General features: G+C 39.3%; 1 protein-coding gene across 1 annotated transcript; it reads right to left on the bottom strand.

The window, feature by feature from the left end:
* Window positions 1–57,300: 57,300 nt before the first annotated feature.
* LOC149156506 (uncharacterized) lies at window positions 57,301–60,849 on the bottom strand. Its single transcript, XM_089444768.1, has one exon. The coding sequence runs from the start codon at window positions 60,847–60,849 to the stop codon at window positions 57,301–57,303; it is 3,549 nt and encodes a 1,182-aa protein (XP_089300894.1).
* Between the last annotated feature and the right edge of the window lie 11,240 nt (window positions 60,850–72,089).

Here is a 72,089-nt window from a genome sequence, read left to right as displayed (position 1 = left end):
GCTTACCCCGAAACAACTGAGTTGAATGTGCCAACGACTCTTAGATGCGATGTGGGATGTCAGAGCTGCAAGATCAATGCAAGGAATGAGCTCTGCAGCATCTGGTTCATAAGTTTTGATAAAATCGAGGTTATGACACGCATGCCACAAATTTAGGAAAAACGACACTTGTTGGGAGGTTTTTGAAATGATCCTTGCAGGTAACCTCCAGCTGCTGAAAATAGATCCCTAAATCTAGGGATTCATTTGCTTGCTACCTTGGGAAAAGCAGTCCATGCATGCAAATCAATTTTGCTCGATCCTAGAGAGAATCCGTCAACCTAAAGGCACATGCATCGGTTTGTGAGCCTGGGATGAAAATCTGTGTTGTTCTTGGGCTAAGTAGAGCTAGTTGTCCTAGAGAGATTACACAATTCTAGGAGGAACAGGTGACTGTCTCCCAAGATTGCGCAATTTCTAGGCTGAGCAGCTGTCCTGGGTCAGATGGCGCAATTTTCTCAAGGAAGCATGTCTTACTGCATTGCGCAATTTCTAAGTCCAGTAGGTTGCCTGACTAATTTGCGCAATTTCAGCTAGCTGCTATACTAGGTGTCCCAAAGGGATTGTGAAATTTCTAGGAGCAGAAGGTGATTTTTGCCTAGAATTGCGCAATTTCTGGGTTGAGCAATTGTCCTGGGATGAATTTCTCAATTTTTGAGAGGAATAATGTTAGGAAGAATTGCACACTTCTAGAGCCCAGCTTCTCCTCCAGAAGGTTGGTTCCCCTCCAGAATTGCGCAATTCCTAGAGGGATTTTCTCAACCAACAACTGACACTAAGTCCGGAACGCAGCCTGTGAAGGAGGTGGAACAAACTTGCATGCACAAGCTAACAAGACTCTATGAAATAGATGAAGCCTATGTGCTTGATGATGCAAGACATGTTGCTGAGGATGGTTGGTAGGCAGGCTCCAAAACAAATCTAAAGCAAAATTTTGGAGGGTGCTTGTAGCCTCTACAACACTTGGCCACACACTAGTAGAACTCCAACTCTCTGAATGGACCTTGTTCGTGAAAATCAAGTCTAACACCTCCAGAAGTATTGTTCAGTTCTCTGTTCGTCTTGGTTTCCACACTTGCTTGATTGTAAGATGTAGCATATGCCAAGCTCTTGGTTAGTTGACACACATTCCAAGCCAAGCCAACACTGGTGTTTCAATTGGGGATGAGGGGTATATTGGTGCACAAGTGTATTGGTCGTCAGATTTTAAGTTTCATCTCTTGTGTCGCTCTGTTTCCAGCATGCCTAGACAGTACCTCAGCGGAGTCACGCAGGAACACAAGCATCGCTATGTTGCCAGCGAGCCTGGTTAGTATCCCAGCAAAGTTACTTGTATCACCTATCTGTGTAGGAAGCCTTTCTCTTCTTTCACCTTATTCATTTTTCATTTTTTTTACTTTTTTCACATTTTCATTTTTTTTCATTTTTTCATAACTGTGCATAGCACTTATTCATTTCAAAGGCAGAAGAGGGATCCCAAATCATTGAGAGCAGAAGAGATTGTTCCTTTATATAATTAGTTTATATGTAACTCTGACGTGCTTGTTAAGGTTTTCCCCCTCACCTTACTCTACTTGACTGAGCTGACAAGTATTAACCCAAAAAAAACCAACTAGAGTTGGTAATACTAGTTCACACGCAAGCGTTCTGTTTTCAACAAGGTTCACTTCGAACAGTACGTTTTTTTCATTGATGTATCATGGACTGAAAGTAAAAAGTTCTTCATGAGAGAGTGGACAATAGATAACCAAATGTTAATAGTTTCACAAGTCCTCTTGTACTTTACCCAGGCTTGTTTCAAAAGTCGCACACGGTCCATGCGAAACTAACCTACGAATGAAAAAAAGCAAACAAAACAAAATGCAAAGCAAGAAGCAGAATCAATGCATATGCAAAGCAAGTAAAAAAACAAGCAAGCAAGAAAACACACAAGGTGAGAAAGCAAGCATGCATGCAAACAAACAAGGTAAAGCAAACACTACTCCAAATCCGAATCTAACGGTGCATGGTTCTGCTCACGTGAAGTGATACTTCTATTGTAGCCACCAGCGCATTGGTCAACCCATGTTGGTGAAGGCATGTTTTGTGAACATCACAGTTGTGTAAACCAACAATCATGAAAGATATAATGATGAAGATGTACACACTTCGATCTTACAAGCATCCACGAAACAAAAATGAGTGAAAGCACATGACATGCACTCTGTGGACTTGCCATGTTGTTATGCTACACTGCATGCAGATGTTGAGTGTATGAATTCTCTTAACTGTGACAAGCAAGCAAACGTGAGAAAGGTAGACCACTCTGTTGGGTATACGACCAAAGTCCCACATTAACTAGAAGTGGGGAGGATCATGGGTATATAAGGATGGACAAATATCTCCATTGGTATGAGGCCTTTTGGGGGTAAGTCCAAAAGCAAATCCATGAGGGCTTAGGCCCAAAGTGGACAATATCATACCATTGTGGAGATATGTGGTGTCCAGAGTCCTTACAAGTGGTATCAGAGCCATGCCCCGAAGTTAGCCAAGTGGATGAATCCTCAGAATACCGAACGAAGGTGGTGGGCCCCGGTAATATCACGATGGGATTCGTGGATGAGCTCGGTTAGACAGGCGGTGTGCTTCGGATTCTTCATGGACGTGTCCTTGCCCCAACACGGTGAAGAGGAGTTGACCTGGTATAGAGCAAGCTCTCGAGGCAGGTGGTGCTTCCATGTAAGGCGTGTGCTTCCAACGCATTGGAGCGGAGAATCCTGGTTGGTAGAGAGTGGACGGATGGATAAACATTTGAGGGGAGGCTCGATGGTCCTTTGTTCGAGGGGAGGATTGTTGGGTATACGACCAAAGTCCCACATTGACTAGAAGTGGGGAGGATCATGGGTATATAAGGATGGACAAATATCTCCATTGGTATGAGGCCTTTTGGGGGTAAGTCCAAAAGCAAATCCATGAGAGCTTAGGCCCAAAGTGGACAATATCATACCATTGTGGAGATATGTGGTGTCCAGAGTCCTTACAAGTGATACTTCTATTGTAGCCACCAGCGCATTGGTCAACCCATGTTGGTGAAGGCATGTTTTGTGAACATCACAGTTGTGCAAACCAACAATCATGAAAGATATAATGATGAAGATGTACACACTTCGAGCTTACAAGCATCCACGAAACAAAAATGAGTGAAAGCACATGACATGCACTCTATGGACTTGCCATGTTGTTATGCTACACTGCATGCAGATGTTGAGTGTATGAATTCTCTTAACTGTGACAAGCAAGCAAACGTGAGAAAGGTAGACCACTCTTGATGTGCAAGTGTGCTCGTTATGTAAGATTCCTCCAATGCATGAGCGATGGGATCATGTAGTTCGAGTGGAGGAAGTGAAATATGAGTGTTAGGTTGATCTTGACTGCAAAGCAAAGAGTGATGAGGAGCCTTGCATGTTTCAAAAATTTCCTGATCAGAAGTGAAACCAACCTTAGGATAGTGAGGGCATGACATAACCATCAACTTGGGCTAAAGTGCCTCGACAGTCTACGAGGTTTCGACTTCATCAACAGATAGATCATCGAAGACCAGTGGCTTAGACGGATTAACAACGAGTGAATGAACACTGTGACCAGATGAAGAAGTAGAGAGATCATGACAACCAAGATCAAAAAATCCAGGATGTTCGTTGGCATCCTCATGATTCGATTAATCATGTAAAGGGGTAGATGAGAAGCAAGGATGTTCACCCTCTATGTTTTCAGAAATGACAGATGACATAGTGGACAGATTTTCAGAGGAAGATGTGTCCTCTCCGCAATGTAATGATAGACTGACATCTGACGTGTCCTATGAACGATCAGAAGTAGAAACATCCGGAAATGAGTTTTCACAAGGGAAATCAGCAGTGGCAGAATCACAAGGGATGTCAGGATAAAGCGGATGAGGCGCGACTGGAAGGGAGTCATCCTTCACCATGAGTTCTTCTTTAGATTCCTACACATACTCATCATGAATGACGGCGTAGGTTGGTTACACAACACTAACTCCATCAACAACTTGGTCCTCATTCAAAACATGTGAGGAGTCTAGAATGGAAGAACACAAGACAGTACAATCTGGAGGATCAACAGAACGTGGGGACGGAGGTTGAGGGAATGAATCCACATGACAACCAACATGCTTGCAAGCCAAATCTACACAGATATCAAGAGTAGGTGGGGTGTGAGGATGTGACAGTTCAATAGATGTGTATGCATAATCTCCAACATCACTCTGCGGTGATGGAGATGTCTGACGAGGTGAAGGCAGAAAGTCACTTGTGACAGCAACTATGTCGTGCCTGTGATTGCACAGCTCCATCACTTGAAGTGTGATGAGCAGGGTTCATATGATTTCAAGAATTATGGATTTTTGGATCTGTAAAGAAGATACTCAAATCTTCCATCGAGAAATTCCCAATCAATTTCATCTTCGGGGAATTGGTATGCAAGATTACAAAAGCCTGTGTAAAATTTTTCAACGGATTCATCGAGTGTTTTTTGTAATTCCACAATTTCTTTGTTGAGTGGTTTACGGTCGAAGTGATTGAAAGCATAGTCTATTTCTGCAACTAGATGAGAAAGATAATGAATAGATTTTTTTGGCAGCATGGCACACCAGTGCATTGGGTGCCCTCAAAGCATCTAGACAAACAATGTGCAGCTCATGTAATCTTCAAATATTCCATGTCTTTCGCATGAGCCTACAATGTTGATTACGTGCCTAACCAAGGCTACGTAGCCTCCACCATCGTATGTTTTATGTGGCAAGTTATCCAAGAGCTTTTCTGAGATAATGAAGTCATTTCCATAAGACATACACTTCAGAAGAGAAACTTTGTAGTTAGTCATGATAGATATGCAAAGATTCAAAACATATGTGAGGAATCATCTTGTCATCTGTCCCTCCTTCTAGCGCCAAAATGTTGACGGTGCTAGACCCGCCAACATGTTAGGGGATCTCCTTGGTAAGAAGTCCAAACTAGACCTCAAACCGTTTGGTGTAGGAGTCCCAACAATGGGTCGTACAATATTGCCTTAACTGTGGTTGCGCACAGATGCAAGTAAGATTTCCCTATTGGTAGCAATGGTGTGACATATGCGGTAATTCAAGGAAGGTGCATGAACGGTTCTAACACATGGGAGGTGATGTGAGTGCGCCCCTTGGAAACTTGTGAAAGCACGGAGTTAAGAAGGGAACATACGAGCAAGGATGTATCACAAACTGGAATGCAAGTAAGACGACAATCCAAAGTGATGGTTAAACCAATAGAAGATTTCAGTAAGATTCATACATACATATACAAAGAATCCATACGTGGATGTGTAAGCAAACAGATACATAAATAATTTAAAGTAAAAAAGGTAGCTGAAATACGATATGACATATGCATGAAACGTGTTGACTCTGTTATATTAAGAAGTGAAAGTTCCAATCATACAATACAACCATGACCAACCACTAGTTTTGACAGCGGAACATTACAGTCACTGCCACCTGCTCCTCCAAAGAGATATACTAGCTCTGCACAGTGGAGAAGCTAAGGCTCGTTACAATACTCTCCAAGCTTTCTCTAAGATACTCCTATTAGAAGCTTGGATACCAAAATCACTCACAATGAGTTATGAGGTTCTATTTATAGCAAAGGGTGGGGTGACCCTTGACATTCCCTTTTGTGACTCTTCCTCTACCCTCATGACTCTTCACCTACTACATGATTGTTACGTCCAACTATCAACTCTTGGACTTTCACTGTACATGATGTTACATTACAATGCACATGTACCCATGTGGGATGGAATAGGCTTGAGCAAGCCATGCAAGACATCAGTAAGAATCAAATATATGTGGGATGACCAACTCTTCAACATCCTCATGGTGGTCGACCGTGGCGGACTGATGCCAAGCTTGGTGGTCTGTGGTGGTTTACAAGCACTCAATCGTGACATCCTACTGAAAACGAACTCTTGCCTCTGTTGCATATGGGTACACTGGTATGGCTCCTCTATCCAACTCGTTTGATAGCATGCACATGGTCGTCATGGGTGTGACCGGACCGACAACATATTGATGCATAGTGTTTGCGTTGATATCCAAGTATGTGCTGGTGGCCATGGGCATCAACTTGTTGGAATACATGTTCAGCTCTAGTCAGGATTTTTGTCTTCACCTCAGTGAGTGTGCCAAAAGGGTGGGATCGCATACGTGCACACAATGACATGCATACTGTTGAATTCCCTTGCATGCGATCAACATCACTTCTCCCCTTGTCTGCTCCTTGCCAGCTGCTGGGATGGATCTATAACTTGTACGGGCTTAGTTTCATCCGTCTATGTATGTTATGCCCCCTGATGTACTTGTTCCTGTTGTAACTCATTCTCTCATCTGTGTAGCTCTTGTTCTTCCTTGAGTTGTTGCTTCAGCACATGCATCTCCTTCTTTGTTTCTCTCTCTTCCTTCACCCAATATTCATGTCGCATCGTCACCTCATAGCCTCAATATCCAAAGCTGCTTCGTCATGAGTGGATCTGCTTTCATCTTGCACCTTTTCTCTGCCTCTATGTTGTCAACAACTTTCCTCTTACATTCGTCATGTGTAGGTGTGCTACCTTCTGCTGCTGCTAATGGTGCTTCTTGTTGTGATGTTGTTGCCATTCATCTTGATATCCTTGTCCATGAAAAACTTGATGTCTTCGTGAATAAGCAAGTTCATAGACACCTGATCGGCTGCATCCCTAGTTACGCAATTAATGGTGTCTTTAACTCTACTCTCCTGGAAGCCATTGTACCTATGCTGCTGGGAGGTGGATGACAACTGTGATACCTGGAGACATAGAAACACTCATGGCAAGCAATCTGCCAGTTGAAACCAAAACAAACTGGAGGACTAACAGTCAACATACATGTGTGACTGTCTGTGAAGGTTGTGCAATTTTCACCAGGAGGCTAGGAGACTGACTTCCAAGACTGCAGACGACACAGTTCGGGCTACTAGGAGGCTAACTGGCAGCTGGAACTGCACAACGGACAATCCAACCTGGCCTACTGAGGACTGAAACTACGCAATGCGTAATTTGAGTCAGCATTGACATGTAACTAGCAAACTGCACTACGCAGTTTATGGGGCCAGCAGGACACTGCCTCTAAGAATTGCGTAATGAAATCCTAAAGGTTAGTGTTGGGCCAGACTTATGCAATTTCTAGGAGGAAGGCAGAGGCTTCGCTTCTGGAAATGTGCAGTGCTTAGCCGGGCAAGGCACAATGCGAGCCAAGGCAGCCCAAATTAGCCGACCGGGGACTGAAAACATTAGAAGTCTGAATACATGATGATATGGGTGCAAACAAGAGTGACTAATTATGCATACAAACAGTAAGTGTAGGATTTAGAAAATGGGACGCATGCATGTGTGTGAAGCAGGTCACCGCGACAACGACCGTTGGTGAAAAAACAGTGTCATGCATGTGACAACAATGAGATGAGAAGGAAAAATGAAACGATGCTTGAACAAGCTAACATGCATGCAAAAGACAACAAGAATTCACTGAAATCAAGCAGACAACATTCACACAAGCCGAAACATAAAAAGCAATGGAAACACAGTGCAAGACATGCGAAGCGGGATTACCCCAAAACAACTGAGTTGAATGTGCCGATGACTCCTAGATGCGATGTGGGATGTTAGAGCTGCAATATTGATGCGAGGAATGAACTTTGCAGCGTCCAATTTATAATTTTTGATAAATTCGAGGTTATGACGCACATGCCACAAATCTAGTAAAAGCAACACTTGGCGGGAGGTTTCTGAAATGATCCTTGCATGTAACCTCCAACTGCTAAAAACAGATCCTTAAATCTAGGGATGCCTTTGCATGTTGCCTTGGGAACAGCAGTCCATGCATGCAAATCAGTTTTCCTCAGTCCTAGAGGGAACCGGTCAACTTGAAGGCACATGCATTAGTCTGTGAGCCTGGGATGAAAATATATGTTGTTCCTGGGCTGAGCAGAGCTAGATGTCCTAGAGGGATTGCACAATTTCTGGGAGGAAAAGGTGATTGTTTCCCAGGATTGCACAATTTCTAGGCTCAGTAGTTGCCCTGGGTCAGATTGCACAATTTTCTCAAGGAATCTTGTCTAACTACATTGCTCAATTTCTGAGCCCAATAGATTCCCCGACTGATTTGCGCAAATTTTTCTAGTTACTGGGCTGGTTGTCCCAAAGGGATTGCACAATTTCTGGGAGCAGTAAGTGACTGTTGCCTAGAATTGCGCAATTTCTAGGCTGAGCAGCTGTCCTGGGATGAATTGCGTAATTTTTTAGAGGAAGACTGTTAGGAAGAATTGCGCAATTCTGGAGCCCAGCTGGATTTGTGCAATTTCTAGAGGGAAGGTTGGTTCCCCTCCAGAATTGCGCAATTCCTAGAGGGAGTTGCTCAACCAGCAACTGACACTAAGTTTGGAAAGCAACCTGTGAAGGAGGTGGAACAAAATTGCATGCACAGGCTAACAAGACTCTATGAAACAACTGAAGCCTATGTGTTTGACGATGCAAGACATGTTGCTGAGGATGGTTGGTAGAGAGGCTCCAAAATGAAGCTAAGGAAAAATTTTGGAGGGTGCTTTTAACTGCTACAACACATCCATTAATTGGATCCACCGAATTTCTTTGTCTTGTTTAGCATTGCTGAACATATTTGCGAGCCATCATGAACATGGATTGCTATGGATAAAAAATGCTCATATCTATGGAACAAGTACAAACATTGAAATTGATTTTTTTTTGCTAGCACTTGTGTTGTGATTCAAGTAAATTTCACGCAAATCTGAAAAATATTGAACAACACCATCATACAAAAACTTGTAGGAAGGAAAACAAATGCATTGTAGGTTGACTTTTCTAATTCCACTAATGTGAAATGCACAAATACTTGAGCCTATGGAATTGAACAAAGCAAAAATAAAAGATAATGCAAGAACGATATTTGATGCACTAGAAAATATGGAACATGATGATACATATAAATTTGATGATTTTCCTGAAAATTTAGGTATAAGCAAGTATGATTACATCCATGCAATTCAATGTACTCTAAAACGAAGAACAATTATATTGAAAAGAGAGCCAACAGACATATGGACTAATAACTTTGCTTGACTGTTAGGTCCCTATAATACTAATGTAGTCTCCAAAATGTCATCCACTTTCACCTTAATTTCCATCATTTTACCCTCATTATGTAACTCTATAGCCCCATAACTTTACATTAAGTAGCCATTTTCATCATTACATGGGTTTATTATTATTATTTTCCAAGTCATTGATTTTAAGTATTTTAAGTGAATTTGTGATTAAATGTTAGGAAATTAAATATTTTCATATATATCTAAAAGTGTTATGAGTTTTGTTAAATTGTAGGCCTACTCCGAGATTCTAGAGAAGTCCTACTTGGCCATCCAGCCACAAATTCGAATTTCAAATTCCAACTCATGAAGATTTGTGGAATAATTGTAGAATATGTGGATCATTAACTATGCACATACAAAGTAGAAGAATCGTGGATGAGAGGATTTTCAAAGGATTTGTATCTTACATTTTTAGGATATTGGTTGTAACCACAAGAAATAAATGTGGATTTAGGAGAGATCTAAGGATCTATATTTATTGTATAGTTATCCTTAATTTTTCTATAAACAAGACTGCACCCTCATACAAAAGGTTGTCAATTGTAAGTAACTAGTTAGTGTTGTTGTTAGTGTTAGTGTTAGTTGCTAGTTGGAGGTTCCAAGTTCCATCCATGTGGTTTGTAAAGTGAGGAGAGAGAATTGTTGTAATATCTTGAAACTCATTTTATGAAATACATACTACCACTTTGATCTCCAAGATGTGATATTGTTCAGTGTGCTTGCTGATGAATAGAGAGCCCCCATCAGCCCCAGTATGCATACAACAATGTAAACTTTGAAACGGGAACTCATATTGTTACCCGTTTTGTAGAGATAGCAAAAAAGTGACTCGACTTTGAAAATGGGTGATGCAGAACACACGTGTTTTTTAGAGCATAGTTTTTGGCACTATAAATTTTTTTATATACGTTGCGTTTTAGAATGGTAGTATTTTTTATGTTGATTTAAAAACATGGTAATTCTACACCAGACCCTTTTTTTTCGTAATGTATGAAATGTAAATAATTATTTTGTAAATTTTATAATTTTTGAAGTGGTCTTTTTCTTCATATTTTCTTGTTTTTATTTAAATTTTAATTTTTTTGTGGTGAGGTTTTTATTGTTTTGCATATTTAAAGAAGAAAGTCTATATTTTGAATTTTCGATATTCTACATATTTATACATCGTTAATTAATTTTTCAATCCACAAGAAATAATTGTTTCTAAAAAATAATATTTTTTAACAATGGACATAAAAATAGCCATTTTTAACATAAATATAACTAAAAAACTACACGTTTTGATAATTTTTTGCTACAATTGACATGCGAAAATCACAATTTTTATACGAAAATTTTAACTAAAAATGGTTAAATAATAGTTTTTTTTTTATGAATTTCATGTCAAAAAAATAATAATAATCACTTTTTTGTTTTCAAAAAATAATGATTAACTTAAAAATTAATGCGAAAATCACGTATTACAAATATTGAACGTGTAACAACCTTAATTGAGTGTATATTCTTCTCATAAAATGTCAAAGTCAAAACATTACAAGTATAACTACTTAATAGTTACAAAAAATGAGCTTGATTTCCAAGAACAACTTAATCAACAATGTCACCTAATCCAAACTCTTCGTCCTCTAGAGTTTCATCATTGTCTTCTTCCACAATATTTTCTACTTCCTTTTGCTCATTTTCGTCTTCTAATGGATCGTTGATGTCTGCGAATCTCCCAATGTATGTCTTTCCAAACATCTAATGTAATGGTGGTTGGGGTTCCTTTGCCTTTTTTGCCACACGTGATTCACTAAAGTCCCCTTTCTTCAACCCAATTTCTTGCATTGCATCTGGAAGAAATTGAAGAGCATTAATTCTTTGCTGAATGAAATTGCACTGTAATGGATCTTTTTCAATTGCAATGCAATTTCTTCCTCTTTGAAGGCAGCATGCTAGTGTTGTACCTAATTATCAAGCACAAAAGAAATAATGAACTAAATTAGTACAATGACATATTAATTAAAAAATAACATATTGAAATTCAATTCCATATAATAAAACTTACCTGAGTGAGAAAATAAATACAGAACCCAATCTCCTTCATTTGAACATATGTCTATAAGATAGTTAATCAATAATTGTGGTATTTGATAAATGTTAACTATCTCTCATTTTGCTTCTTTGTCTTCACATGTTAATTTTCTCACAACAGCATCATAAGTCAGTATTTGGCTATGACCCTTTCCCTCTACCCGATTAAAAATCATAAACATATAGCTATCATCTTTTGCCCAACTATCAAAATGAATGAACTCACAATCATTTATAAATAATTGATCTTCACAGTTCAGAAGATTTGGCTTTTTCCTGTAACATGAAATAGTAAAAGTTCAATCAACTTGTACATAAATGAATTTTTCAACATTAATCAAATATACATTTTAAACATCTTACCATGTAAGCTACATCCTTGAATTTGTTTTCCCCTTGAAGCTTGACAATATCATTTCCAATTGTGTGTCTGAATGAAATGTCACAAATCTCCATAATGGTGATGACGTGACTTCTACAAATCCTGCAACCACTTTACTAAGAGCTTGATAAGTATAAGGGTCACTATCATAGTCAATGTTTGGAATATTGAAACCATGGGGAATATCTGCAATAACTAGGGCATAATCCCTTTTAGGTATGAATTTAGCAATGTCTTCACAGTCGCCTTGTATTACTTGATATTGAATAGTGTCTAGCCCATTCCAAACGAAATGAGTAAGAGTTGGATCAAGTTCAACATTCTTAATACGTTTCTTCCTCAGTCTTTCATTCTTTATTTTTTCAATAAAGGTTCTGAAGCTATCTGGTGCTCCATTATCATCCTTCTTCATCTTTCATAAAATAGACAAATATATGTGTAAGTTACAAATTAAAAATAGTATACAGGTGAATAAAAATGAATGTGTAAATCAAGATACCTTTTTAAATGCAAGATAAAAATCTTTTAATGTTGATGTAGAACTTGAATCTGGATAGTTGTGTACAACATCATCCCAACTATCTTCATTCAACAATTTAACCATTTGTTTTTGAATTTTCATGTAAACTTTGTGACTGCATAGATAAAGTAACAAAAAGTTAATATAATGATATGTATAACAAATACTACCAAGAACAACATGTTTTATTTAAAAGAAAATTATAATCTAGAAATAAATAAAAATAATTCAACAAACTTACTTTTGAAATTCCTCAGACATTTCCTCCAATTATAATTCCCCTGATCTCACACGAGATAATATTGTTTTGACAATTTTTAATCTTTCACTCCTTGCATTGCTCTCTAAGGTGTGATAGTCATATCTTCTGGAAGTTGTTTCATTTCAGGAGCTGATTTACTGTTGCTACATATCAACGGCTTAGATTTTTTGACCTTTTGGTTTTTAATGCCAATGTTTTCCCATATGCTAAAAATATTATCAATCAACTTCCAAACATCTCCAGTTCTAAATGCCAATTGGAAATTGTTATCAAGACCTCTGAATAAATCATTAACAGTTTTGCTTTTTCCACCTTTTGAATTGTTTTTCTCTTCAATTTGATAGCCTATTTCCATACAACATTCCATTCGGAAATTTGCAATAACATTTATCCTATCCCCACCACATTTTTCTTGAAATTCACTGTGAATAAATCTAACCCTTTTGATGAAAGTCATAGACATTCTATATTCATTATCTAAATTATGATCCCATGCCACTAACTTTGATTTTGTATCTAATAAACCAGCATAAATGATACATTTCATTGCTTCAAAACGTGGGTTATTGGGATATTCCTCCATCAATCGTCTTTGAGCTTCTACAGAATGGTTCCCCCCAAGCATATAATAATTGTATTCAAAACATTTTGAATTATCAAATGCTTCTTTGTTGGGAACTTGAACTAGATCAACAAGAAGCACATAATTAACCACATGAGCATATGGATTGTACCTCATCAATGTCTTCAAGTTGTGAACATGCAGATGGTGTGGCTTTCTGACTTGATATTGACATTGTCCTTCACTTGCCTTATAGGTTTGTTTGAGATCAAGCTGAAATGTACGACCACTATCAATTAAGTTTCTCTTTGTCAAATTCTATTGAATGACATTTTGTTTTTTTTTATAATGCCATCCTCTAAATCAGCTCCTAGTGTAACAATTTATCTGTTTTCTTTTGAAGTTTCACTAAGTTCTTGACCGCTGGTAATGACTGCTTCAAAATCTTCAACTTTACTTTTCTTCGTCATAACATTCTCAACAGATTTATTCTTAGGCATTGTTACTTTTGGTCTTTTACGACTCTTCTCAGTTCCAATGTCATCTTCAATAACGACAACATATGCTTCACTGTCAGTTTCAACTTCATCATCCTCAAAAGTAACTTGTCTACCCTTGCTAGATTTATCCACTAGAGGCCTTTTTTCCTGATCCTTTGGATGTAGTTTTGTAGCATCATCAATTACTACATTTTGCTTGTTTCACTGAGTAAAAACTACTGACAAATTTCATGATATCATGCTCTATGAAATGAATGCCTCCCAACCTAATTGAACAACTTTCAACAAAATTCTGCCAAACAAAATATCATATGTCAATAAAAACAAAGATAAAAAATATAGCGAGACACTTTCGAAAACGAAAAATACAAATATAAATAACAATACTTACGATGTTTTGTTTCATCTCATTTACGATTTGTTTACACAACTTTGTAGATACCGCTCTCGTGTCATACAATGAATATGTTAGTCGATATTTAATCCTTTCATGTGACTTGGGAGCTTTTGTAAGTATGTAAACAACTTTAGTGTCCGGTACTGAACGCATAACTATGACTCTTCCCATCACCTCATAAATTCCATTATCATTCGGTATATCAATATATAGATATATATTCACATTTTGTCTTTCTCTTTCTTTCACATACCAGATTCTTGATGGAAATTTCACCTCTTTTGAATTCTTCCAGTATGAAATTATCTTCTTATCATTTGAGGCACTTGAAATATTTGTAGCCATGAGCTTAGGTGGAGTTCGTTCACCAATGTTTTTTGAAGATGCACCTTTAAGAGTCTTTGGTCCAGAAAGATTCACAGAAATCTTATTTGATGCCATTTTCCTGAAAAATAGAAACACATAAATCAGTAAATAACGAAAACATATTAACTTAAATCCACAACAAAAATATATCATAAATTTTTAATTTGTATAATCAGATAATTGAAATTAAAAAAATATTAACACTAAGAAATGGTAGAAGCCAACCGACACCACCCCATCCATCCGCAGAGTGGCGAGTGATTCCGAGAATCGGGCAACCTCCGCGAGCAGACGTGCGGGCCACCATGGTGGCGCTGGATGGGGTTGCGGCAGCTCCTCACCGCACCACCCAGGCGGCCCCTCCGCCGCTTCCGCCCCCAACCCCCATCCCCCACGTGCCCTCCTCCCACCCCGCACCCCGCCAACCCCCTCACACCCCTCGCGCTCGCTCCCCTACCCGCACCCCACCCGCCTCACAATCGGCTAGCAATCCACCCCCTCCGCACACCCTACTGGCCCCTTCCCCACACTCCCTACACTACCTCCCCCCCCCCTGCCACTCACCCCACCACCCCCTCTCCCACCGCTACCTCCTTACCCCCTCCACCCGCCCACCCCGCAATCAGCCGGCCACCTTGCCCCGCTCGCCCCCCTTCCACCCCACAATCGACCGACCACTCCACGCACTCCTCCTTCCCTCGCCCTTCCGTACCCCCCCCTTCCCCTGTCCTCCCTTAACCCTCCCCCACCTTGCCACCCCACCCGTCCACCCCCATCCCCTGCCCAACCCCCTCGCCTGCTCTCCTCGAACCCTCACCCACCCCGAAATCGGCCGGCCACCCCACTTACCCCCTCCTTCCCCCGCTCTCCCTTACCCTCTCCCCCATCCTCCCCCATCCCTCACGCCCCCTCTCCCTCCACCCCATCTCACTCCCAGCCACTACCCGCCCCTTCCCCCGCTGTCCCCTACCCTCTACCCCATCCCCTCCCCTACCACTCCACCCGCCCCCCCCTTTCCTCCGCCTTCCCCTACCCCCTGCCTGCACCCCCCTCTCCACCCCACCAGCACCCGCCTTCCTCACCCCCTCCCCTACCCTCTACCCCCCTCGCCTTTCCTCCCCACATGCACCCCCTATCCACCCCCACCATCTGCCCCCCTTCCCCCCATCCCACCCACCCCCCCTTCCCGCGCCCTCCCCTACCCCCCCCTCTCCCCCTCCACCCGCCCCGCCCTTCCCCCGTCCCCACCCCGCGCCACCCCGACCGCCCGCCCGCCCAAGGTGGCTGGCCGATTCTCAAAATCGGCTAGCCACCCCGGGCGGGTGGGCAGCCCGCCGAGGTGGCGCAGGGAGGGGCGTCGTGGAGGGGCTAGGTAGGGTGGAGGGTGGGAGGGGCGGGTAGGGTGGCGGGAGGGGGGTGAGGGGGAGGGGGAGGGTACGGTCGGGGTTGGGAGGGGCGAGTAGGGTGGAGTGTGGGAGGGGTGAGGGGATGGAGGGGGATGAGGGCGAGGGGGGGGTAGGGTGAGGATTGATAGGGGCAGGAAGGGTAGCGTGTTGGGGGAGGGCCGTGAGGGGGAGGGGTGAGGTGATGGGCGGGGGGGGGGGGGCGAAGAGCCGGAAGGGCGGCTGGGGAGGCATGGGTAGGGGGGACGAGTGGGGCGGATAGGGGAAGGGTTGGGTGGTAGGCGGGGGAAGGGGAGCATGGGTGGAAGGGGCGTGAGGGGTGGCGGGGGCTAAGGTGGGGGGTTGGGGTCAGTGGGGCGTGGTGGGCGAGGTAGGGGGGATGGGGGTGGAGTGGGGTGGGTGGAGGTAGGAGTGGGAGGCAGGAAGAGCGGGTGGGGTCGGCTGGTTGGCCGATTGCGGGGTAGGACGGGGGGAAGGAGGTAAGGGGTAGCGGTCGGGTAGGGGAGTGGGGGGAGGAGGCTGGTAGGGCGTGCATGAGGAGCGGGTGGCCGACCAATTGATCCAGGTCTGAGTGTGAAGAAGGACCTTCCCAAGACCTTTTACTTTCGTGATGTGATAAAATTGTTTCTAAAAGAACATTAACAAATGCAGCTTTAGACTATAATGAAGAGGAATATAACAATCATCAGCACATGAAAACAAAAGCCATTGATAACGGAGTTCCTCAAGGAGAGACTACGTCTCCGGGCCCTGGTGTCAAGAGGGTGTAGGGCGCTGCATTATGTGTTGTCAAGAAAGATGATGTACACATAGATGATGTTTTGATCATACGAGGAAGAATGCCCTCACGCAGGAGTGGCTCTAACAGATGTTCCACACTATAACTCTCAATCAAAAGACTCCTATCAGTATGACACAAAACAAGCATGGTGCGCATCCCGCCAACATGGGATAAAGGGGATGTTAAAGCAAAACACATGCATGATGACAACAAGAGTATCCCAACAACATACAACAAGGGATCTCAAAGCATAACATAAAAATTTATGATAGAAAGTACATCACATAGAAATATTTCGCATAACATGAAGCAAGGAATCGTGACAACATGAAATAAACAAGATCCTACATCAATCATCAATCATGGATCTGTACAACATAATGCAGAAATAAGAAGTACATGAACACATCATATACCTCATCACCAAGGGCCATCTGAAGCAAAGGCTGTCAAAGTGCTGAAGCATTGATCTCACAACATCGATCGCAAGAAGTAGACTGTTTGCACATGAAGATGGGCATCTGCACTAGCACTCAGAAAAGTGACTGAAAGAATAAATAAGAGAAAGATAAATCTGAATACACCATCAGATTTGTAGCATCGAGTAGTGTTGAAACGACTGTCCAAAATTTGAATTCTAAGAATTTGAAAATTCGGAGCACAAAGAATCTTTTAGATTCCCTCGGGATTCCTCAAAGATTCTGTTTTAGGGATGAGCTGAAAATGCGCTGCACAGATGTCAAATCTGATTTCACCATTAGGATCCTTGCAAAAAGCCATGAAAAACAAGTATAAACTCGACCATATTCTGATAAAGTGAAATTTTGCCTCATTGAGAAAATTTCATGGCGCATGGTTTCGCTCCCTGTTTTCGTTGAAATCATGGGTCCACGTGCATTCTGGAAATCACTGACAGATGCAAAACTCAGATTGAAAATCGGATGGCACCATTGTGTTCATAGCGACGAAAAATGTAAAATCCATATAAAATTTCTCAATTTCTGAGAAGTTGAAAATTTTGCCCTCTTACAAAATTCATGGAACCTGCATTAAAAAATTAATTCACTGTCTCGAAAAGCGTGCCTGCAGCATTCTACCTCAAACCCTGTGCCCATTGATCCCCTCTTCCAAATGGTAAAAAAATGAGTTTTAAATAACACTGAGCGGATTAAACCATAAAGTGGTTATGGTTTATATTTTCCAAGAACCCATTTTTACAATAACCATTTACCAAACCGTATGCCATATAATACATAATATATTTTTTTTTATTCAAATTTGGTTGGGGAGTGGGCCCGTACCCCACGGGACCACACTCACCCATCCCCAATCTGCGGACGTTGCATTGATAATGGGCGCTGTACAGGATAGATGTGGGTGGCGGGAACGTGGCTGCCCCCACTTTTTGGCTTACGTTGGTTCTTTACCACATATTTCCATACGTTGGGTAACATAACATACCCATAATTTTATATATAGGGTTTGTTTGTTTTATTAACTTTTTTTCACCCACCATATGTGTTGACTTCAATAACCAATTTTTTATTTTTTTAATATTAACTCTTTTTATTTTCTTGTTAATATATAAATGACTTTGGTTATTTTAGTTTTGTTTTTATATGAATTTGTTAAATTATTTTTATATATAGTTATTTTAATAACTATATTAAAGATGATTTTTGTGGTATGATTTTTAATAATGATGTTATTTTATTCTCTTGTGCAGGTCTTTAAGGCCATCGGAGGAATGTCAAGTGTTAAGTTGTCATGTGGGTTCGATGTGCTTATTGGGATGCCATGTGGCGCACTGTGGGTCCTATTTTTCCTCTACCATACCAATCTTTGAGGGGCTCTATTTTTTGCATACGAGCTCGGATTGACAAACCATTCGTGCCACCGCGATCAGAAAGACGAGCTCTATGATCTGGTCCTAGGTCGAAGTCATTCTGATGACTTTGATTTTTGAGCATCCCTGAGTCCTTGTCTTGTGTGTGTTCCTGATGATCCACCTGGATCAATCCTACCCACTGAGGAGCTTTTGGTCCTCCAAAAGCATGTAGAATAATCTGCAACTTTCCCTGTACCATGTCTACAATGCAAGTGCCCTGAAAATGTTTTCATCTCCTTCTCCTTTGTTCTTCGAAGCTTTGAACAATGAGCTGACACCTGTCCTCTGCAACCTGTAGTACTTTGTTTGCAAATGACATGCTTTGAATGACATGACCAAACTAAAGACCCAAACATCCCCTACTTGCCACGAGGTTATAACACATCCTCGATGGTCAAGTTTACAACAAGATGGACATAATACTCCATATATGACAACAAGGCCAACATGTGATTGTTGCTTCAAAAAGTGATGGAAAACACCTCATCACTGCAACACATGATTTACATACATACGGCCAGACACGATTGTTTTGACAAGTGATGAAAACATAACATCACTGTTAGAGTTTTAACATGCAACTCAGAATAAGACTCAAAACATGACCAGACATCATTGTCGCTGACCAAGTGATGGAAGACACATTATCACTTTTACACTTTAAAATGCAACAAATGATTTACAAAAGAATGACCATGAAATGACAACATGTCTAAAAACCATTTCTCACTGATAAATGTGAATGGGTCACCTCCTTGTGGTAGTTTTGCTTGTCGAACAACTGCTCTTCCTGGTTCATGCACCAATGCTTTGTCTTTAAGGCACTGCTCTGGATGGAGCTTCCAACAAGTGGCTCTTTGATGGCCATTTCTATCACAATGACTGCAGTAGGTTTTCTTCCTCCATACCTGCTTAACCTGTTTCTTTTCATGCTATTGAGAGGGCCTTTCACACCTCATGAGTGCTGCCATTCTTTTCCAACACTTGGAAAAGGTATGGTTAGGTAAACCACAAAAAGTACATGTTTTTCAATGCCTTTGTCTTCGTTCATTTTTAACAACATGATCATAATCAAAAGGAACATTTGAAGATCAAAAGTGATTATACCTTCCTTTGTTGTTTTTGATGTCAGTATGGTGATGAGAGCTCGCCTCAGCTCTGTCCATGCAATGGGAACTGCCTTGGGATGATAGGGATGTTTTCCCATCATTCTCTTTCCTCGACGATGTCTCGAATGTCTCTGACACCTTTGAGCACTCTCCTTTAATGTATCTCGATCCTGCAAATCGATGCTCATGCACAGTGTCCAAAGGTTGAGTGATGCCTTGGTTATTAACACCAAGTTCTTTCTTCTTGTGCCTATTCTTTGTAAGGAACCTCATATTTGTCCCTGTAACTAGGATCTCCACATCTCCAACAGACATTATAGTATGAGAAGATGAAATTGAAAGGAAATCAACATCTTTTACCTTCTCTTTCGATTTGGAAAGAACTGATGAGCTCTGCTCATCATCCGCCATTGGTGGTTCACTAATTGTCTCAGCGCATTCCCCAACTTCTTTCCTGATATACCCAAGTCTTTCTTGACGGGGTAATTCCTCTACTTTGGTGGGGTTGACAATGCCTTGTCCATTAACGCCCAAGCCTTTTCCTTCATACCCCATTCTCCTCAACAATTTGGAGCTAATTCCTGTGGTGTGATTTTCAAACATAGCGAAATCATCATCAGGAAACATATATGAAGATGGAGAACTACTTTTTACCTCACATGAGTTACGCTGCAGCTTTTCCAAGGCCTCATCCTTTTCTTGCAGCTGTCGTAGCAAACTTTGTTTTTCCTCTTTCTCTTCATGTAAATGCATCTTCAATTCATCGTTCCTTGTTTGAAGATAATGTTTGTTTTGCTCCAGTGCTTTCATGGCATCTTCTATGGCTTGTAACTAAAGCTGCAATCGCTCATTTTCCTCTGTCTCTTTCTGTAGAGCCTCATACATGACTTCCACTCTCTTGGAAATGTTGACCATGGTCTCATACATTGCTCTTTCATTCTTTGTCGTTATAGGTTCCATTGTTCACACTGCAATTCACATACACGTAAAGACCGCTTTGATACCACTTGATTTAGGTCCAGGTGTGAAGAAGGACCTTCCCAAGACCTTTTATTTTCGTGATGTGATAAAATTGCTTTTAAAAGAACATTAACAAATGCAGCTGCAGACTATAATGAAGAGGAATATAACAATCATCAGCACATGAAAACAAAACCTGTTGATAACGGAGTTCGTTCAGGAGGGACTACGTCTCCGGACCCTGATGTCAAGATGGTGTAGGCCGCTGCATTATGTGTTGTCAAGAAAGATGATGTACACAGAGATGATGTCTCGATCATACAAGGAAGAATGCCCTCACGCAGGAGTGGCTTTAAGAGATGTTCCACACTAGCACTCTTAATCAAAAAACTCCTATCAGTATGACATAAAACAAGCATGGTGTGCATCCCACCAACAAGGCATAAAGGGGATGTCAAAGCAAAACACATGCATGACGACAATAAGAGTATCCCAACAACATACAACAAGGGATCTCAAAGCATAACATAAAGAGTTATGATAGAAAGTACATCACATAGAAAGATTTCGCATAACATGAAGCAAGGAATCATGACAACATGAAATAAACCAGATCTTGCATCAATCATCAATCATGGATGTGTACAACATAATGCATAAATAAGAAGTATATGAACACATCATATACCTCATCACCAAGGGCCATCTGAAGCAAAGGCTATCAAGGTACTGAAGCATTGATCTCATAACATCAATCGCAAGAAGAACACTGTTCACACATGAAGATGGGCATCTGCACTGGCACCCAGAAAGTGACTGAAAGAAGAAATGAGAGAAAGACAAATCTGAATACACCATCAGATTTGTGGCGTCGAGTAATGCTGAAAGACTGTCCAAAATATGAATTCTGAGAATTTGAAAATTCGGAGCACAAAGAATCTTTTAGATTTCCTCGGGTTTCCTGAAAGATTCTGTTTTAGGGATGAGCTAAAAATCCGCTGCTTAGATGTCAAATCTGATTTCACCATTAGGATCCTTGAAAAAAGCCATGAAAAACAAGTATAAACTCGACCATATTCTGACAAAGTGAAATTTTACCTTCTTGGGAAAATTTCATGGCCCATGGGTTCGCTCCCTGTTTTCACTAAAATCATGGTTCCACTTGCATTCTGGAAAATCACTGACAGATGCAAAACTCAGATTGAAAAACTGATGGCACCATCGTGTTCATGGTGACGAGGGGTGTAAAATCCATATAAAATTTGTCAATTTTTGAAAAGTTGAAAATTTTACCTTTGTGCAAAATTCATAGTACCTGCGTTAAAAAATTAGTTTACTGTCTCGAAAAACGTGCCGCAGCCTTATGCCTCGAAACCTGTGCCCATTGATCTCCTCTTACAAATGATAAAAAAATTGAGTTTTAGATAACACTGGTGGATTAAACCCTAAAGTGGTTATGGTTTATATTCCGCGAAAACCCATTTTTACAACAACGATTTACCAAACCTATGCCATATAATACATAATATATATTTTTTTATTTAAATTTGGTTGGGGAGTGGGCCTGTACCCCACGGGACCACACTCACCTATCCCCAATCTACGGACGTCGCATTGATAATGGGCGCTGTACAGGATAGATGTGGGTGGCGGGGCCACCACGTGGCTGCCCCCACTTTTTGGCATACGTTGGTTCTTTACCACATATTTCCATACGTTGGGTAGCATAACATATCCATAATTTTATACATAGGGTTTGTTTGTTTTATTAACCCTTTTTACCCACCATATACGTTGACTTCAATAACCATATTTTTTTTAATATATATTAACTCTTTTTATTTTTTGTTAATATATAAATGACTTTGGTTATTTTAGTTTTGTTTTTATGTGAATTTGTTAAATTATTTTTATATATAGTTATTTTAATAATTATATTAAAAATAATTTTTGTTGTATGATTTTTAATAATGAATTTTTTTTGTTCTCTTGTGCAGGTCTATAAGGCTACTGGAGGAATGCCAAGTGTCAAGCTGCCATGTGGCTTGCAACTGAAGTTGCAATTGCTCAGTTTTCTCTGTCTCTTTCTGTAGAGCCTCATACATGATTTCGACTCTCTTGGAAATGTTGACCATGGTCTCATACATTGCTCTTTCATTCTCTGTCGCTGCAGGTTCTATTGTTCACACTGCAATTCACATATACGTAAAGACCGCTTTGATACCACTTGATCCAGGTCCGGGTGTGAAGAAGGACCTTCCCAAGACCTTTTACTTTCGTGATGTGATAAAATTGCTTTTAAAAAAACATTAATAAATGCAGTTGCAAACTATAATGAAGAGGAATATAACAATCATTAGCACATGAAAACAAAAGCTGTTGATAACGAAGTTCGTCCAGGAGGGACTACGTCTCCGGGCCCTAGTGTCAAGATGGTGTAGGCTACTGCATTATGTGTTGTCAAGAAAAATGATGTACACAGAGATGATGTCTTGATCATACAAGGAAGAATTCCCTCACGCAGGAGTGGCTTTAAGAGATGTTCCACACTAGAACTCTCAATCAAAAGACTCCTATCTGTGTGACACAAAACAAGCATGGTGCGCATCCCCCCAACATAGCATAAAGGGGATGTCAAAGCAAAACACATGCATGACAACAACAAGAGTATCCAACAACATACAACAAGGGATCTCAAAGCATAACATAAAGAGTTATGATATAAATTATATCACATAGAAAGATTCCATATAACATGAAGCAATGAATCATGACAACATGAAATAAACAAGATCTTGCATCAATCATCAATCATGTATCTGTACAACATAATGCAGAAATAAGAAATACATGAACACATCATATACCTCATCACCAAGGGCCATCTGAAGCAAAGGCTATCAAAGTGCTGAAGCATTGATCTCACAACATCAATCGTAAGAAGAAGATTGTCCGCACATGAAGATGAGCATCTGCACTAGCACTCATAAAAGCGACTGAAAGAAGAAATGAGATAAAGACAAATCTGAATACACCATCAGATTTTTGGCGTCGAGTAGTGCTGAAACGACTATCCAAAATCTGAATTCTGAGAATTTGAGAATTCGGAGCACAAAGAATCTTTTAGATTCCCTCCCGATTCCTCAAAGATTCTGTTTTAGGAATGAGCTGAAAATCCGTTGCTCAGATGTCAAATCTGATTTCACCATTAGGATCCCTGCAAAAAACCATGAAAAAAAAGTATAAACTCGACCATATTTTGACAAAGTAAAATTTTACCTCATTGGGAAAATTTCATGGTTCATGGTTTCGCTCCCTGTTTTCTCTGAAATCATGGTTCCACGTGCATTATGGAAATCACTGACAGATGTAAAACTCAGATTGAAAAACGGATGGCACCATCGTATTCATGGCGACAAGAGGTGTACTAGCAATTGCCCTAAAAAGTGCAAAAAGAGGCCGATAGATTTTTTAAATTAGAAAAATAGTATGGAAATTGGAAAAATGATAAAAAAATGCATTTATAGATATGTATTCAGCTCATAAAAATAAAGGACCCCCGTAACAAAAATGAAGGCCATGATGAGTTTGGCTAGTAATTGAAGGGTGAAATAATCACACATATTCAAACTAAGAATATTAAATAATCACAAATTCTCAATTGCATAAATAGTATGAAAATTGGAAAAATGATAAAAAATGTATTCAGCTCATAAAAATGAAGGACCCCCAAGGGTGAAATAATCACAAATATTCAAACTAAGAATATTAAATAATTACAAATTCTCAATCACAAATATTCAAACTAAGAATATTAAATAATCACAAATTCTCAATTGCATAAATAGTATGAAAATTGGAAAAATGATAAAAAAATGCATTTATAGATATGTATTCAGCTCATAAAAATAAAGGACCCCCATAACAAAAATGAAGGGGAGGATGAGTTTGGCTAGTAATTGAAGGGTGAAATAATCACAAATATTCAAACTAAAAATATTAAATAATTACAAATTCTCAATTGCATTACCCTCAGATCAATGAAACACCAATTTCATTAAGACAATAGATTTTTTAAATTAAAGGAATAGTATGAAAATTGAAAAAATGGTACAAAAAATGCATTATAGATATGTATATCATATGTATTCAGCCCATAAAAATGAAGGACCCCATAACAGAAATGAAGGCCAAGACGAGTTCCGCCAGTAACTGAAGGGTGAAATAATCACAAATATTCAAACTAAGAATATTAAATAATTGCATTACCGTGAGATCAATGAAACACCAATTTCATTAAGACAACGATATCTCCTCGTATGAGGATCTTTATTATCTTCACGAGTAAGACACTTTATTGACAAGCCACGGGAACACGGGTGGACAACTTTTTCCAAATTCGGATTGAGAATATTCATCGACAACGATATCTTCACGAGTAAGACACTTTATTGACAAGCCACGGGAACACGGGTGGACAACTTTTTCCAAATTCGGATTGAGAATATTCATCGACAACGATGATTTTGCACGAGCAAAGATGATTCTCTGTACATATATATACGTTCATGTAGTTCTGCAGTGCGCTGAGCTCCTAGGGAAATTGAAAGTCTATGAAGTGGGCGAAGGCCACTCGGCTTGGCTTAGGTGCCAATGTGCAAAAGCTGAATCCGTAAGCCTCTCCCCAGCTATATATGGTCCCTGCATATAATTTCGTTCAACATTCATGAACACTAATCCAATGCAAAGCGAGTCAAATATGTCCAAAATCCGTGAGGTTTGAGCTACAAATTCCCCGTTATTTAAGATACCCAAAACAAGAACTGTCCAACTCGTCTATATGATCAAAATTTCATGTACAATGAAATCACAAACTGGTGTTTGTGGTCAACTTCGCTTTCCGAGTAAAATGAGGTCAGAGAAAACCTTAGGAACCATATTTTTGTTGTAAATGTAGAAATTTTGATAAATTTTTGTAATCCCAAAAATATTCACTATAAAGATTTGGCAAAAATATTGCAATAACAAACGACAAATTAATTTTTTCAAAAAATATTATATTTCTAAACTTTTATAAAAATGTAGAATATAAAAATCTATACGGTTTCACACTTTTAATAGTGTTATTATGACTTTAAGTTTATATAATTTTCAAATGTGAATAATTTTCAAAGCCTTTTAAATTTATAATTTCTAAATATTTTTTATTTTCCGAAAATTTATTAATATTGCTTTGATTTTTAAATTTATAATTTCCAAAATCTTATAATTTTCAAAAACTCCATGATATTATTTGAAGTTTGAAAGTATAGTTTCCGAAAGTCTATAATGTTCCAAAATTTCCTTGATATTACCATAATTTTTAAATTTATAATTTCATAAATCTATAATGTTCCAAAAATGCTTTGATATCGCCCTGACTTAAAATTATAATTTCCAAAAGTCTATAACTTTTCCAAAAGTTCTTAATCTCGCCGTGACTTTTAGGTTTACAGCTTTTCTTCCCAAAATTCCTCGCTATCCCTAGAAGATAAAGCATTCTTCACACTTCGATTATTGTAAGAAAAAACACAGTCAACCTTCACCTCGGCTTGGATGTTAAAGTCTATAATTTCCGAACAAATCGTTGATATTTCGATTTGAATCCTTGATGTCTACATTGTTTGTATAGCACGACCAAAGAAACATAAAACGTTCTTGACAATTACATTTTTTATCATTGAATTCCAATGAAGCTTGACCTTGACTTGAATTTTAAAGTATAATTAAAAAAAATCTGTTTCAGTAAAGAATGTGGTGTCACCCTTTCGCAAAATTCTTAGATGATAGTGAAATGGTAAAAGCTTATTCGTCACACTTTAATGATAATTGAACCTTGACTTGACTCAGATTTTAAAGCAAGGTTTCTTAAGAAATACGTCTCTATATTTATTTGGAAGCAGAGCACTCCAAAACCGCCCATCGCGCACTCTATACAATTGACAAACAATGAACCTTGACCTTGACCTGCATTTTAAAACCCTAATTTTCAATCCGCGGAATGCTCGGCGATGCAGGAAGAATATCTGGATCTTTCATGCTACAGTCACCGATGATTTCGCTGTAACAGGAGTCGCCCGGAGTCAATATTCCCTGCTACCTGATAGGCCTGTAAAAAGCAAATGGCCAAAATAGTGGTCGTCGAATTGTCAGGCGACCACTGCAGGCACAGGTAAAAATTAATGTATTAATATTCAACATCCATTTATTATTTCCCAGGGAGCATTATATCTCAAGCGAAGTAATTGATTCAAGATGTTTCCATGGCTCAGCCTTCTCCTTCTCACAGCATTCATCTACCTTGTCATACCACCTTTTCCCGCACAGGCCGAGCAGGACTCTCGACATACCGCTTTCGTCTTCGACAGATTCGATGGTAGTAATTTCAAATTGGAAGCGGAGGCTTCAGTTATCCGCTCAAAATCCGTGCTTGCCCTCACAAATCAGTCGCGTTTCATGATAGGGCGCGCGCTGTATTTCAATCCCATGCAGATGAAAAGAAACGAGACGCCTTCCTCGTTTAGCACTACCTTCGTTTTCTCCATAATACCTGCTCCCTCTAAGGCAGGCGGAAGCGGATTAGCCTTCTTCATGACACCCTACAAGTCTCCCATGGGCGTTATGTCATCCCAATATGGGCTTGCTTAACCTCACCGGAAACGGGCAGCCATCCAATCACTTGTTCGCAGTTGAGTTCGATATGTGCAAGAATGTGGAATTCGATGACCCTGATGACAACCATGTGGGCGTGGATATCAACAGCCTCATCTCAGTCAACGCCATGACCGCTGGCTTTTGGAATGGCGGGCAATTCCATAATTTGAGCCTCAGGAACGGACAGATCGATTACAGGCCTGGATCGATTACGAACCTTCTAAAAGCCGCCTCAACATTAGCGTCATGCCAGCTGGCTTGCCAAGACCGCAGAGGCCGCTGATATCTCTGAAAATCGACTTGCGCTACGTTTTGGAGGAGAAGATGTTCGTTGGCTTTTCAGCGGCAACGGGGACGTTGACTGAAGACCATTACGTTCTGGCGTGGAGTTTCACCACCGAAGGCACTGCGCCGGACCTTGAGGTGTCGCTTCTCCCGCTCGTCCACAGAGATATCAAGTCGAGCAATGTGCTGCTGGATTTGGAATTCAACGGGCGACTGGGTGAGTTCGGCCTGGCTCCGCTGTATGATCACAGCGAGAATCCGCAGAAGGCTCATGTGGTGGGAACGCCGGGGTACATTGCGCCGGAGCTGATACACATGGGCCAGGGCACTCCCAGCTCGGACGTGTTCAGCTTCGGGGTTTTGCTGTTGGAGGTGGCCTGCGGGAGAAGGAACGTGGATCCGTTAACGGAGGCGGAGAAGATGATTTTGAGGGAGTGGGCGTGGGAGTTGTACACGGAAGGGAGGCTGATGCCTCGGCTGGTGGAGGCATCGGATCCAAAGCTGGGGAAGCGATATGATGCGGTGGAGATGGATAAGGTCCTGGAATTGTGGTTGTTGTGGTGTAATCCAAAGCCAGAAAGCAGACTGGAAATGCGGCATGTTTGTTAAATACTGGAAGGCGAAGCTCCTGTTCCAGACATCTGCACGACTTCGTTAGACGTGAGTATTGTGGGTCGTTAACCGATAACCGCATGATATACAGCATAAGTTTTCACCGTGAAGTAAGGGCTTTGTAGGCCTGAAATTTTGGAAGGCGCGAGTGCTTTGACGTGTCAACGTGAGATTGAAAGGAACGACGAAAGTCCCTTTCAATAGGGAAGGCCTATCGGCGTAAAAATCCATATAAAATTTATCAATTACTGAAAAATTGAAAATTTTACCTTCCTACAAAATTCATAGTACCTACTTTAGAAAATCAATTTACTGTCTCGAAAAATGTGCCCACACCCAGTGCCCGTGGATCCCCTTTTCCAAATAGTGAAAAAAAGTGAGTTTTAAATAACACTGGGCAGATTAAACCATAAAATGGGTATGGTTTATATTTCCCAAAAACCCATTTTTACAATAACCATTTACCAAACCGTATGCCATATAATACATAATATATATTTTTTTATTTAAATTTGGTTGGGGAGTGGGCCCGTATCCCACGGGACCACACTCACCCATCCCCAATCTACGGACGTTGCATTGATAATGGGGGCTGTACAGGATAGATGTGGGTGGCGGGACCACCACGTGGCTGCCCCCACTTTTTGGCATACGTTGGTTCTTTACCACATATTTCCATACGTTGGGTAACATAACATAACCATAATTTTATATATAGGGTTTGTTTGTTTTTTATAACCCTTTTTACCGACGTTGACTTCAATAACCAATTTTTTATTTTTTTAATATTAACTTTTTTATTTTTTTTAATATATAAATGACTTTGGTTATTTTAGTTTTGTTTTTATATGAATTTGTTAAATTACTTTTATATATAGTTATTTTAATAACTATATTAAAAATAATTTTTGTTGTATGATTTTTAATAATGAATATTTTTTTGTTTTCTTGTGCAGGTTTAAAAGGTTATTGGAGGAATGCCAAATGTCAAGCTGCCATGTGAGTCCCATGTGCTCATTGGGATGCCATGTGGCACACTGTGATCCCCATTTTCCTCAACCATACCAATCTTTGAGGGGCTTTTTTTTTGCATATGAGCTTAGATTGACAAACTGTTTTGCCACTGCAATCAGGAATACGAGCCTACGATCAAGTCTTAGGTCGAAGTCATTCCGATGACTTTGATTTTTGAGCATACCTGAGTCCTCCTTGTCTTGTGTGTGTTCCTGATGATCCACTTGGATCACCAATTGCGGGGTGGGGGTGCTCAGTTTTGCCGGGCCCACCATGCTCACGACGAAAGTATTGGTTAATTTGGCTGACAAAAAGTATTAATCTTAAAAAAAAAATCTACTTCATTAAACTAATTTAATATGAAATTTTCAAGGAAGAAAATTTAACTGACCTTTCAATTGCGAGAATTGTTTGTTGAATATGTTGTTGATACCAATGTAGTTGCTCCACAAATTCGCTCCAAGTCTTTCAAAGAAGCTCAGAAAACCTTGATGTAATGTGAGTAATAGTGATAATGGAATTTAGTATATAGGGGAAATTACGGAGATGTTTTATCGTACGGTGAATGCGGTATTAATTAGTTTTAAAAAATTTTAACATATTAATTTTTCTATGGCGATGAAGGAAAATATAATAAAGCGAATATTATGGAAATGTTCTACAGTGAGGTGAAAGTGGTATTAATTTGTTTCAGAATGTAAAAAAAAAAAGAAAAAAAAAATCAATTGTTTAGTAAATATGATATACTTTGACTATTAAAACAATTTAGGTAGAAGTTGTAGTTTACAATTTTAACTTTAATGATTTATTTCATAAAAAAATTTAGTTTACATTTTTCAATAAATTGTAGAATAAAATAATGAAGGGAAATAAATCTAACAAACTTTTGGAAGGGAAATATTTTCGCGAAACTTTTTGGAGGGAAAATTTCATTCTCTAAGCTATATAATATCTTTAGGAGACTCTCCATTTGTATCATTCAACATCTTCTATTTGAAAGGGATGGATTGTCCTGATAGTGAAGTTTCAATTTATACAACATCAACATCTTCATCGCGTAACAACTCTATTCATATGGATGAATATAGCGGGAATTCTTCCACTATGAATAGAAAGCCAATTCTTTCACTTAGTGATCCAGATTTAAACAGGAGCGCAACAAATTACAGAGATAACCATATACACAAAGATGCAGCGGAAATAATATTTCATTTCATTAATGGAAAATACTGAAATATGCTTACAAACAGAAATGGAAATAAACCAGCTAGGGCGATGGTAGCTTATCTCTGAGAAGAGATGTGATGGCTACATGCCTCTGAACTGTGTTACAATGAGACTCGAAGGCCTATTTATTGTTGAGAAACAATGGAAAACCCTTAACATTCCAAAACCTAACCCTAGGAGATGAAACGCCAAACTGTGGGCCCCGTTTGGGGTAAATTGGTACATCAACTTCCCGGGGTCGTAACTTTGGCATATGATCTCTGTTTGACGCGTACAATAGCTCATTAGAAAGATCTATCCGAGCACTATCATTGTTGGAACGGGCAACATGGGTCCATGGAATGGACCCATGTTGCCCCCGGATTCCCAAAAAAACGTCGTTTAGGGCCTCAAAACGGCTCCGGAAGTTCAGGACCCGAAAAACTGCTAAAAATAGTAAGTTGTGCTACAATTAAGGAAACTGAAAATGCTGAGAAAGACAATGGTGGGGGTCCAGGTGGACTTGGCAGGTGGCCACCAATATACACCTGGATCATTCTGTTGAAAAGTGTGCAACAAGAAATTCTTGTTGAGGTTGCAACAAGATGATGGAGCTTAGTGAAAAGAGTCGCCTTCACTAAGTGGGCCCGCAGGCTATTTTTGGCGCAAGTCTATTTTTAGACTATGTCTATTTTTAGACATATGGATCATGTCTATGTTTATGGATGATTGATCAAGTTGGGAAAAATAGATGGACTTCTATTTTTGATGAAAGTGTGAGTGATCACAGTGTGAGTGATCAAAGTCTATTTTTAGACTGGCTGTCAAAAATTGAAAAGTCAAATATTATTATCTCACAATAATATTTGGACTATAAACTTGATCTTATTCTCTTGGAGCACTTCAGTTTGAGCTACAGAGGTGGCACATGCAGCTGTCAGAAGGAAATACGCTTTTCTTATGAGTCAGTTGAGTTGTTGCATGCATGACTTCAGTTAGAACTCAAGTGAGTTGAGTTTAGTGGACTGGAGGTACAGTTGATGGAGTTGTGTTCAGTTTGACTTAGTTAAACTAGTTGTAGTTAGTCTAACTGCAGATAGACTAATGATGAGTTGTTAAACTAATTATTAACTCATAATACAACTAAAGAATACATCAGTTAACTCAGTTGCATGTCAGTGCATGTTTAGTTCAACAGGGACAAGTGGTAGAGAATCAGATTGCTATCAGTTGTGACTATAGTTGTGCATCAGATCTTGCACAATCAAGGGATTGAGTATGCCAATGAGTTTGCTCACGTATTTGGCCCACATTTTAGCCTTTGCTCACGTCCACAAAGAGTGAGTGACTATTTTGCAAGTGAAATATGAGTTTGGGAAGCCATTCTCATCAGTTCTTGAGCAGGTATTGAGCAGTGGAGGCAGGCAAGCAGTGGAAGAGATTTGGAGATCAAATCTGAGTTGTATTGTGTGTAACAGGTGGAGATACTTGTGAGAAGTATTATGCTTTGTATTGTTACATGATTCAATTAATATAATATACAGATAGTGTGGGGTTTTTAGCGAGATGCTTTCCCCGGGATACATACTGTGTTTATGAGTTTGATTGATGCTTCTATGTGCGCCTGTGAATGTTTCTGCTTCTGTAAATTGATGATCAACGTAGAGGAGATTATGTATTATACATGTTCCGCTTATAATTGTATGATCAGGATAATCTCTGTGAATATGTGTTAAATTATTCAAAATTTCTACATGGTATCAGAGCAGCTTGATTTGTAGAAGAGATTTTTACAGGACATCAAGCGAGGATTGATCATCGGGTCTATTATTCAGGAAGTGTTTACATTTTATTTCTTCAGGCAGAGCTTGTAATCGGGCCAGGTAGCCTCTGGATTCATCCTTCCTTTGGAAGGTGAAATATCCGGTGAAAGCCCATACAGTCAATCTCTGTACGAGAAATATTGTGTTCTCACGAATTCTAGATCGGAAGCAGTTGAGTTTTTGTGCTGGTGGAATTCGACTTTAATTACAAAGCAAGAGATAAAACTCAGAAACATTCAGTTCGAGAATGGAGATAGTATGCCCCAGTATCTCACGAGGTTCACTTAGTGTCGAGATGAGCTGGGAAGTGTGGGGGTTACTGTTGATGATGAGGATGGTGAGTCTAGGACTCCTTGACCTTCCTAAGAGTTGGCATAGCTACCAAGACTCGGTGAATGGAAGGGAGAAACTGCCAAATTGGGAACGACCATGGTCGGATTTGATGCAGGAGGAGATTAGACGAAGCACCAGAGACGGTTCTTCATCCATGCAGGATGAGGAGAACTGTGCCTTAGCGAGTAAGGCGAAGAAGGGGAAGGAGAAGGTTTCTCTTTTCGAATCTTGTTCTTCCAATGATGGGAAGAAGGTTGACAAGGCGAAGGTGAGATGATTTCGTTGTCATGAGTTGGGTCATTATGTTACTAATTACCTAAAGAAGAAGTCCAAGAAGGGATCCGGGGAAGGATCTGAAGGTGAGGCAGCCTCACTTGCTTCACAGTTTGAGTTGGACTTCACACTCTTCACATGCATGGTTTCATCCATGATGGGAAGTGGTTGGTTTCTTGACAGTGGAGCTTCTTTCCACATGACCGGTGACAAAAGTTTGTTCAGTACTTTGGAGGAGAAAGATCTCCAGATACTCATAGGGATGGGTAACGATGAGAAGTATAGTGTCTCAGGTGTAGGCACGGTTATTTTTCAGAGGGAGCATGGAGCTCGCCTTACCTTGACAGATGTCAAGTATGTACCAGGACTGAAGAGAAACTTGGTGTCGATCGCGATGCTGGAAGACAGAGGCTATGATGTAGTCTTCAGTAAGGGAAAGGTTTTCCTTAGACACATCATCACTAGACAGGTGAAGCAGATTGGTTCACGGGTCAAGAACCTGTATGCTCTTGAGGTTCAAGATGCATGCAAAGCCTTGAGCAGCAAGGCAACTGATGGAGACTTGGTGGTTGAGAGGGAGCGTATATTACCTCTCAACATGCAGAGCCAGAAGAAGTCTCAGACGATTGTGGAGGAGCCACAATTGGTGCAGCAACTTCAGGAGGTTGTGGAGGAGCCACAACAGGGGAAGATGAAAGGAGATCGAGTAGAGACATCTACTCATCCAGAGACCTCCAGTAGGGGGAAACTTCAAGCTAGGTGGGCTGAGGGATCGCATGCATCCATACCTCCAGGTAGGAGGTGGGGTGATGTGGATTGATCATCCCAAGGAGGAGGGGCAAGATCCTTGAGGTACCCAACCTCTTGGTTGAGACCTTGCTACGGGAGCCCCAAATGTGTAGTAGCAGGAACTGACTGATTGGGTAGAGACAGATGCGGATGGAGCGGCAGAGAGAGCGACAGGGCAGGGAATCCCAGGACAGCGCATAGCTAGCAGGCTGTAGCAATGCGAGAGGCACAAGTGTTTTGCACAGTGCTAGGTGGCACAGAGAGGTGTGCAATGGTGCGAGATGCATGGAGATGTTGCAGTAGCGCAGATGTCAGAGAGGGAGCACTTGTCAGCAACAGGTAGAGCTTCAGCATCAGAGGATGTTTCTATCCCAACAGGGAGGTCAGTTGGGAGGTGCAGTGCGGATGCAATGCTGGGAGATAGAACCAGCAGCAGCATGGATGCAGTCAGAGATCAAAGTGACAGAGGCTAGAGCAGTCAGATACTGAAGAGCACAGAGATGCAGAGTTTCAGTCGACAGAGGCAATAGCAGTCAAAGACTTTGATGACAGAGCAAGTGGACCGGCCAGATGTGTTGCATGGAGAACATTCCAGAGTTACAGGATCGGGTTTGATAGGAAGCCTTTCTTGTTGAGAGGGAGTGTTGAAAAGTGTGCAACAAGAAATTCTTGTTGAGATTGCAACAAGATGATGGAGCTTAGTGAAAAGAGTCGCCTTCTCTAAGTGGGCCCGCAGGCTATTTTTGGCGCAAGTCTATTTTTAAACTATGTCTATTTTTAGACATATGGATCATGTCTATGTTTATGGATGATTGATCAAGTTGGGAAAAAATAGATGGACTTCTATTTTTGATGAAAGTGTGAGTGATCACAGTGTGAGTGATCAAAGTCTATTTTTAGACTGGCTGTCAAAAATAGAAAAGTCAAATATTATTATCTCACAATAATATTTGGACTATAAACTTGATCTTATTCTCTTGGAGCACTTCAGTTTGAGCTACAGAGGTGGCACATGCAGCTGTCAGAAGGAAATACGCTTTTCTTATGAGTCAGTTGAGTTGTTGCATGCATGACTTCAGTTAGAACTCAAGTGAGTTGAGTTTAGTGGACTGGAGGTACAGTTGATGGAGTTGTGTTCAGTTTGACTTAGTTAAACTAGTTGTAGTTAGTCTAACTGCAGATAGACTAATGATGAGTTGTTAAACTAATTATTAACTCATAATACAACTAAAGAATACATCAGTTAACTCAGTTGCATGTCAGTGCATGTTTAGTTCAACAGGGACAAGTGGTAGAGAATCAGATTGCTATCAGTTGTGACTATAGTTGTGCATCAGATCTTGCACAATCAAGGGATTGAGTATGCCAATGAGTTTGCTCACGTATTTGGCCCACATTTTAGCCTTTGCTCACGTCCACAAAGAGTGAGTGACTATTTTGCAGGTGAAATATGAGTTTGGGAAGCCATTCTCATCAGTTCTTGAGTAGGTATTGCGCAGTGGAGGCAGGCAAGCAGTGGAAGAGATTTGGAGATCAAATCTGAGCTGTATTGTGTGTAACAGGTGGAGATACTTGTGAGAAGTATTATGCTTTGTATTGTTACATGATTCAATCAATATAATACACAGATAGTGTGGGGTTTTTAGCGAGATGCTTTCCTCGGGATACATACTGTGTTTATGAGTTTGATTGATGCTTCTATGTGCGCCTGCGAATGTTTCTACTTCTGTAAATTGATGATCAACGTAGAGGAGATTATGTATTATACATGTTCTGCTTATAATTGTATGATCAGGATAATCTCTGCGAATATGTGTTAAATTATTCAAAATTTCTACACATTCCTCCCCCCTTAGGAAGCAATGGTCCCCATTGCGTTGAGCTCCTCCATGAGATGAGGAAACTTCTACTGAACTTGTTCCCTGGTGAGCCACTTTCCCTGCTGAAGGAGTTGGCCTGCTTTGACAACTCGATACAGTTGGATATTCTATTGGCGAGTGTTCTTGATCTGTGTGTCCATGATCTGATCAGTTGCAGCTTGTTCCATGCAATCTGGATTTAATTTTGTGGGTTTGAGCTGTTCTGCAATGTCGGATGTGTCTAGCAATGGTGGAAAGTATGGCCGAAGGCAGTCCACATTGAACACTGGGTGCAGGCCAAGGAATGGGGGAATGCTGAGCTCAAAGGCATTGTCTCCCATAGCCTTAGTAATGGTGTAAGGACCATATCAGAGTGGTCTCAATTTCCAATAGGCTCCAGTAAGGCGTTCCTTCTGCAAATGCAACCAGACTTTGTCGCCCACTTGAAACTTGTGTGGCACCCGATGTTGATCATGTCGTTGCTTGTAATTGGCATTTGATTTCTCAAGAATATCATGGACCTACTGGCGAATATGTTGGATGCGCTCAATGAAGCTGGTGGCCTTATCTGTTTCGGACTGGACATGAGCTGAATTCATGTGAGTAGTTGCAAGTGGCATGGCCACATCAATGGGGCATAGTGGCTGGAATCCCAAACCCACCTGAAAAGGGCTATGGCCAGTGGAGCTGTGAAGAGTTCGGTTGTAGCTGTGCTGAACATAGGGGAGGCTCTCGTCCCATGTGCGTGGATGCTTTGAGTTATACATGTGCAGAATGTGCGTAATCATCCTATTGACAACCTCTGTCTGGCCATCAGTTTGAGGATGGAAGGCTGTGGACTTCGTGAGTTTGGTGTCCAGCATTGATCAGAGACTGGACCAAAATGTGCTGAGAAACCGACTGTCCCGATCTAAGATGATAGACTGTGGGATCCCAAAGTGCACCCACACTCGTTCAAAGAAGAGTTTAGCAGTGGCTTCTGCTGTGATATTCTTCTTGCAGGCCATGATAATGGCCATCTTCGAGAACCTGTCGACGACCACAAAAACACAGTCATTTCCATGCTTAGTGGAAGGAAGGCCTGACATGTAATCCATGGAGATGGATTCCCAAGGTCAACTAGGGGTAGGCAACGGGGTATAGAGGCTGTGCTTCTTAATGGTCGGTTTGGCAATGGCACAGACAGTACATGATCGGATGTACTTCCCAACATCTTGTCGAAGATTCGGTTAATAGAAATAATTTTGCAGTACTGCCACTGTTTTCTCGACCCCGAAATTCCCAGCAGCCTGACTGTAGTGTGCTTCCCAAATCATCTTGGCACGCTCGCTTGAAGGAACACAAAGGTGACCGAGGTGGCATAATAGGGCATCCTGGAGGTGAAAATCTGCAACATGCCGACCCTCCAAGAGTGTCTGGTATGTGTGGCCGAATTCTGGGTCGCTTTTGTAGAGAAATGGCCAATCAGAAGTCTCGTGCCCACAAGAGTTGAGCACGGTGGTTAGCGCCATGATCGGTGGTCGACTGAGGCAATCTGCAACATTATTGGTGCTGCCCTTTTTATACTTGATATTCAAGTGAAACTGTTGCAGGTATGTAGACCACTTCTGATGGTGATCATTCTGCAATTTCCCTTGGGTCTGTATGAACTGCAGAGGCCGGTGGTCTGTGTGGATGACCGTTTCCTTCCCCAAAATGTACTGCTTCCATTGTCGGCAGGCCTATACAATGAAATACATCTCTTTATCATAAGTGGGGTACTTCCGGACTGTGTCTGAAAGTGTTTCACTGTGATATGCTACTGGATGTCCATGTTGAGTAAGGACTGCCCCAATAGCATAGTTAGAGGCATCTGTCTCGACTTCAAATGGTTGTTGTAAATCTGGTAACACGAGCACTGGTGCCGTGCAGAGGCGATCCTTCAACTCCCTGAATACCTTCTGTTGAGATTCAGACCAAAAGAATTTTTCTTTCGCCCCGCCCTTGGTGACTTGACTCAAGGGCCAAGAAATATGAGAAAACCCCAACACAAACCTGCGGTAGAAGTTGGCAAGACCTAGAAAGTTGCGGAGCTCTGTTAGAGTGGTTGGAGAGGGCCAATCCCGAATGACTTGGATCTTGGCTGGATTGACATGCACCCCCTGTTCATCAATGATGTATCCCAGATACTGAACCTGGATCATGCCAAAAGTGCATTTCTCCAAATTGGCACATAGCTTGTGTTGCCGCAGTGTTTGGAGAACCTGTCGGATGTGGTGGAGGTGCTCTTCCTAACTCTGGCTGAAGATTAGAATGTCATCCAAGTATACTACTACAAAGGAGTTGGTGAATGGCCGCAAGATGTCATCCATTAGCCTCATAAAGGTTGCAGGAGCATTCGTCAATCCGAAAGGCATGACCAACCATTCGAAGAGGCCCTCCTTGGATTTGAAGGCAGTCTTCCACACATCGGAGGGTTTGATTGGTACCTGGTGATATCCTGACTTCAGATCGATCTTGCTGAAATATTTCGCCCCCTTTAGTTGGTCTAGGAGGTCATCAATCCGCGGGATCGGGTACCTATTACGGACAGTGATCTTGTTCAGCGCCCGATAGTCAATACAGAGTCTCCATGTCCCATCCTTCTTCTGTACCAACACGATTGGACTCCCACAGGGCGATGAACTCGGACGGATGTGACCTTTCTGCAGGAGCTCCTGAATCTGCTTATTGATTTCATTGTTCTCCAGAACAGAGCGCCGATAAATTGGTCCATTGGGTAGCGGCGCACCTGGGGTCAGATCGATGGAGTGCTTGACTTGACAGTGCAGAGGAACCCCTGCCGGGGAGGTGAAGATGTCCTCGTACTCCTCCACAATCTTGTCCATCTGTAGTTGTCGTGCAGAGGGACCCCGTTTGGAGGTCGCGACCACTGTCTTCTTCTTTCCTTGAGGGCGTATCATCAGGAAAACAAATTTCCTGGTTTTGGAAATGATCTTACTGCATTGTTTTGCAGTAATCAAAGAGATGGCGGCAGGTGGTGCTACCTCTGGTATCCTGAACAACTTATTTCCCAATGTAATAATAACAGCATGGGGCCTTGATTCATACACAGCATGTCGCGTCCACAAGTATGGTTGTCCTAGTAATACATCACAAACTTCAAGGGGAGCAATGTCACACAATACCTCATCCGTGAAGGGCTTGATGTTGTATGGAAGGCGACACCGCTGGCTCACGCGAAGATCTCGTCCTTGGTGAAGCCACCCAATGGCGTATGGTTGTGGATGTGCTGTGGTCGGTAAGCCCAACTGCTTCACGACCTCTGCCGAAATGAGGTTCTTTTGACTCCCGCTATCAACAATGAACTGTATCGGGGAGCCCTTTACCCACATCTTGGAGTGGAAGAGACGCTCCTCCTCCTCTGGATCTTCAGGTTCATTTTTCTGGATCTTTGCGGTAGCAACAGTGGCGCTGGGATCCGCATCAATGATCTGCTTCCCTTTTTCATACCCCTTATCGGGTTCTGACTCAGAGTCAGAACATGCATCTGATTCTGAAACCTTTATCTCAGCCACCAGTGACTGCTTGGCCCGACACTCACTTGTGTTGTGAGTGGAGCTCTTATGGAACTCGCACCATTTTCCAGTGTCCTTTCTTGGCTTCGCGGCACTGTTCTTTGCTTGCAGCTTTGGCTGGTTGTCTTGGGCTGTCCCGCCTTGGCTTTGTCCTTTGTTCTGTGGTTTAGGGGCACCTTTCCCCTGCTTTGGATTCGCAGATCCAAAGTCTCGCTTCTTTTGTTTAAACTTCTGCTCGACCTTGACGACATATCGATATGCTGCGCCGAGCGAGGGGATGTTTAGGAATTGTATTTCTTCCTGGATGTACTTGTGCAAGTAGCCACGGTATTTGAGTATCAAATGTTGCTCCGAATCCTTGATACCCAACTTTGTGCGAAGGGTATGGAACAAATTGGTGAACTCCGGCACGTCTTGGTCCCTTCCCTGCCGCAACGTAGTCCACCTTATGTATTCATCCTCATAGCTTCCGACAGGGTAGTACTGCTCCTTGATGGCATCCCGGAACGAATCCCAGGTGGGTGCGGCTGAAAATAGTGAGCCAGTACTTTCATCCTTCTGATCGCAGTAGGTTTCCCACCAGTCCTTGACGTGGGGGACTGCTTTGAGAAGAGCAAAAACAATCTTTTCCCGACTCGAAAATTCATGGACAGAAAAATAACCCTCTAGCAGATTTAACCATTTATCTACGGCATCTACGTCTATCTGACCCTCGAATATGGGGATTTCAAAATTAACTTGTACCTTAAAGGGTGTGGCGTTTCCAGAGTAGCTGCTGGAAGCCGATGCGTCGCTTTTGGGTAGCCACTGAAGGATCTGGGCCAAGCTGTCCATCATCACGTTCCGTTGTCGCTCGAGGGCTTCTTCGAGCAAGATTTTGATGGGATCTCCTGCCCCCTCATCTTTTTTCTCGTCCGCCATGGGAGGTCGTCGGGATTTGCGAGGCTGGTCTTGCAAAGGTTCAACCAGTTCAAGACCTAACTCCTTATATCCCGACCTTGTTGGGGACATGCAAAGAAAAACAGAGAAAAAGCAGACCGCTCTGATACCACTGATCCGGATTTAAACAGGAACGCAACAAATACAGAGATAACCATATACACAAAGATGCAGCGGAAATAATACTCCATTTCATTAATGGAAAATACTAAAATATGCTTACAAACAGAAATGGAAATAAACCAGCTAGGGCGATGGTAGCTTATCACTGAGAAGAGATGTGATGGCTACATGCCTCTGAACTGTGTTACAATGAGGCTCGAAGGCCTATTTATTTTTGAGAAACAATGGAAAATCCTTAACATTCCAAAACCTAACCCTAGGAGATGAAACACCAAACTGTGGGTCCCGTTTGGGGTAAATTGGTACATCAACTTCCCGGGGTCATAACTTTGGCATATGATCTCCGTTTGACGCGTACAATAGCTCATTAGAAAGATCTATCCGAGCACTATCATTGTTGGAACGGGCAACATCGGTCCATTCCATGGACCCATGTTGCCCTCAGATTCCCCAAAAAACGTCGTTTAGGGCCTCAAAACGGCTCCGAAAGTTCAGGACCCGAAAAACTGCTAAAAATAGTAAGTTGTGCTACAATTAAGGAAACTGAAAATGCTGAGAAAGACAATGGTGGGGGTCCAGGTGGACTTGGCAGGTGGCCACCAATATCCACCTGGATCACTTAGTCTTGATCCTAAGGACTATGAGAGCAGCACTGATGAAAGAGGGGATGGAGAATTTCAAATAAATAAAGAGTCACAGATTCCACTTAGTCCGAATTCGAAGGACTATGAAAGCAGCAGTGATGATGAGCTTGATGACAAATTTCAAAAGAATGGAGTGTCACGGTGTCCACTTAGTCCTAATTCTAAGGACTGTGAGAGAACAGTGATGAAGAGCATGATGGTGAAGTTCAAAAGAATGGAGTGTCACGGTCTCCAATTTGTCCTAATTCTAAGGACTACGAGAGCAACAGTGTTGAAGAGCATGATGACAAATTTCAAAATAATGGAGTGTCATGGTGTCCACTTAGTCCTAATTCTAAGGACTATGAGAGTAGCAGTGATGAAGAGCGTGATAACGAATTTCAAAAGAATGGAGTGTCAAAGTGTCCACTTAGTCCTAATTCTAAGGACTATGAGAGCAGCAATGATGAAGAGCATGATGATGAATTTCAAAAGTATGGAGTGTCACGGTGTCCAGTTAGTCCTAATTCTAAGGACTATGAGAGCAGCAGTGATGAAGAGCGGGATGATGAATTTCAAAAGTATGGAGTGTCACGGTGTTCAGTTAGCCCTAATTCTAAGGACTATGATAGCAGCAGTGATGAAGAGTGGGATGACGAATTTCAAAAGAATGGAGTGTCATGGTGTCCACTTAGTCCTAATTCTAAGGACTATGAGAGCAACAGTGATGAAGAGCGTGATGATGAATTTCAAAAGAATGGAGTGTCACAATGTCCTCTTAGTCCTAATTCTAAGGACTATGAGAGTAGCAGTGATGAAGGACAGGATGATGCACTTAGTCCTAATTCTAATGAGTATAAAGGTAGCAGTGATGAAGGACAGGATGATGCACTTAGTCCTAATTCTATGGACTACGAGAGCAGCACTGAAAATGCACACGAGGAAGAATATCCAATAAACATCGAGTCAAATTTTTCATTGAGTCTGAATTCTAAGGACTATGACAATAGCACTGAAGAAGGGGAAGATGAAGAATATCCTCCAAGTCAGTATTTGAAAAGCACAACTGATCATAGTGTGGATGACATTCCTCTTAATGATGATGAAAATCCTTATACAAATGATGATTCAATGATGGAGATGTTGCCAAGAAATATTGTATCGAGGAGTAGGAGCAGACCTTTTCGTATCAATGCAAGATGTTTTATTTATACAAGGGGTAGAGCAGAATATCTGATAAGAAGAAGTTATATCAGCGCACTCATTTCAAGTGAATGTTGCCAGAAAGATTGCTTGAAACATATGGATTTCAAATTTGCATTAGAGAGCAGGAAGAGATATTTGTCAATGAATAAAAGCATGCAAAATTCATATTTAGTTGGGTGCATGCAATCGAGATTGTCAGGTTATGATTATCATATTAGGACTTTATTTATTTGTAGAAAAGCTTTCCAAATGTTTCATTCGATTGGGAATTTTCGTCTCTCGAGAATTCAAGAAAAATTGGAAAAGGATCCCACATTTTATTCTGAAGTACGTCATAAAAGACAGTTTGGGTCATTATCAAATACTGCAATGTCATGGATGAAAGATTTAATTTCAAAGCATGGAGAGTGTATGCTAAATAGAGAGACAATACATATTCCAGATAATTTTTCAAGACGAGAAATCTACAACTTATACAAAGAATATGCAGAAGGTGTTGAGGGACATGGCCGGTTTATTACATATCAATGTTTTGTGAAGGTATGGAAGAAAGAATTCAACAATGTTTGTATTCCTAAGAAGACAAGGATGGGGATTTGCAGTACATGTGCTTTTCTTAAATAAAAAAAGGGACAAAAGTGAAGGGTTAGAAAGAGGTAAGCATTCATAACTTGAACTTTTAAAATTGTATATTCATCAAGTAGGAAAACATATTTCTTAATGGATTTCGTTTATGTTGTGTAGATTCAATTGTCAAAGAACTTCAAGAGCATCGTGAACAACAAACAAATGAAAGGAAAAAGTTGTACTAGCATCGAAATAAGTGTTATGATAATCCGAATAAATATTTGGGTTTGATAATTGATGGTATGGACCAGAAGAAAACACTTTTACCACATTTTGTTCACACACCAAAAAATTTATAGGAGGAAAATTTTATTCAGTATCACTTGGTGGGTTGTATGTTCTTCAATGGGAAAATGTTGCCAAAGGTGTATTTCACAGCTCCAAATATTCATAATGATGCAAATCTGACCATAACCATCATTCATGATGTGCTTTCTCATTGGTCTGGTAATCTTCCTGAAGTTTTGTATCTACAATTGGACAACACTTGTCGTGAAAACAAAAATTAGGTTGTTTTTGGATATCTAAACATGATTGTTGAATTGAGAATTTTTCAGAAGATAAAGGTTGGTTTCCTTCTTGTTGGGCACACTCATGACCATATTGATCAGATGTTCAGTGGTTTTTCAGTCACATTTAGGAGGAAGGAAGTTGGGAGCTTGCCATCATTAATTGAATGTATTAAGAAATCATACATGCCAGAGCCTACTTTTGATGTGTTGGAAGAAACTGTTGACATGCGAAGGTTTATTATGGGATCATATGGTGAGGGGAAATGCATTGAACAACTTAATGACATTAGCTTTCAACATCAATTTCGTATCAAAAAAATTGATGGGAAAACACTAATATGGGGCAAGAAGTATTCAACTACTGCAGAATGGGCACTGTCATCAGGTTTGCAATTTTTGAAGTTCATTCCAGATCATCCAATATTTACATCAAAAATATTGTTATTACAATTAGTTAGTGAAGTTCATAATGCACACAGACAAAGTAGAGGTATAAATTATTCTGATTGCCTAAAAGAAATTAAAAAATGTATTAGATATACATATGAGTACTTTGACATTGCTGATTCAGTTTGGTGGGAGTCATTTTTCAATAATCAAAGTGATATCATTTCAACAACAACAAATGAAGATATACCTTTGAAAATTCCATTTATTTGGCCACAAAATGTGTCGAATGCACATGAGGAAATAAACATTGTTGAACAACAACAATCTCAAGGTATTATTAATTCTTCACAGGCATAGGAAAGAGAGATGTATATTGGTTCCAGAAGATCTCGTGCACAACGTGAAGCCATGGAAGACCTTTACAAGGGTTTAGTACAGGATATTAAGGAGGGTTGCATGATCGCAATGCTAGCAGACGGAGATCCCAATGGCTATCCATTCTGAGTTGCTAAAGTTATAAAGGTATTTACAGAAAATGATGATGTTACAAGTGTTGAAGTACATTGGTATGCCACAAATACACACCCATTCAATGGTGTGTATAAGTCAGAGATGGTAGTTGAAAAAAAAATGGCGGAAAGAGAAAAAGAAAGGGTACGAATATAAATCGTCGCCGCACAGACATATTAAAATTGGAGGATGTTGACATACTTGTTTATGACTTCAATTTAACAAAGAGAGGAACTCTTCGCTTCAAGACGATAGAGATTCTGAAAAGGTTGTTACCAGAAGGAACAGTGTTGAGATGGGAGTCTGCTGAAACTAGTCATAGATCTAGAAGAATTTTGAAACCTGAAATGATGGGCATGCATGTGGACTCAGATGGGGCACTAATTGATGAAAGAGAAGAATATGGAACATCTTCATCAACATCCAGTCACTCATCTGAAGATGTGAATTCTGATGGTGTGCAAGAAAATATGAGTGATTTTGAATAATTGTTTAAGACAGTTTATCTAACTGATGTATGCATCATATCTTGAAATAAAATTTTTGATTTCCATATGGTGTTAAATGAGAAGTTATGAGTCATTTTTATGTTGTTGGATCATATTACTAGCATTTTTTTAAAATTTTGAAGATTGACCCTAAAAAAAATCATCGTTCCATTATAATCACTTTTTCGTTTTCAAGCCATATTTTTCACGAAAATTTCGTTTTCGCTGCCATGTTTAAAACATGTTCAAAATTGTCCCTAAAAAAAAACCATCATTCCAATATACACACTTTTCGTCTTTGGCACTGTTTTTGATGTTTTTTTCCCAGAGTTCCCGTTTCAAAGTTTACATTGTTATACCTTTGTACATATTGGTAACATAGTATATTTTTGTTATTTCATTTCTTTTATGCAAGTGTGCCTTTTCCTTTCATTAAGTGTGATTTACTTTCTAGTAGGTGTGATTTCAATCCTGCAAGTGTGGTGTGACTTCAATTCTGCAAGTGTGGTGTGATTTCATTTATGCAAGTGTGGTGTGATTTCAATTATGCAAGAATGATTTCATTTCCACAAGTATGAATTCCCCTATGCAAGAGTGATTTAATTTTCTTTGGTTTGGATTTAGTTTTTATTTTTTTTAGTTTCAATTGCATTAGATTAATCTAATATTAAAGATAACCACCTAGTACATATAGTATAGGTATACCTCATCAGTTTATGAAACCCTGACTTGACAAATTAAATGACATGGATTTAACTCACAACTAAATCACCTAACATTTTGCATTGTTGTCGGGGGATTGTATACATACATGTTTATGTTGAAGTTTATACAACTCATTATAGTTGCATTCATTGAGAGATGCATGGTTAAAAGCATATTAAAATCATTTTTCATTTTAAATTTCAATAATGTTTCAAAATTTCGTACTAATCTATCTGCATGATAGGAATTATCAACCAATTGGAGTAATTCACAAAAAATTAAGGAGTTTGAAGAATGTCCTTCCAAGAACTCTCTCGAATCCTAGCAACAATTGGGATATCTACTTCTCATGAAGAGTATATTTTAACTACATTCAAAAAATTGTCTATATCTCCACCTCCACAAGAGGATCTTTAAGTTTCTTTTGATTCCTCTTGTCATTCAGTTGAAGAGAGTTAAGAATCATGCAATACTTTTGATGGGGAGAAACCAGTAGAATCTAAGATTGAAGAATACATAATAAAGGTTGATATTCAAAGTGCTTTAAACCAAGAAAGGAATTAGAAATGCCATGGCCTTATTGAAAGATGGTTCAAATCAAGGATCAAATCACCTTATTTCTTAATTGCATTATCAAAATAATTGGTTTTTCATGCTTTGATGTGTTTTAATGCATATTTTTAAAAACTAAGTATGAATATATTTTTACTCTTGTTACACACATGGTTACACTAGAAATATTTTCAGTAGAGTAGAGTAGAATATAATTAATGAATAAAATCAAGCTCGGTAATGTTTATTTTTTCTATTTTTTTTATAATTTTTTAAGTTAGATTTCATTTTATTTGAAATTTTGTTTTTGGTGGCGTAGTAAGAGCCACCCATCTCACTAATCAATTACAAGAAGATGTAATATTTGAGAAGAAGGAGAATAAAAGTTTTGAGAGCCAGAATTTGAATTTAGAGATCAAATCCTTTTGCTTTGTCTTTTAATTTTACATTATAAATGATTAAAGAGCTTCAATATTGTTGAGCATGCTCTCTTCTCGCGCTCTCTACGATCTGGAAGATAAGAAAAGACAATTGAACAAAGTTAGTTTTTTAAATTTTGTAATAAAAGCTAGATAAGAAATCTAAATTCATAATCAAAATTAGAAAGCTGAAATAGAAAAAATAATGTTTCCAATGGATCTAACACTGTCGAAAACCCCTGTTTTTACTCTTTTTGCACCTCATTTGGCCAAAAACTGATAATTTTATCCAATTATGTTGTTAATAAGCCTGCAATTTGACCCAAACCCTACTTGTGCACCCAGAAAACAAGAAAGACACATGAATCTGGCCTTCTCGACTGATGATTGGAATTGTAGGAAGGTTAAAACTGCCCCCAGATCCTCCACGCCCATGGTCATATTACGATGCATAGGACTAGGGGCTAGGGCTTATCCCTGATCCCTTTCCCCAAGTGCACGCACATAAAACTTAAATAAAAAAATTTGGATTACAATTAAAAAAGAATGATATAGTGGAATTGGTAAGGTGCTTTGATTGTATACATGAGGTCTTGGTTTCAAGTCTTGTGGAGGCTATTCAATCACACAAAAATTTTAGCCCACCGAGGATGCCACATGGCAACCAATGGTTGGTCCATGTGGTACTTCCTCATTGGCCCACTGCAGCAAAACCGTTGACCAATCAGAAACAACCACGTGTCAACCAATAAATAGTGCCAAGTGTCAAACACCCATTGGCCAATGAAGGTCCAATAAAAACTTGCCAAGTGTCATGACCCAGTCAGCATATGGACTGTTGACTGGGCATTCTGCAACTCAAAAATTCATTTTTTTTTGTTTCACAAAACAATCAGAACGTGATTCCGGGAGCATCCAAAATCAGATTTCAGTGAAACAAAGTGCATTGGATTCACAGCGAAGAGATCTACGCTTTGGTGCTAGTTTAAAGATGATCCAAGAATTTTGAATTTTGAGTATTTTCTTGATCCACGAGATCATGGACAAGGGTGGAGCGCTAGAGAAAAATGACAAATGCAGTTACAGAGTTAGGCTTTCACAAAAACCTAAAAATATTTAAAAATCTAACTGCAATAATTGAAAAACCACCATTTGAGTCTAATTGCAAGTTGTAAAGTAGCAAGGTAGTGCAACGATCCATATTTTTGGTAGCTACAGAATCGACACAATTCAGTAACTTATGCAAATTCTGGTTGTAGTCTATTGATGAGGCATTAAGTGTGTGGAGAAGAGGTCTCAAGCTCAAAATTGGTTAGAAACACAATGAAGAAGTCACAAAAAAAACAATAACAAGTGATCAATGGTACTGATAAGGTAAAAGTGCATTTAATTTTTCGTTCTTGAATTTGTTTTATTAGTATTCTTTTTGTGTATATATCAAATGAAGGGGGACTAATCACCTCTCTCTTTTGATAGTATCACATTTTATTGCAGAAATTGCTAAGTTTTTGCAGGTTCCATGACAATGAAGGAAGATGAAACTATATGCACTAGTCCCTTTTTTAAGACCAATTTTCTTTCAGAAGGGCATGATCATTCAATGTAAAATCAGATCCACTACACCATTTCTACTAAACACATACCAATTTTACCATTGCTACACATTTTTAGCCTACAATTGATCCATAATTGTCCATCTCCCTACTACCAAAAACTCATTTCCCTTTGCAATCTCCATATTTTCCTGCCTAACTCTCACTCACCCTTAACCCAAAAATAAAGTCATTCAACTCCCTTACAAAACTGAATCATCCCATTTTCCATTTCCTTCCCATCAAATAAACCTTGCTTCAATGCAATTTTTTCATCTATAGTTCTTCAAATTATTATTTCATACTCGCGTTAGATGATGGAGGATTCACTAAGGCCTTCCTTCTAACAAGTTTTGACCCATCGACTCCAACACATCATTTGGGATCAAAACGAGAGATCTTTCAAGTACTTTGAGGCTTGCATGCCTTAATCGCAAGATCTCTTGCCAATAAACAATGGGAATACACAATGTCCCCTGTTTGTTGGATCTTCTAGGTGAATCGACTATGACACATCTATTCGTACCTAATAAAATGTACTTAAGCATCTTGACTCTCATTGACATCAATGGTGAGTAGTCTTGTGTTGGTTAATGGCATTCATTAATGGCTAATAATCCAAAAATTTATTTTCTATGTTCGACATCGACAAATTTATTCACATAGATAATAATTATGCCATCGAGTGGGAATGAATGAAGACTACATGATTTCAGCAGTTTGCAACAGGACTCAATTCAACATCCATAGCAATAAAGATTTCAATCTCATCCTCAATTCATGCAACCAAGAGAAAGAAGAAGCAAGATAAGATTATTTTACTTCATATTCCATGATCCAACAACAACAACCACACTCTTCAATATACATAACTTGTCCACTTTTGAGGAAAGTGAAGGTACATAAATTTCTAATTTTTAATCATGTAATTACTTAAATGCTAAAATCTTGATTTTGGAAAATCCCTCACCACATTCATATTTCCTTTCTCATTTGCAAGAAAACTGAAAATACCTTAAGTTGGGGGAAAGGGATATTCACATTTCATGTCGCATGTTACATTTCATTTCATCCTAACCAAAATATTTTTCCCAGCCAACTATTATTGCATTTTGATTCAAAAAGTTTATATGTTTTGCAATGATCAATTGATGAGCACATTAAATGGCTAACAACTGCTATGGGAATTCTCAATGTTTTCAAGTATTTTGATGCAACAAAAATAATAAAAGTATTGTTACACAATAACCAATACTCATAAAATTTTGGTTGTTACACGATAAGCAATCAAATATCTTTCAAAGTACACTTTGCAAAAAGAATAAAATTCTCAAATGATATGACTATGAAAAGTTAAAAGAGAATGAATACAAAGCCAAAGCTCATGAAGAAGCAAACCATTTCAAGAACATAAACTTGTGATTAAGTGAATCAATGCAATAGTTGAATGAGGAAATGAAACATCTTCAGTTGGGGGGTATGTTGGGTCTCCAAAATGTCATCCACTTTCACCTTCATTTCCATCATTTTACCCTCATTTTGTAACTCTATAGCCCCATAACCATACATTAAGTAACCATTTTCATCATTACATGGGTTTATTATTATTATTTTCCAAGTCATTAATTTTAAGTATTTTAAGTGATTTGTGATTAAATGTTAGGAAATTAACATATTTTCTTATATATCTAAAAGTTTATGAGTTTGTGATATTATAGGCCTACTTGGAGATTCTAGAAGGGTCCTACTTGGCCATCCAACCACAAATTCGTATTTCAAATTCCAACTCATGAGGATTTGTGGAATATTTGTAGAAGACGTGGATCATTAACTATGCACATACAAAGGAGAAGAATCATGGATGAGAGGATTTTGAGAGGATTTGTATCTTAAATTTTTAGGAGATTGGTTATAACCACAAGAGATAAATGTGGATTTGGGAGAGGTTTAAGGATATATATTTATTGTATAGTTATCCTTAATTTTTGTATAAATAAGAGTGCACCCTTCATACAAAGGGTTGTCAATTGTAAGTAACTAGTTAGTGTTGTTGTTAGTGTTAATGTTAGTTGCTAGTTGGAGGTTCCAAGTTCCTCCATGTGGCTTGTAATGTGAGGAGAGAGAATAGTTGTAATATATTGAAACTTATTTTATGAAATACATACTGTTATCTATGATAACCCCTTTTTCCCTTTGTTTTCTAAAAACTTTAGCCGCAGTGATCCATTTTTAACTCTAGTCGTAAACCCTTTGTTTTTCCAACTCTAAGCCCCATTTCCCCCATTTCCATTTTAAATTTCTTTAAAACCTTAATAAAACATTCCATAAGCCTTTTAAAAAGTTGGGACCCACAAGTTATATCGCAATCAACCCTTTCCCTTATGCAAAATCATATTCGTCATGCCCCTCATCTGCTTACAATTGTGATATCACAAAACACAAAGTGTTTCTTCCACCACCGATATCACACTTTCTCCTCGCCGATTGCGATATCGCATAACCCTCCCAATTGCAAGTCTTCCATCAATATCGCATATCGTAGTTTTTCGTTGATTGTTATATACAAGTCGCGTTACCACTCCGCCCACTGATTGGGATAAAGACCTGCTCACCAATTGTGATAAAGACCTTCCCGTCGATCACAATATTTCCTCCTCCCCTCCAATCACATAAGGTTTCATTTCTCTGCTGATTACGATATCACAATCAGAGATCGCACATAATTCCCTCCTCCACTGAACTCCCTTCTGACTTGCGATTGTGATGGATACGAAAAGTTATGTATTATTGTTTTGAGTAATTTCAGGTCTAACTTTTTGGAAAATCACCATAAAATCAATGTTAAACCCCTTTTCTCTTTCCGATGGATTATTGCGATTGGGATCACCACAGGCCTGGATCAATGGCCTAGATCGAATCAGCCTAGAACAACGATTTAGATTAATGAACATTAAAATATTCATTATGCTTCAGCTTAGTGGGATAACGAGGATGTTTTTTAGCAGCATGGTCATCAAAGAGGACAACGAAGGTGTTTTTCGGTAAATATCCAACGACAAGGTCATTAAAGAGACAATAAGAAAACATAACAGAGACATAGTGGGATAGTAATGGCACTTTCAAATACATTTCAAATAGCATGCCTATTAGCAGGATAAACATATTGCTCATTTAAAAGCCTAGAAACAACAAGGTAGAATTCGAAAGGTTGGATGCTTTGAGTTTCCACAAATACAGTGCCAATGCTACAACAATTTTATTTTCCTAAAAATTGTAACTGTTAGATAGGCTCTGTTCATACAACCTCCATTTATATTCGAATTCTATTGTAATAGAAATCCCTATGAAGTCTCAAAGTTTTATTAATAATAGAGGAATAGGTTTCAAGAACATTAGATTGAATCTGGCCCAAGTGGAAAGATATGTAAAGAGATCCTTCTCTATAAATAAGTAGATTTCCGACACTAAGAGGAGGTTGATGGGTAATGTGAGAGACTAGCCTTCTGTAATATTTTGTTCTGGTTATAGAAAATATGCAGCACTGTTTTTTGTACCTGAGATTCTTATTATGGATTTTATGACTTTTTATTCTATAACTTGTTATTAGTTTTACATAGTATCTTGATTACTTGGAAATCTGTCAAACAACTCCAATTTCCTTCATTTACTGTGTATGACTGTGCGTGTCCGTTTGGATCAGTTTTAAAGCCATACATGCCTCAACTTCCATTAAACACTATTGTTGATCATAATCTGTTTTAATTTAACTCCATCCCCAATGGTGGTAGTCATCAAATTTTTCTTCACCTACAAAATCACAAAAAAGAGATCAAAGTTAGTCATCTAAATTTTGAGTTTATAACAAGTCATTTTACAAATATTTTGAGAGAGCCCTCTCAGATTGGAAAGGACTAACTTTCAGTCTAAAGTTGGTTTGAAATAGTTACACTTGGTTGAAGGTTGATACAACCCAACTTGTCCCAACCAAGTGATAACATTTTGGTGCGTTTGTCGGGAGTCCGAAAGTTATATCATCCTCGATGTTTCATTTCAAAAGCTAAGCTCTTGAAGGTAGCAGGAGATCAGATTGTTCGAGGTTGCATTTCTACCTTGGCGACTCCACTCGTACTCTCAATTTAAAGGTGGCTTCCAAGAAGATTCATACGAGGAGAAATCCAGACCCTAATCCACTAGAAATAGTTGATGATCCAGAAAAAATTCTCAGAAAAGATGCTAGCTCATCAAAATTAGGTACTTCATTTCTCTTAAGATCTACCTCATTACCCTATGGAGATATTCAATATATTTAAGGTATTAGATTTGATGAAGAGTATAAGCCTATATTACTCAAATCTAAATCAGAGAATTATTTACCAAAACTAGAGCTAGATTCTACTTTTGAGACTCCTAAAGAAGTAAAGATAGGTTTTGGGAAATTGTTGCATCAGAATTGTCACTTGAACAAGAGTCTTTAGAAAAAATAAAATAATTTGATCTTTTGAACTTTTGAACTTTTGTCAAGAAAATAAATTAGTTTCCCTTTACGTGAAAGAAGTACAAAAGTCTCTATCACTAAATCCCCTTTGAGTACATCTACTTTCATCACTACCCCTACTAGTTTCATTTTTACCTCTCCTATTGAAATTTCTGCTAGTACTTCTGCTATGGCAAGCCTTGCTAGATATACTCCTCTTATTTTACCAGTCTTACTTCATGACTTACCTCAAGGGTACTTGATCCAGGTGGATATTGGTGGCCACGTGCCAAGTCCACCTGGACCCTCACCATTGTTTCTCTTAGCATTTTCAGTTTCCTTAATTGTAGCACAACTTACTATTTTTAGCAGTTTTTCGGGTCCTGAACTTATGGAGCCGTTTTGAGGCCCTAAACGACATTTTTTGGGAAATCTGGGGCAACATGGGTCCATGGACCCATGTTGCCTCCCAAAGTGGTAGTTCTCAGATAGATCTTTCTAACGAGCTATTGTACGCGTCAAACGGAGATCGTATGCCAAAGTTACGACCCCGGGAAGTTGGTGTACCAATTTACCCAAACGGTGCCCACAGTTTGGCGTTTCATCTTCTAGGGTTAGGTTTTGGAATGTTAAGGGTTTTCCATTGTTTCTCAACAATAAATAGGCCTTCGAGCCTCATTGTAACACAGTTTAGAGGCATTTAGCCACCACATCTCTTCTCAGAGATAAGCTACCATCGCCTTAGCTAGTTTATTTCCATTATTGTTTGTAAGCATATTTCAATATTTTACATTGATGAAATGAAGTATTATTTCCGCTGCATATCTATGTTTATGGTTATCTCTGTAATTTGTTGCGTTCCTGTTTAAGTCCGGATCAATACTCCACTAGAATAAAAACTTTTGGAAGTGAGGAGGGGATAGCTGCAGAACAACATGTTGACCAGTTCAATGACTTTATAGACCTAGAAGAGGTAGACTATGAAGATGTTAAAATGAGGATGTTTGTGTAGAGTTTCATAGGTGAGGTGAAAAAATGGTTCAAAGTTTTAGCCCCTGGAAGTTTGCATTATTGGAATGAATTAGAAGATATTTTGTTCAAGAAATGGGGAAGTAAAGTTATTCATGTACAAGCCTTGATTGAATATAATAATTTGAAGAAAGCTAGCCACGAATTAGTGCAAGATTTTTCAAAAAGATTCAATAAAGTCTATAATTCTATTCCTGATCACATTAAACCTCCTTGAGGAGCTGCCAAATTACACTATGCTGAGGCCTTTGATTATGAGTTTTCCATCCTCCTGAGAGAGAGAGAGAATCTGCTACCTTAGCTGACATGCAGAATGATGTTGTGAAAGTGGAAGTTTATATGGCTATAGAAAAGAGATCTAAAGTGGTTAAAGGAAAGTTAAAGGTGGAAGAACATCCTTCCACCTCTTCTGATGTTAAATTTGATACCATGATGAGAACAATGGAAAGACTCATGGATAGATTAGCCCTTGGAAATAATCCTCCTACTACACAACCTGAGACACAAATTAGAAATCCAAACTTTAGAAGGGTTCAAATCCAATAGAGGCAAAGAGAACAGAGAAATCATCCTGAACAACAAGTTAGGCCTCCTTTCCATCAAAACCTAGTAGATGATGAGGAAATTCCACCAGAAGTCCAAGAAGATATCATTCATTGTGTGGATGAAGATGAGAAAGGAATGTTTCTAACAAAAGAAGAACATGATGAGTCTTATAATGACTTGCATGGTGATGAAACTGAGCCACAATCAAAACTCTTAGAAGGCTATCAGCATGTTATTCTAGAGATGAAAAATCAATATAATTTGAGAAACATAAATGTTCCTGTAGTTGCAAATAAAAATTAGCCTAAGAAAGATGCTCCAAAGGTTGCAGAATAAAATAAAGAAACCCCTGCAAAGGATGTTGAGAAGACACAACCAATTTTCAACTTGGAGAATGATATCTCAAAGATTAAGATTGTTGTCTCCTTTCCATAAATAATAAGAGTCACAGAATACAGAAAGCATTAGAATGCTTAATGTTGAAGCTGGATCATATGATATTTTGAATTTGCATAAAGATCATCCTATTGTGTTCCTAGGGCCAAGAGCAGAAGATCAGCATAATGAAGAGGTAACACCTTTCCATGTGAGTTTAAACATCCATGACATGACAATACACAATGCTATGTTAGATTCAAGGCACCACACATTTTAATGCCTAAGGTCATCATGGAAAGATTGGGTTTAGACATAAGCAGGCCATACAAAGACTTGTTTTCATTTTATTCAAAAATGGTGAAATGAATAGGTAAAGATGTGGTTGTTGCTTTAAGTCAAATTCCTACTAAGACTATATTTATGGATATTATTGTGGCTGATATTCCACCAAAGTTTGGCATGTAGCTATCAAGATCATGTTCTGCCAAACTCAAAGGAACCGTTCAGATGGATATGTCCTATGCTACTATCCCAGTTTTTGGTGAACAAAGGAGACTATACAGAGAATCTAGGATGGAATATATGGCTATCAGCAAAGACAAACCTCAAAAATTTCCAGTATATGCAATGGATACTAAATTGGGCTCATCTATACTCTTCAATGAAATCACCAACAACACAGAAAATCAACATGTAGAAAAGGAGCAGCAAGTTGAAGAAATTGATAGGAAAGGGTGGTGGAACATGAGCTTTTACGATGCTGCAGGAAGAAATGGAGCTGGTGAAGGCATATGCATAATTAACCTGGGAGATGAAAGTAAGTTTTTCTCTTATAAAATCAATTTCGATTGCACAAATAATATGGAAGAGTATGAAGCATTGGTTTTGGGTTTAGAAGTCTTGAAGAATTTAGGTGCTAAGAAAATCTTTGTTTTTGGTGATTCTGAATTGATCATCAAACAAGTTAACAACACCTATCAAACCAAGGATGTTAGAATGAGAGCATACAAAAATCTGATTCTTGAATTACTAGAAAATTTTGAAGAGTATAATTTCACCATCAAGCCTAGAGAACATAACATTGTTGTAAATTCTTTGGTTGTTTCAACAAGTTTATTTACAATTCCATTTCATTCCAGCAATAAATATGAAGTTGAAATTAGGAATAGACCTGCTATACCTGATAACATAATAAACTAGCAAGTGTTTGATAATGATCAGCAAGTCAGAAATTTCTTGGAATTGAAAGAAGAATTTGAATCTATTCAAGTTGACCAACAAAACATCACTGCTGAAACAAAATCCAATACCGAAGTTGTTCAATTGAAAAATAATTGTATTCCAGAAGGACTAATTCCTCTTGAGAAGTTATTTGACCAGAATGATGTGGCCAAAAACCCAAAGATAAAATTTGATGATGAGGAGGTTGAAACTTATAATCTTGGTACTACATAAAATCCAAAGAATGTCAAGTTATCCAAATTTCTTTCTCTTGAGGAAAAACAAAAATATCTAGACTTGATGAAGAAATACATACTAATATTTTTGCATGCATCTATACTGATTTGAAAAGTGATGATTAAAATTTTATTCAACATAAAATACCAATAAAAGAAAATGAAAAACCTTTCAAGAAAAAATTAAGAAGGATAAATCCATTGCTTTTTCCATTGATTGAAAAGGAGATAAAAATGTTGTTTGAAGCAAAGATCATAGTACCATTCAGGTTTTCCAAGTGGCTAGCTAACCTGGTGCCTGTGAGAAATAATAATGGAGAAATTAGGATATGCATTGATTTCAGGAACTTGGATAAAGCTTCATTAAAAGATAATTATCCACTTTCAAAAATGGATCATATTTTGCAAAGCATTGTAGGATCACAAAATATGTCTATGTTAAATGGTTTCTCAGGCTATAATAATATATTGGTACATCATTTTTTTTTAACATGATCGGGTACTTATATATTATAAAACTGCTTGGAGCCAAGTCCTGTTACATAAGTGGATGGAAATAGATAAAGAGAAGTCCAAAATGGGTTCGCAGACCCTGACTTGTTATCGACGAACTTGAGTAGTGCAGATTGGAAAAGAAAATGGTTGTATAGCCTTAGAAACAGACCTGCGAGAAGACAAAATTTGCTAGTCATTAGTCAGATTACTAGAGCTGATTGACAGAGTCATCGATCTGGGGTTCTTTCTTAACGCTTGCTCTAGTTGAAGTTTCAGCTTGCATACTCTGAGTGATGGATTTGATGTGGGTGATTGCCTCCTCCATGTGTTTGCATTTTTCCTTTAGGCTTTCTATCTCTGCTTTTTGTTTTTCCAGTTTCTTTCTCTTTGATCTGCTATTTGCTTGAAAGTCCTCTTTGAGCTCGTTGAAATGTTTGACAAACCTTGCTATCATAAAGCAATGGGCTTTACACAGCGAGCAGTTGCTGTTTGCAATCACTCTGTCCAGAGGATTCTCGGGCAGCTCTCGATTTTCCGGAGCCTCAGCATGCACTCTGTTTTCCGGGATCTCTGCCATTTCTAGGGAGCTGATGGGGAAGGAGATGCAGTGCGGGAACAGGGAGAAGGAGCTGGGGTGGAGAAGAAGGAAAGGGAGACCTGAAAGAAAGGGGGAAAATGCCAAGAAGAGGGAGCAGAACAGGGGAGAAATCACGCTTAAAATGAAGGACCAGGCACAGAGATTTACCAAACTATCGTGGAGGAGAGGAGCAGCCGAGCTGAAGGCGGTCTTCCGAGCTTGGAGATTGCTAACTTCCCTGGAAGCTTTGGAGAACGATCTCACAACAGAGTTGAACGGATGGCGGCCTCTCTTGATGCAGAACTTCTTGAGCTGATTGCCAGATATAGGACCTTTACTCTCCTGCGAGTAAAGGGACGTGTTTCTGATGTGCTCGTAGAGAGAAGGGTTGATGAATATATAGAGCGGAGTGGGAGGGTGAGCGGGCCGAGAGTGCGACATGAACTCAGTGGTCTGGCTAGGATTAGCAACAGGCTTAAAATCTTTGCAGCAGTCTAAGGAGATCTTGAAAAGACTCCTACCTAAATTCTGCGTGGGAGAGTCACGAGAAAACTGGGAGATCGAGATCCTGTGATCGGTCCAAAAATAATGAGTGGTGGACATGGAGAAGGGGGGATCGAAATTCAAAGCATGGCAGGCAGCGTGCGACTTGACTGAGTTTGGCCAGAGATCACAAGAAGGAGGGTGGGGAATGATTAGACAGAAGGTCGGGTGAATGCTGGTATGACTAGTCGGAGAGTTTGACAGGCAGTTAAGCCGACTACGGGATTGGTTTTTCATATATGAGGTCATTTTCCTTAACTTGGCCGATCTGTCTGTTGGATGCCTTAGTGGCATAGTGATCCGCTTCTGTGTTGTTGTCTCTTAGGACATGTTTGAAGGTCGTGTCTCCCATTTTTTTGACGTTATCCTCAATCCTGAGCTTTACATTATTAAGGGCCTCTTTTTTAAATTCTGTTCCCGCCACCATAGCTGCAATGACGATGGCCGAGTCTCCCACTATTATTGGATTCCTAATTCTCAGCCGGTTCAGAATGATGGTGCCTAAGTAGAGGCTGTAAGCTTCTGCCAAGTTGTTAGACATTTGGCCCAATCCCCATTCGTAGCTTACAAGAGTTTTGCCTTGGCTGTCCTTTATGATACCCCCTGCTCCAGCTTCCCCCGGGTTATTTTTGGAGGCCCCGTCGAAATGCAAAGTAGGGCGATTCTGATCTAGGATCCATTGACTTACTTCTTCCTTTGTGCCTCTGAGCTTCCAGTGTATTCTTCTCGTGCAAGCTTTGGGGTGTGCTAGTTGTTTGTTGCTGTAGTTGATGCTGAATTTGTTATACCATTCCATCTCTTCTTTGTGCCAGCTTGATTGGTCTGGAGGAGCGACCAAGTTTGCACTTATTGTTTCAGATATGAGCGTTGTTGTTTTTGCCAGTATGCGGGCAGGATTGGGCTTCTTGTCATTAAAAATACAGTTATTCCTAGCTAACCAGATTTTCCAACTAAGGGTAGCTGGGATGCATTTCCACATACAGATGATATTGTTTTTACCTTTCTTAGGAAAAGGATAACATTTTACCCAGTTTTTTTGAAGGGAGGATAGCTGATCAAAAGTCTCTTCAATTTTCATTGGTCTGACTATCTGAGTCCAACAACTTTGAGCGAGGGGGCAGTGGAAGAATAGATGGTGGCTACTCTCCTCCTCAGCGCGACAGAAGCAACATATTGATGGCCCCAAGATCCCTCTTTTCCTTAGATTTTCAGCTGTAAGCACCTTTCCTTTGAGGAGAGTCCAATTGAAATGTTTGACCTTTGGTATGCATTCTGATTTCCATACAGTTGTGAAGAGGTTCCATTTGGCTGTCGAAGTGGATGCCTGGAGGAATTTGTAACCATCTTTGACAGTGAATTTCCCACCGCTTGGGTCCCATATATACCTATCTTCAGCCCCTCTGTTGGTGGGTGCAGCGCCTGTGAGGGAGACCTTAAGATTAAGCCATAGTTCTCTGAGTTCATTGGGAATTTGAAGGTCCTTCCAGCCCTGCCAGGTATTTTGATCCCATGTTGAAATATCGTACAAGGAGGTTAAGTTTTTAGCTTCCATCCAAATGTGCAGAGGCTTGAGATTTTGGAGGTGGTTTCTTGGTCTGGCGCCCATGATTCTATCAGTCCAAATATTGACCTCCTTGCCACTTCCAGGTACTTTGGAAATGTTCTCTCTGAACTGAGGAAGGACTTTTTTAATTAGCTTCCAAACAGGGGTGCAAGATCTTTCAGCTATTGTTTCGGAAAGTAGATTAGAATTTGGTCCGTTCAGGTATTTCCTCTTCAATACTTCCACCCACCAAGAGCCTTTGCCGGTGAGGATTCTCCAAATTAGTTTAAAGCCCATAGCCCAGTTGGAGAGGCTCGAAATTTTAATGGCGAGCCCACCTTTGTCATAGGGAAGGATGACTTGATCCCATTTGACAAGGCTAAATTTCTTAGATTCTTGCTTTCCCCCCTGCCAGAGGAAACTTCTCATTAATAGTTCCATGTGCTTATGTGTACTAGCGGGAGCCAAAGTGACCGCATATTGGTAGATGGGGAGAGCGGAGAGGACAACCTTTATAAGGGTCGTTCTACCAGCCAGATTTAGCCAAGAAACTCCCCAACTTTGAAGGAGACCTCTCATCTTTTCTATGTGTTTGGCCCATATCTCAGCCTTAACTGTTTCTTTGGCTAAAGGCAGACCAAGATAAGAGAAGTAACTCCAATTCCTTTGCACTGGAATGTCCAGAATCAGAGAGATTCTTTGCCTGATTTGGTCAGAGACATTCCAGGTGTAGATCTTGCATTTTTTGTTATTCAGCATCCCTCCAGAGGCAGCTAGGAAGGCGTCCAAGACTTTCTTGAATCTTTTTGCCATTAGGCTTGAGGCTCCCCCAATGAGAAGGGTATCATCCGCAAAGAGCGAATGATTAATCTCTTTAGTCCCTCTTTCTATACCAATTCCAGTGATCTCTTTTTGCTTGCGGAGTTTTTCTAAGTGAATACTTAGAGTTTCCGCCATAATGATGTATAAGAAGGGAGAGAGAGGGCAGCCTTGCCTCAATCCCCTGGTGCTTCTAAAATACCTGCTTGGGCGACCATTAATCAGAGGAGCAGTCCAAGGATTGGAGATGCATCCAGAGATGATGCTTATAAAGTTTTTTGAAATCCCGAAATTTTTGAGAACTGTTGTTAGGAAGTGGTGGTCGACTCTATCGAAAGCGTTTGCCATATCGAGTTTGATTATCATTCCTCGTTCCTTCCTGCTGATGCTGCTATGAATTGCCTCTTGAATAAGTATGACATTATCTGTGATTTGCCTGTGGGGAACAAATCCCCCTTGGTTCTCTGAGATTAAATGAGGAAGGAGCTTTTTGAGCCTATTGGCAAGAATTTTGGTTACAATCTTGTAGGAAACATTACAGAGGGAAATTGGCCGGAAGCGGTCAAAAGAACGAGGGTTAACGTCCTTAGGGATGAGAGCAAGATGTGAGGATTTTGTGTTTTCTCCCATCTTGTGATTTTTAAAAACGTTTTTGACCATCCGCACAAAGTCTTTTTTGATTGTGTCCCAATGGTTTCGGTAAAAGGCCACCGTAAAACCATCAGGGCCCGGAGCCTTGTCCTGTTGCATACTAAAGGTTGCCGCCCTGATTTCCTCTTCTGTGACCTCCTGATCCAGATCTCTGTTTTGAGAGTCTGAGATTTTGTTCTCTACTGCGCTGAGAAAGTCAGAGTTGTCCGACTGCTGGGGGACTGCTGCTAGAAGAGATTTAAAGTGATTGAAAGCCGCCTCCTTAATTTCATCTTGGTCGCTGTACTCTTTCCCTTCTGCCTCTATTTTATCTATCTGATTCCCGGCGCGCCTGAGCTTTATGTTGTTGTGGAAGAAAGAGGTATTTTTGTCTCCAGCCCTCAGCCATAGGCACCTCGATTTCTGCCTTTGTTCCTCTTCCTCAGCTCTATTTTGTCTATATAGCTCCCTGTACATTTCATTTTCATGGATTATATCTTCATTTGTGGGTTGGTTGTTCTCCTTTTCTTTGTTCCACTGCTCCATCTGCGTATACAGATCCGCTTTTTTCCTCTTCTCCGTTGCTGCGTATTCCTTGGCCCATTGTTTAATGACTGCTCTTAGGGATTTTAATTTGGTTTCCCAGATGTAGTGAGGCGATCCCAACACTTCCTTTGCCCACTGATTTTGAACGAGGGAGCGGAAGTCTTCTTTATAATCCCAGATTTTATTGTATTTGAAGGGGAGGGGCCCCAGGTTTCTCCCTTTTTCCATGTTCATCACCACAGGTTTGTGATCAGAGGCCGAAGCTTGAATGATTTTACTCTTGATGGAAGAGAAGCTTGCTGCGATTCTTTCCTGCATGAGAAATCCGTCTAACCTCTCTTTGATATTGTGGCAGCCTGTTCTTTTGTTACTCCATGTGTATTTCCCGTTGAATGGAGGTATGTCAATGAGATTATGAGACTGGATTATAGCCTCCAGCGCCTCTCTTGAGGGGTCCGAATGAAAGTTTCCTCCGAGCTTTTCATCCACATTTCTTATGAGATTCAAGTCTCCTCCCAGAATTATGCTCCTGTCGTGGGAGGACTGTAAGTCTAAGGATAATGAGTCCCAGCATGTTGCTTTGTCCCGGTAATGGTTTGGAGCGTAGATGTTGTATATGTTGTAGACTTCTTGAGAGGCTTTGTTTCTGAGTTCTGTTCTTATCCACCAATTGCAAGATTGGAGGTTGATGTGAGTCCATTTATTCTTATTCTAGAGTGTTCCTATACCTCCTGAGGCACCTTCTGAACCTATTGAGTAACCTTCAAAATTTTTGAATCGTTTGACTTGTTTTTTAAAATCTCGGTATGAGATTTTGGTCTCCTGGATGAGGATGAAGTCTGGCTGCTCCTGATTTATTAAGTCATGGAATGCATTTATTTTTAAGGAGGAGCCCATCCCCCTACAGTTCCAAGAGACCAGATTCATCATTTACCAGTTTTTGGGTGAGTCCCTCTTCTCTCCTTTGTTTTTTCCCCACTTCCTTTTTACCTGTCTAGATAGGAGTCCATTGGTTGTTGTGCTCTAGTAGCCATCTATTTTGCTGCTGCCTCGTCTCTAAGTTCCTTATTTGAATTTCTACCTGCCTTTCTTGGGGGATCTGAGGGAAGACTAGTTTCTTTCATTTTATTTCTGGTGAGTATTCTCTCTATTGTTGGAGGAGGGGAGGGCAGAGGGATCGAAGGAGGGGAGATAATAGCTAATGAGTTGTCGCGAGGGGAAGGGGGAGGGGAAGAGGGATCTTCAACTTCCAAGGATTCAAAAGGGTTGGAGGTGGAGGGAAAGGAGGGAGCTGAGCTGGGGGGGGGGGAGGGGGGGGGTTTTCCAGGGAGGGCTTAGAGCTGGGCCCTTGAGAGGAAGAAGATTTTTTCTTTTTTACTTGTTCCCAGTGGTCGTCCAGAGATTCTTCATTTTCAGTGGATTCATTTAATTTTGATTTGCTACATCTATTTGCAAAGTGTCCATATTCGTGACATACCTTGCATTTGAAGGGCAGTTGCTCGTAGTCCAGCTGTTGGATGTGCGTCCATTGGTCGACCTTGATCTTGATGGCTTCCGGCAAGCCTTTCCCAAGATCTACTTCTACACAAATCCTGGCGCACGCATGCATGTTCTCCCTTGGCTCAGATCTGTCAATATATTTGCCGACTGCATTCCCTATTGCCTTTACTGATTCGTCCCCCCAACAATGGAGCGGCAGGTGTGGGAGGCGGACCCAAACTGGAACTGCGTTTGGGATGTCCATTTCCGGATCGAAGTCTGGTGTCCATCTATTCAGGTAGAGGCCTCTTGAGTCCATGAAGTAGGGGTCGTTTCTGAATATGAGATTCCTGTCCTCTTTTGTTTCGAAGATGAATGTATAATAGCCCCTTCCACAAAATCTGATGGCTATTTTCCCTTGGGTCATTACGATCCAGTTGTGCTCCACCCATTTTTGGACTGATCTTGGAGAAGGCCAAAGGCCAGTGAACTGTCCTACGAGACCTCTTTCAGTGAGGGTGATTGCTGATTTCCTTGGCAAGGATGGAGGGAGAGATACCTCGGGGATTTCATCCAGTTTCTTGATAAACTTAGAGACAGAGGGGCGAGTTCTTGAAGAGGCATTGTCAGGGATCAGGGAAGCGAAGAGTTCTTCGTGGTTCTCTGGATCTGGAGGGGGGGGCGTTCCCAGCCATTCAAGACTGAGAAGCCAACTCAAAAGGGCGAGAGCAGAGAATGGGCCCCAGCGTAGGGCCGGGTAGGAGGCCCAAGGGTGGAAGCGCAGCACGCAGGAGAGAGGAAGGCAGCGACTGGCGGCAGCCTGCCAGGCAGAGCCTGGAGAGCAGAACCAGTCAAGCGCGGGAGAAAAAGTTTGAAATCGCCTCCAGTGGCAGCTCCATCTTCCTTGAAGAAACCGTCATTTGATGTCAGAGAGTTAGTCTTCTCAATATATTGGTACATCATGATGATCAAGATAAGACACTTTTACCACACCTTGGGGAACATTTATGTATGCAAAGATGTATTTTGGACTTATGAATGCAAGGGAAACTTTTTAGAGAGGTATGGACATTGCATTTGTAGATGAGATAAACAGGTCTATAGTAGTATATTTGGATGGTATTACCTTGTTTTCTGAAAAATAAGAAGAACATCTCAAACACTTGGAAAGAGTCTTTTAAAAATGCAAAAAGTTCGGTATTTCTCTAAATCCTACTAATAGTATTTTTGCTTTGACAAAGGGAAAGGTATTGGGTCATACTATATCAAAGGAAGGAATAAAGATTGATCCAAGTAGGGCTTCTTCTATCCAAAAAATTTGTCTGCCCAGAAATAAAAAAAGAAATTCAATCTTTTTTAGGCAAAGTGAATTTTGTGAGAAGATTTGTTCCTAAATTTGCGGAAATTGCGAAACACATCACAAAGATTCTTATGAAATATTGTGATACTAAATGTACAGCAGAGGCTAAAAATTCATTTGAAGAAATAAAAAAGGCTCTTACTCAGGCTCTAGTCCTTATAAATCCCAATTTTTCAAAGCAATTTCTGGTTTTTACTTTTGATTCAGAACACGCAATTGCTGGAGTATTGTTGCAGAAAGGACAACAAGGTTATGAACAACTTATTTCATTTTTCAGTAGAACACTTGGAAATTTTGAATTGAAATATAACATCATGGAGAAGCAAGCTTATGCTTTAGTGAAATCTCTTAAAGATTTCAGGGTGTATGTCATTCATTCACACATTATTGTCTATGTACCTAATGTTATAGTAAAGGACCTATTAACTCAAGCTAATCCAGATGGTAAAAGGAGTAAATGGATTGATACTATGCTAGAGTATGATTTAGAAATAAGACCTAAAAAATTGGTAAAAGGGAAAGGGTTGGCAAAGTTGATGACTCAATCAAATTTTGACTGTAAAGATATTAATTTTGTAGTAGAAAATTCAGATATAATTGAAGATGAAGAGCTAATTCCTGTTGAATAAAAGTTTACAATGTTAGATTGGTATAAAGATGTTATATTTGTACTACAAAATCATAGAGCTCATCCTAAACTAACAAAATCAAAATCCAAATTTTTCAAGTTGAAATCAATGAGATATTGTATTTTGAATAAGTGTTTGTATTGGAAAGATTCAAGTGGAATACTTCTTAATTTTTTATTGGAAAATGAAGCTGAAAAGGTGATCGAAGAGTTTCATAAAGGTGATTTTGGAGGACATCATTACCAGAGAGAAATCGTGAATAAGATACTCAGAGCGGGATTTTATTGGCCTTCAATGTTCAGAGATGTATACAAAAAGGTTGTTGCTTGTCATGAATGTCAAATATTTGAAGGGAAAAGGAAGTTACTCTCATTGCCTTTAAAACATGTTTTTGTGGAAGCCCCTTTCTAGCAATGGGGGTTATATTTTATTGGCAAAATACATCCTACTTCTTCAAGCCAACGTCGATGGATCTTAGCAGCCAATAATTACTTCACAAAGTGGATTGAAGAAATTCCCACAAGACAAGCTACAGATGCAGTCATTATTAGATTTCTGGAAAATAACATCATGTCAATATTTTTCTTACCCATGAAGATCATCACTGAAGATGCTCAGGCTTTTAAATAAAAAAGGATGGTAAGTTTTTGTTACCAGTATAATATTACTCTTGGTCATTCTTCAACTTATTACCCCCAAGTTAATGGCTTAGTTAAATCTTCGAACAAATGTCTAATTAGAATCATCAAAAATATTTTGCAGGAAAATAAAAGGTCATGGCATTTAAAGCTTAAATTTTCTCTATGGGCTGACAGAATTTGTATTAAAAGATCTATAGGAGTTTCTCCTTGTGGGTTAGTCTATGGAACCAAAGTTGTTTTTCCTAGTTCACTTGAAGTTCCGGTCATGACACTATTGTAGGGACTAGAGGAAGAACCAAATGCCATCCAAAGGAGGATCAACCAACTAATTGATCTGCCGGAAAAAGAGAATAAGTTTACAACAATCATCAATAATATCAGAACATAATAAAAAAAAAAAATTGACAAAAACATCAAAGCAGAAAATTCCAGTCCTCAAGATGTAGTTTTGAAGTGGGAAGCTAAGATTGAAGATAAAGGAAAACACGACAAGTTTTGAGACTCTCTAGAAGGGGCTGTATAAGATTTCAGCTTATCATGGGAATAATACATTTATATTGCAAGATATGGATTTCCAACTATATGATGGAGGACCTGTTAATGACAGGTTCCTCAAACATTATATCTCTTGATCTAGTCGAAAAAATACCATTGTATATATTCCATTTTTCTGTTTTTCTCATTTGTAGGTGTGGATGATATATTTGACAAGTTAGAGCCCGAAGTGAAGGCCATAAAAACTTGGAAATTATGTCATCATTTTCAGTTTCCAATAAGGAAACTGGTCTACTAGTTCTTTACTGCACCATAGGGGTGCAACATCATCATTAGAGCCATTGTTATCTATGATAACCCCTTTTTTCCCTTTGTTTCTGAAAACTCTAGCCGTATTGATCTGTTTTTAAATCTAGCCGTAAACCCTTTGTTTTTACAACACTAAGCCGCGTTTCCCCCATTCCCCTTTGAAATTTCTTTAAAACCTTACTAAAACATGTCGTAAGCCTTTTAAAAAGCTAGGACCCACAAGTTATATCGCAAATAGCCCTTTCCCTTATGCAAAATCATATCTTTCATGCTCCTCATACACTTGCGATTGCGATATTGCAAAATGAAAAATATTTCTATTGCCACCAATATCACACTTTCTCCTCGCCAATTGTGATATCACATAACCCTCCCGCCACTGATTGTGATATCGCAAGTCTTCCGAAAATATCGCATATCACAAATTTTCGCCGATTTTTATATACAAGTCTCGTTACCACTTTGCGCACTGATTTCAATAAAGACACGCTCATCGATTGCGATAAAGACCTTCTTGCTCATCGAAGGTGTTTTTCAACAAATATTCAGCTGCAAGGTCATTAAAGAGACAACAAGAAAACAAGGCAGAGACACAGTGGGACAATAATGGCACTATCAAACACATTTCAAATAGCATGCCTATTAGCAGGATAAACATATTGCTCATTTATAATCCTAGAAACAACACAGTAGAATTCAAAACGTCGGATGCTCTAAATTTCCACAAATACGGTGCCAACACTACAACAGTTTTATTTTCCTGAAAAATTGTAACTGTTAGATAGGCTTTATTCATACGACTTCCATTTGTATTCAAATTCTATTGTAACATCAATCCCTGGGAACTCAAAGTTTTATTAATCAGATAGGAACAGGTCTCTAGAACATCATATTGAATTGGGCCCAGGTGGCAAGATATGTAAAGAGATCCTTCTCTATAAATAAATAGATTTCCAACTCTAAGAGGAGGTTGATGGGGAATGTGAGAGACTAGCCTTCTGTAATATTTTGTTCTCGTAACAAAAAATATGCATCACTCTATTTTTGTACCTGAGATTCTTATCATGGATTTTATGAGTTTTTATTATGTTATTATTAGTTTTACATAGAATCTTGATTACTTGGAAATGTTTCAAACAACTCCAATTTCCTTCATTTACTGTGTATGACTGTGGGTGTCCATTTGTATCAGTTTTAAAGCCATATATATGCCTCAGCTTCCATTAAACACTGTTGTTGATAATAATCTGTTTTAATTTGAATCCATGTCGAATGGTGGGAGTCATCACATTTTTCTTCACCTACAAAATCACAAAAAGAGATTAGAGTTAGTCATTTGAATTTTGAGTTTATCACAAGTCATTTTATAAATATTTTGAGAGAGCCCTCTTAGATTGGAAGGACTAACTTTCAGTCTAAATTTGGTTTGAAATAGTTACACTTGGTTGAAGGTTGATACAGCCTAACCTATCCTAGCCAAGTGATAAAACATACTACCACTTTGATCTCCAAGATGTGATAGTTGTTCAGTGTGCTTGCTGAGGAATGGAGGGACCCCATCAACCCCAGTTTGCATACCTTTATACATATTGGTAACATAATATAGTTTTTTTATTTCATTTCTTTTATGCAAGTGTGCCTTTTCCTTTCAGTAAGTGTGATTTACTTTCCAGCAGGTGTGACTTCAATTTCTTTGGTTTGGATTTAGCTTTATTTATTTTCTTAGTTTCAATTGCATTAGATTAATCTAATTTGAAAGATAACCACCTAGTACATATATTACAGGTATACCTTGTCAGTTTACGAAACCCCAGGTTGAAAAATTAAATGACAAGGATTTAACTCACAATTAAATCACCCAACACTTGTTTTGCATTATTTTCATAGATATGATCCAAGGAAATTAGGGTTTTTACAAGCTCCAAAATTCCATCTCAAACATGTGACCTAGGAAAAATCGTCATAACTTTCTCTCCAAGCATTATAATTGAATTTTGTAAAAAGTAACTGAAAATGAAAAAAATCTAGTTTTTCTTGTATTATTTTCAGGTCCAAAGGTTGAAACAATGACACGTGGCACTTTGTACAAGTTCGCTCTATTGAACCATTCTATAATCATGTCATCGTGGGAGATTGGGAATAACTCTTTCTTGAAGAATCCAATCTCAGCCTGACTTATGGGGTTGGAAAGAATACTTAGATGGATACCACGAGACAAAAGTTCAGACCTTGGATATCCTAAATTACATATATACATTAGTTTCAATATTGCGCTCCTAAAAAGGAAGAAAAAAGGTGTGTTTTTTTTTAAATTTTGTGTAACTTTTGTTTGAAAAATCAATTTGAGGTGATTCAAAGGGCATAGTGAAGCATAGATATCATTGTTTGATTCTAAAATTCCTAAAAACAAAAAAAATAGACACACATAGTAAGCAAGCAAAAAGTTCTTCTTTGACGCATGAAGAAGAGGAAGAAATGCGACATGATATATCAAAATTACGAGACCAAGTGCAACAAATTTCACTCTTGCAAAGAGTAAACAAACATGAACTAGAAGATAAGATGGATGGTTTGAAATATAACATTGAAGAAATGATGAATGTCAAGATGGAATGTTTGAAGGATGGTTTAAAAGCATAAATGAAAAGGGACCTGGAAGGTTTGATAAAGTTGCTACAAGAAATGCTTCCTAGTGGTTAGAAGGTACCCCATGAAAATCACGATGAGGATAAAATGAATACAAATTTTGATTTGAGAGACTCCCATAGTGGGTTTAAGATTAACCACATTCCAAAGACTGATATGAGTAAGTTTGATGGCAAGGATCTGGTGACATGGATACTACAGATGGAGCAATTATTTGATCTACATGATGTGTCAAACACACAAAAGGTACACATTACATCTTTATATTTAGAAAAAAAATCAGTTTATGTTATATCAATGACTTTTATCTCATAAATCAATTGTAACTTGGACAATTTTTGTAGAAGAATTGGTAGCACGTTATGAGGATACAAAAAGCAACACCTTATTTATCCAATTAGTAAATCTCAAACAAAAGGGTTCAATGGCAGAGCACATTGATGACTTACAAAGATTGAATAATAAGGTAAATGATATTCTAGAGGAGCATAGAATTGATGTCTTCATAGGGACTCTAAAGGATAACATCCAACATGAGGTTCACCTTTGGGAACCTGATTCATTGGAGAAGGCATTCAAGGTGGCAAGAAAAGTTGAAAGAAAAATTATGGAAACAAGGAAGTCTACTGTTCACAAATATAAAGATGGAAGTGTTGCCGCTACTAGCCTTTCACAACCTACAAGGTTGACACCACAACAATTGGAGGAAAAAATATCAAAAGGGATTTGTTACAATTGTGATAGAAAATACACTAAAGGTCATAAGTGTGCTGAGAATAAATTATTTTACATAGATTGTGAAGACAAGGAAGAAAAGGAACAAGAAGCATCAAAAGAAGAGGATATACACCACGAACCAACCCCAAAAAAAGAAGAAATGAATCCAATGATATCTTGTAATGCATTGGCAGGAATTATCACTCCTCAAACTATTAAGATAGAAGTATATATCAATAAGAAAAAGGTAATAATATTGATTGATTAAAGTAGTACCCATAATTTTATTAATTGTAAGATAACCAAGGAATTGAATTACTTTCCATATCTAGCACTAGAGTGTTAAGTGAAGGTTGCAAATGGAGGAACTATAAATTTCTCTAGAAAGTGCCATAATATCAAGTTAACCATGGAAGAATATGTATTGAATAGTTCAATGCTTTCCATTCCAATGGGTGGTGTTGATATTGTACTAGGAGTCTAATGGTTACAATCTTTGGGGACGATAACGTTTAATTTCCAAGAAATTTTGTTGATTTTTTTGGGAAAGAAAGGAAATTGAATTAAGGGGTGTCATAGTGAAACCAAGGAAGATAATAATCTCTAACAACATGACAAATATTTTGAAGAAATAACAATGCGACATAATTGCATATTATGCTCATTGGACGTTCAAATATTGAAATCATCTATTTCTCCATAACTCCAAAAATATTTGGACAATCATTCCAAGGCCTCCAACCAATTCATGATTATGATCATACTATTCAATTGATTCCAGGCAGTGTTCCTCAAAATATTAGGCCTTATAGATATCCCTGATGCAGGAAAAACCACCTAAAGGCAATTTCCCTGGTTTTCATAATAACCTTACGTGAACCTGTGGGTTATGGCACACCTATACAAATCAAAATTGTTTACATTGGTGGGTTTTAACAAAAACCTGACCAATCACCAAGAAAAATTTCAACACATAATCCGCCAACGAACGTCGGTCCTACTCCGAACATACAAGATCGGACCATCTCTCTACACACATACATGGCAGATAATTACATTAAATTAAGTCTTCTCGAGACTTATCAAGTCCATCAAATTAGCTCGTATTTAACAGAAATTTGCTCCCGGTTTACATGATTGTCCATGTCTCCTCCTCCATAGCTTTGAATTTGATTTTTGATTAAGGGTGGTCAGATGCTCCTACATCAGACTCCCAAGGCACAAAAATTTATGACCTCCTGGTCATATGCCTCTCTTTCATCCCATAGCAATTCTACCCACATGCTCACTGGAACTGCCTTCATGATCTTTTTGTGAGCTACAACAAAACCTCTGCAGTAACAATGTTCTCTGCTACACGATACCTCACCAAGCTTCTCTCCTGGATTAGTCTTTTGGCATTTCTCTGGTTCTCTCTTCTATGGAACTATATGAGCACTCCATTATCTAGAGTGTTGCAAATTTTCTCACCTTCTGTTGCTGCTATCGAGAGTACAAAGATCATAAACTCTCCAGTCTTCAACAAAATTGTACCTCCTTCTTTTGCACACAAAATCTTCTTTCTCGCAGGAAACCTTTCCTTGCACTAATACCACTTTGACACAGGAAAAACCGCCTAAAGGAAATTTCCCTGATCTTCCTAATCACCTCTTTCGTGAACTTGTGGGTTATGGCCCACCTATACAAATCAGAAGCATTTAAATTGGTGGGTTTTAGAAAAAACCTGACCAATCACCAAGCAGCGCTTTAACATATAATCTTCCAAAGAATTTCGATCCTACTCCGAACGCACAAGGTCAGACCCCAAATAAAATAAACCTAAATCTCTCTACACACATTTATGGTAGATAATTACATTAAATTAAGTCTTCTTGAGACTTATCAAGTCCATTAAATTAGCTCATTTTTAACAGAAATTTCTCTCGGTTTACATGATTGTCCACATCTCCTCCTCCATAGCTCTAAGTTTGACTTTTGATTAAGGGTGGTCGGATGCTCCTGCATCAATCCCTATGCCCAAAAGATTGAAATTGAACATATGATTGCATAAATGTTAGAGGTCGGTATAATTCAACCAAGTCAGAGTTATTTATCTACTCCAGTAGTGTTGGTGCACGAGAAGGATGGATCATGGCATATGTGTCCGGATTATAGGGAGCTCAACTAACTCACTATTAAAGATAAATTTCCCATTCCTTTCATTCATGAATTGTTGTATGAACTACATGGAGCAATTTACTTCACCAAGTTGGGTCTTCGTTCATGATATCATCAAATTATAATTAAGACTGAATAAATTCTAAAAACAACATTCATAACTCATGAAGATCATTACAATTTATTTTTTCATGCCTTTTGGCCTTACTAATGCACCTTCCACATTTCAAGGTTTGATGAATTCCAATTTCAAACCCTTCCTTAGAAAATTTGTGTTAGTATTTTTTGATGATATATTGATCTTCAACAAGTATTGGAAGGATCATGTTCAACATGTTGACAGAGTGCTCAAACTTTTGGAGGAGAAACAATTATGTGCAAAAACTTCCAAATGTTTCTTTGGAGTATAGGAGGTGGAATATTTGGGTCATATTGTATCTCATGATCCTGTTAAGTTAGACACTAAAAAAATTAAAGCCATTAAGGAATGGAAAATCCCCACAACCCTAAAGCATATTCGAATATTTCTCGAGTTGACAGGGTATTATCACAGGTTTGTTAAGAATTATTGGAGAATAACAATGCCTCTAACAACATTATATAAGAAATATGCATTTTCTTGGAGTCTAGAAGCAACTAAGGCCTTTGAACATCTTAAAGAGGCAATTTGCCAAGCACTGGTCTTAGCTACACCGAACTTCACAAAAACTTTTATTGTGGAATGTGATGCCTTAGGAAATGGACTTGGGTGCTGTTATACTACAAGAAGGAAGACCCATTGCTTTTGGAAGTCGCCGAATAAGGGGAAATTATTTAAAAAATCCTATTTATGAGAAGGAAATGTTGGAAATACTACATGCACTAAAGAAATGACAACCTTACCTTATGGGAAGACACTTGAAGGTAAAAACAAATCATAATAGTCTTAAATACTTTTTGGAACAAATATTATATTCAGAAGAACAAAAAAATAGGCCACAAAAATGTTGGGTTATGGCTTTGAAACCATCTAACAAGAAGGAAAGAAAAATTTTG

Source organism: Pinus tabuliformis, chromosome 9 (assembly GCF_031772625.1).
Source record: "Pinus tabuliformis cultivar Carrire ecotype Pingquan chromosome 9, CPIR1, whole genome shotgun sequence".
NCBI lineage: Eukaryota > Viridiplantae > Streptophyta > Pinopsida > Pinales > Pinaceae > Pinus > Pinus tabuliformis.
This window is presented reverse-complemented; position numbering and strand designations above follow the sequence as displayed.

Coding starts and splice junctions, on each gene's coding strand:
- LOC149156506 (XM_089444768.1), bottom strand. CDS start 60,849: ATGGAAAAAGGGAGAAACCTGGGGCCCCTCCCCTTCAAATACAATAAA.